At 44.2% G+C, this 70,046-nt stretch overlaps 1 long non-coding RNA gene and 1 pseudogene across 2 annotated transcripts; both read left to right on the forward strand.

Annotated features, from left to right (window-relative positions):
• Positions 1 to 19,612: 19,612 nt before the first annotated feature.
• LOC119878673 lies at positions 19,613 to 21,055 on the forward strand (annotated as a pseudogene).
• Positions 21,056 to 33,276: 12,221 nt separating this feature from the next.
• LOC119878674 lies at positions 33,277 to 46,877 on the forward strand. 2 transcript variants are annotated; one of them, XR_005387063.1, is made up of 8 exons: positions 33,277 to 33,355; positions 34,378 to 34,535; positions 34,631 to 34,801; positions 36,305 to 36,374; positions 36,910 to 37,874; positions 41,400 to 41,699; positions 42,117 to 45,480; positions 45,775 to 46,877. It is a non-coding gene; the product is annotated as an uncharacterized LOC119878674 (long non-coding RNA). The 2 variants fall into 2 exon arrangements; XR_005387062.1 differs by lacking the exon at positions 33,277 to 33,355 and having other exon boundaries at positions 34,303 to 34,458.
• Positions 46,878 to 70,046: the final 23,169 nt, after the last annotated feature.

Raw genomic sequence — 70,046 nt, forward strand, 5'->3', positions numbered from 1 at the left:
GTTAGCGCCTCGGCCAGTGCGATCACTTCTTCCCATTGAGCCGATATTCCGGCTGCCAATGGTGCTGCCCAGATGCTCTCCGTTTCCATGGTTACGGCTGCCCCCGCGAATCTGATTCCTTCTAGGACAAAACTGCTGCCGTCCGTGTACCAGGTGGTGTTCACATTAGGCAGTGGCTGGTCCTGGAGATCAGCTCTGATTCCATGCACCTGTGCCACAATTTCTTGACACATGTAGAGGGGGGTCCCAGTCTGGGTTAGGGAGTAGCTTTGCCGGATTCAGGGTTGTTGGTGCCTTAAATCAAATTCTGGTGGGGTTTAGCAGTAGGCTCTGATAATGGGTCAGACGGGCATTGCTGATCTAGAAGTCTGGGGGCTGTTTAAGTACCCCTTCAATAGCATGTGGGGTGGTAACATGCAGTTCTTGCCTCATGGCCGGTTTGTCTGCGTCCTTGACCATAGTGGCCACCGGCAATAATTTTTAAGCATGGGGGCCATCTAGTGGCTACCATGGCCAACTTTTTCGAGAGATAGGCTATCGGTCTCTTCCAGGACCTAGGTACTGGACGAGGACCCCTTTTGCCACCCCGTCTTTCTCGTCCACATACAGGTAGAAGGGCTTGGTTAGGTCGGGCAACCCAAGAGCTGGGGCAGACAGCAAGGCCTGTTTAAGATCATTAAAGGCTTTGTTCATGGCCTCTATGCATTCAAAATTCTGCTGGTTCCTGGTGGCCTCATAGAGGAGGGTCTAGCCATCTTGGCAAAACCCGGAATGGATAATCGACAGAACCCTGCTGATCCCAAGAATTCATGTACCTGGCATACGGTTTGTGGCTGTGGGATCCTTAGGACAGTTTCCTTCCGTGCGTCTGTCAACCATCTTTGTCCATCCTCTAATGTGTACCCTAGGTTGCTCACCTCTGCTCTTCAGATCTGGGGTTTTTGAGCTGAGGCCGGTTATCCTAGAGCCGCTATTGTCTGGAGCAAGTCCCTGGTGCCTCGCAGGCATGTGTCCTGGTCTTCCGCTGCCAACAGGGTATCATGTACATATTGCAATAAGGTCGAATGAGGGTGCTCGGACTGGAACTCACCCAAGTCTTCGTGTAAGGCCTCATCGAAGATGGTCAGTGAATTTTTGAATCCTTGTGGCAGTCGAGTCCAGGTGAGCTGGCCATTGATGCCTTTCTCGGGGTCTGTCCATTCAAAGGCGAAAAGGTCTTGGCTCTTGGTTGCTAAAGGCAGGCTGAAAAAGGCGTCTTTTACATCTAATACAGTAAAGCAAAGTTTGTGTGGAGGCAGGGTGGATAGGAAGGTGTATGGGTTTGGGACCGTAGGGTGCATATCCTCCACTCGCCAGCTGACTTCCCTTAAGTCCTGGACTGGCCTGTAATCATTAGAGTGCGGTTTCCGCACCGGCAGAAGAGAGTGAGTGTTCCATGCCGACTGGCAAGGTCTCAATATGCCCAAGTCCATTGGTTACCATATGTGGGGTGTGGTTCCCGTATGGGCTATGGGAGGCATGGGTATTGGCGGACCCTGACAGATCTGCCCCTGGCTTTAGTTCTATGTAAATGGCCAGTCGGTGCCAGGCAAGCCCAGTTCCCAAATTTCTGCCCATGCTTGGAGAAATTCCTGCATCCAATGGTCAATGTCAAGTCACTGGGCCGAGGGGCATTGTGTGAAGACGATATTCGTCTTCTAAACTCAGGACAAGCACCTGAATCGGGTGCCCCTCCTTGTTTAGGATTTTTGCCCCTTCGGGTGGAAGCAAATTTGTGCCCCCATCTTGGTGAGCAAGTCCCCACCTCACGATGGGTAGGGACACTCAGGGATGACCATGAAGGAGTAGGACACCCGGCCCATGCCTAGATCCACAGTTGTCCGGGTAGTCCATGAGTACTGTTTGGTGCCCATGGCCCCTTGCACCCATGAAGTTTTGCCTAGCCAATTTACCTTGGGGTGTTGTAATAAACCGAATGTCGTGCCCCCAGTGTCCACTAGAAATTCAGCGGGTTGCCCCTCCACTCTGAGAGCTACCCTGGGCTCAGGGAGGGGCGCCGAACCCCGACTCCTCTAGTCGTCCATGTCCTCTATCTCCAAGTTTTTGGTAGGGGCCTTGGGTCTTTTGTTAGGGCAGTCTTTCACCAGTGGCCCTCCTCCTTGTAATAAGCACATTGGCTTTTGTTCAGTTTAGGGCACTCCGGATGGGAACCAGGGCCATCGTCCTTACCTGTCCCTGAAGCCAGTTTCTTGAGGTATCTCCGACTTTCCCGTGGGTCGTCCATGGTTGTGGCCAGGAGGATCTTGGCTAGGTTTCGTGTCTGCCGGTCACTTAGTTTGATGCTCTTCCAGACTTTATTATTATAGGACTTTTTCTGCTACTATTACTAAGTCCTGCAAGCTCTTCTCCCCCGGTCTCTCTACTCTTTGCAATTTCTTTTTAATGTCCGGAGCGGCCCGGTTAACAAGGCCATGATCATTGCGGCCTTCGTTTCTGGGGCTCCTGGTTCATAGGGGTGTACTGCCTAAAGCCTCTATGATCCTTTCTAAGAAGGCTGCTGGACTCTCATCCTTACCTTGTCTTACTTACCTTCATACACCTGGGCCAGATTTGTAGGCTTGCCCGGGAGGACGGAAGTCGGCAGGCGTAAGGGATGTCTCCCAAGACCCTTGGTCGACGGTCTGCCAGCACAACCGCCTAAGCCAGTGTCCGACCTAATACAGATTGGAATTCCTACAGGTAAAAATACAGTTTAGAGCTCTCGGGAAATATGCGCGCCAAAGGTGGAAAAAGTTGAGTATACTCTCCATGCCTGGCACCCTCCAGATGGGGTCCTAGGGGTCTCTTGGATCCCGGACGAGCCCCCAAATGTTGTGCCCAAGATTGCATATCTGAAAAACCACCAAGGAGCCGACAGCGATGCAAACACATGAGGATTTATTTACAATCTCGAGCTTGGGTCCAAGTATATACCCGACACGACAGAGCAGGGGTTTGGACCCTGAGGTGGGTTACAGCTGGAGTTTTTATGGGCTGCTCTAGGGGTTTAAGATGGTAGCCAGAGATCTTCTCTCTCTCGGCCTCCACAGAAAAGAGGCTTGCTTTCAGTACTTGAGAGGGTCTAACTATAGCCCATCCGGCCTCACTTATTCCCTGCTCTACAAAGCATCTGCCATCAGTATACAGATTCCACTCAGGATTGTCTAGTGGAGTCTCCTGCAGATCCTGCCTGGCAGCATCATCTTGCATTATCATTTGTTCACAGTCAGTGTTCCAGTTTAGCAGCCTCCTCTGGCAAGAAAGTTGCAGGATTTTAAGATGTACAAGTTGTAATGCAAATATGGGGTTTCTCTAGGAGTAAGGCTTGATATTTCAAGAGGCGACTATCAGCCAGAAGCCTCCTTTTGATTCCCATAGTCTTGTTACATTAGGAGGGGGGTAACCAGTTCTTTCTGCCCCCAAGGTTATCTTAGTAGCTCCAGGTATTAGAAGCTCAATGGTGCTGCCACCCGTAAACAAGCCGGCCCTCCTTTTGGCACCATGTCTGATTCTTTGCTTAGGTATCCTGTCGGTTGCTGAGTTGATCCCCTCGTCTGGGTCAACAACTCCAAATGCTATTCCCTTTCTTTCTGTAACATACAAGTTAAACTCTTTTCCTACAGGAAATTAGAGCTGGAGCTTTTAATGAAGCTTGTTTAAGTTTGTAAAAGGCCCGGATGCCTGGGTGGCTAAGCTGTTGAGCATCTGTCTGCCTTTGGCTCAGGGTGTGATCCCAGGGTTCCAGAATAGAGTTCCCGAATCCAGCTTCCTGAATTGGAGGCCTGCTTCTCCCTCTGCCTAGGTCTCCCCCTCTGTGTGTGTGTGTGTGTGTGTGTGTGTGTGTGTGTGTCTCTCATAAACAAAAAATTTAAAAATCTTAAGAAAAAAAAAGGATTCAGCATTATATCTCTGCAATCAATTCAAGCATTGGCTTGTATTTTGACAGACTTCAGTATAGTGGTCAGGGATTATCTACAAATTTGCCCAAGTCACTCTTGATCTGTTTATAAAGTCTTGGAGAGAGAATGGCACGTGTACCTTACTTGGGCCAATTCTACTACGCGTGTCAGTTCATGGGTATAGCTAGTGCACCTTCCTCTCATTGGGAGGTTTCTCAGCTTGAGGCAAGCCTGGGTAATGCCGGCAGGAAGGTTTGACAGGTACCCTCTTGATGGGAGGGAGCCTCAGGGGGCAGGTTATCAGCATTTGCCCCTTGTGATCTTTTGCTTTGGCTAGGGAGGTGTTTTCTTTGCAAGATTTACAGAAGTCGGGCCTGCTCTTGTAAGGCACAGGAGGGACTTTGGACCATTTAACTCCCCTTTTACAGTATGAATCTATTGCAAGATAGCTTTGTTTCAATACTTCCCTCAGGGGGGACCAGGTCTCTCCATCCTCCAGATGATCCTGAAGCCAAGCCTGGGAACAGAAAAACATCATACACTTCCTTTTCAGTGTCAGTGGGTCAATTTCCCCAACTTTTCAGAATGCAGTGCACAAGCATCTCTGCAAAGGCTGATTGGTTCCCACCTCGAAATTCTCGTAGGAATCTCCTGCCCTGTACCTGTTCTAGAGAGGTGACCACTGATGGCATCCCTACAAGTCAGTTCTCACCTAAACCAAGGTGCCCCTTTGCTGCCTATCCAAGGTGATAGAGTGGCCTGACATCTTGGGATAAGGAGGGGTGAGGCCAGCGGGAGTAGCCACTCTCACCCGTCTGCCACCTAAATGATCCCGCTTCCTCTGGATCTTGTGAAAAACCGAGTCCTAATCCAGAGCTTAGCGAAGCTTAATAATTTTTTTTATTTTTATTTATTTATGATAGTCAGAGAGAGAGAGAGAGGCAGAGACATAGGCAGAGGGAGAAGCAGGCTCCATGCACCGGGAGCCCGGCGTGGGATTCGATCCCGGGTCTCCAGGATCGCGCTCTGGGCCAAAGGCAGGTGCTAAACCGCTGCACCACCCAGGGATCCCTGAAGCTTAATAATTTAAACGGTGATATTCCTTTTAGAAGGCTGAGGAAGTAAGTGGAACACCTATGGTCTCTCAGCGGGAGGCCTGTGCTGCTTTTGGATGAGGCTTCCCAGGGTGTCACCCCCAGGGCCAGTCTCCTTTGTTTTTGTTTTTTTTTTAAAGACTTTATTTATTTATTCATAAGACACACATACAGAGAGAGAGAAAGCGGCAGAGACACAGGCAGAGGGAGAAGCAGGCTCCTTACAGGGAGCCCGACCTGGGACTCAATCCCAGGTCTCCTGGATCAGGCCTGGGCTGAAGGCGGGGCTAAACGGCAGAGTCCCCGGGGCTGCACAGGTCTCCATCCTTTAACCTGTCTTGGGGACCCCAAGGCCACCAGAGGTAAGCAAAGGCAGGTTCAGAGTGCTGGATTGCCAGTCCTTATGTGCACTCTCCAGATGAACCTTAGGCTAGCAAGGAATCCTATTTTTGGGGGTTTTTTTGTATATTTTTTTATTGTAGTTTGATATGCCAGCATGTAGCATAACACCCAGTGCTCCTCCTAGCAAGTGCCCCCCTCGGCGCTCATCACCCAGTCACCCTGTTCCCCCACCCACCTCCCCTTCCACTACCCCTTGTTCATTTCCCAGAGTTAAGAGTTTCTCATGTGTTGTCACCTTCCCTGATATTTCCCACTCGTTTTCTCTTCCTTCCCCCTATAATGCCTTTCACTATTTTTATAGTCCCCAAACGAATGAGACCATATGATGATTGTCTTTCTCAGATGGACTTCACTTAGCATAATTAATACCCTCCAGTTCTATCCACATCAAAGCGAAGGGTGGGTATTCGTTGTTTCTAATGGCTGAGTAATATTGCATTGTATGTATAGACCACATCTTCTTTATCCATCCATCTTTCGGTGGACACCCAGGTGCAGGTATCCCGCCGTTTCCCTGCCTCTGTATCATTGGGGTAAATCCCCAGCACTGCAATTGCTGGGTCGTAGGGCAGGTCTATTTTTAACTCTTTGAGGAACCTCCACACAGTTTTCCGGAGTGGCTGTACCAGTTCACATTCCCACCAACAGGGCAAGAGGGTCCCACTTTCTCCACGTCCTCTCCCACATTTGTTGTTTCCTGTCCTGTTAATTGTCATCATTCTCACTGGTGTGAGGTGGTATTTCATTGTGTGTGTGTGTGTGTGTGTGTGTGTGTGTGTTTTAAGAGTTTATTCATTTATTCATGACAGACAGAGAGAGAGGCAGAGACACAGGCAGAGGGAGAAGCAGGCTCTATGCCAGAACCAGACATGGGACTCCATCCGGGTCTCCAGGATCACACCCTGGGCAGAAAGTGGCGCTAAACCGCTGAGGCACTGGGGCTGCCCTCATTGGGGTTTGGTTTTGTTTTGTTTTGTTTTTCATTGTGGTTTTGATTTGTATTTCCCTGATGGCCAGTGATGCAGAGCATTTTCTCTCGTGCTTGTTAGCCATGCCTGTGTCTTCTTCTGTTAGATTTCTGTTCATGTCTTTTGCCCATTTCATGATTGGATTGTTTTTTTCCTTGGTGTTGAGTTTAAGAAGTTCTTTATAGATTTTGGATACTAGCCCTTTATCTGATACGTCATTTGCAAATATCTTCTCCCACTCCGCGGGTTGTCTTTTAGTTCTGTTGTTTCTTTTGCTGTGCAGAAGGTTTTTATCTTGATGAAGTCCCAATAGCTCATTTTGCCTTTTGTTTCCCTTGCCTTCATAGATGTATCTTACAAGAAGTTGCCGTGGCCAAGTTCAAAAGAGGTGTTGTGTTGCCTGTGTTCTCCTCTAGGATTTTGATAGAATCTTGTCTCACATTTAGATCTTTCATCCATTTTGAGTTCATCTTTGTGTGTGGTGTAAGAGAATGGTCTAGTTTCATTCTTCTGCACGTGGCTGTCCAATTTTCCCAGCACCATTGGGTTGAATAGACTGTCCTTTTTCCAGTGGATTGTCTTTCCTGCTTTGTTGACTATTAGTTGACCCTAGAGTTGAGGGACAATTTCTGGATTCTCTATTCTGTTCCATTGATCTATGTGTCTGTTTTTGTGCCAGTACCACCCAGTCTTGATGATCACAGCTTGGTAGTACAACCTGCAATCTGGCATTGTGATGCCCCCAGCTCTGGTTTTCTTTTTCAATATTCCCCAGGCTATTTGGGGTCTTTTCTGATTCCACACAAATGTCAAGATGATTTTTGCCAACTCTCTGAAGAAAGTCCATGGTATTTTGATAGGGATTTCATTAAATGTGCCAATTGCCCTGGGTATCATTGACATTTTCACAATATTAATTCTTCCAATCAATGAACATGGAATCCTATAAATGACCTTATGTTCCTGGGCTCTCCTACAGGAGACCTCATCCTTTGGTCACATAAATTCACTTGCATCCCTTGCCCCATGGTGCCTGATGAGTCAGGCCGATCATGATTGTTGTGCCCAAGATTGCGAATCCGAGAAACCACCAAGGAGCCAACACCGATGCAAGTACACAAGGGTTTATTTACAAGTTCGAGCGTGGGTCCAAGTATACTCCACACAACAGAGCAGGAGCTTGGACCCTGAAGTGGGTTACAGCTGGGTTTTTCATGGGCTGGTCTAGGGAATTTTCAGAAGGGGTGGAGGAATGTTTTTTTCCCATTCCAATATGAGGGGAAAGGGTGGGGGAGTTTCTTAAGATCTGATAAGGGATTCTCTGAGCTCTGTAGTCTTTCTGATATGGGACTTCCTGCCAAGGGCGTTCTGAGCTTTGTTCTCATTCTAATATGGGGCTTAACTGAAGGAAGGTAAAGTTCAGCTCTTCTTCACAGGGCCTGAGATGGCTGTATTTGTGCTAATGCTGAACTTGAGGTGAATGGCCTTAATTTTCTCGGACTCCACAATGATCAGTTGCAGTTAAGTTTCCTGCCTCACCCTTGCTTCTCTCTGTTCCAGTACCTGGGGCCCCGTTTGCAAGCATGACCCCACAATAAGCGAAGGCCCTCAGGCGGGGGGAAAAGCCAATGCAGAAAGCCAGAAAACAGAAAGTGGAGCTGGTTAGGCTTAGGCCAACATTCCCTTCCTTTAGGGAAGGGGGATTGAGCAAACCTTTCTCCAGAAGCCTGTCAACGTGAGTCTTTAAGACCAGCAGCCTCGCTATCTGCCTTTAACTGGCTGACAAGTATCTGGTTTTGCTTTTTGTTACAAGAAGCGGTTACCGAAGGGAGAGATGTCACCCAGGAAAGAAAGGATAGAATCCACATTTACTCACCCTTTAAGGGGAGTGGCCCCCGGTTTGGGCACCAAAATGATACAGGAGAGCTTGGTTCTTGTCTCAAGGAGTCAAGGAATGAATCTAGAACAGACGACACAGAGTGAGCAAAGTGATAGAAGTTTTTTAAGCAGACATGCAGAGAAAGTTCTCAGAATTGAGACGGCCCCCCTGACAGGGGTGCCACTGAGGGCTTTTTATGGTCTTTTATAGGAAACTGCTCAGGGAACTTGGTAAATTTCTTGTCAGTATCTGGATGGATATTTAGAACAAAAGTGGTGGATTTGTAACTATCGTAATAACAAGATGTTCTTATAAATATCATGAGCAAGGTGTTCCTTTGTCTCTGGTTGATCCCTCCTCCATAATATTTCTCTACATCTGGGATATCTGTGAGCCTGGTCACGTAGCCCATGAGCTTGCGATTCTTGTGCTGTCTTGGTTTGAGCAGGGACTGTATTGAAAACATCTTAATGACCTATTTCTTTTTAGTCTGGTGAGTTTCTGTGATTACTTAGTAGCCATGCAAGGGGGGATAGTCCCTAGCATTTTGGAGTTAGGGAGCCACGTTTATTTCTTCTGTTTTTGCTGTCTTATGTCTGTTTTCTTGGGATGGGTAGGAGCCTGACTCTGGGGCCTTTCCTTGATCTTTCCCTGCTTAGGCCCCCATCTGCCACTAATTCGTTCCTACATCAATTCCATGGAGGTCAATTTGCAAATAACAGCATCAATCAAATTGAGTAAAATTAGTAAATAGGGAATATGTTGCCTTTGAGAACCCAAAAAGACAAAAAGATTTTCGACTTCTGTGCTGAGAAGGTTAACAACTGTTTCTTGACAGTGTCAGGGACGGTTTACCAAATAATTTTCAGGTACTTTAACTGAAAATGATGTGGTGGGACTTGCATTGTGTATGGAACATTGAGGACCCATCCTCCTTTTGTGAGCTCTGGGATTCATATCTTCATAACGAGTGTGTCAGAAGACTCTCTTTGGAGGAGGTATGTCATCAATATAATGTCATACCTGTGCGTGTCAAGAAAGTTGGGTCCAGTTAAGGTCTTGCCCTCAAAGATTGTATGTGATGGATCCCAAAGCTGTTGAGGTACCCATGAGGTACCCCCATGGGTAAAGGTGTATTGTATCCCTTGGGAGGTGAAGACAAACTATGGCTGAGAGGCATTGAAATACACAACGAACAGAATTTATTAGCCAAATCTGTAATCTCAGAATATTTCTTTGTTACTGATGGGATGGACTTGGAAATTTCAATAATGTTTGGTAATGGAGCCTTAGGGAATGGGACCTCAGAATTAAGGTTGCAGTAGTCCACCATGAGGTGCCTGCCTTCTTTCCAAGTTTATTAACGGGCAAAGTTTAATAGGTAAATTTAAGTTTTTAAACGGAGCAGTAGTAGGGATAATCACTTCTTCAATCATTAGGTTTTCCCAAAGTTTCAATCATTGAAGGAAGGCGTAATACCAGCCTTGGACCCAGAACCCTGAGACCAAGACCTGAGCTGAGATAACAGTCAGACCCTGAACTGACTGAGCCACCCAGGTGCCCGAAGGAAGTCCTATTTTATTTTTAATTTTTATTTTGCACTGGGCTATATTAACTGTTTTAATAGATGAGGGGCATCCATGGGGATTCACTTTTGTCAAGTCAATTTGTTACTACCAAAGTCTTTTTTTATTATTATTATTTTTAAGGTAAGCTCCATGCCCAGCATCAGGCCCGAACTCACGACCTTGAGATCAAGAGTCACATACATGCTCTACCAAGTGAGCCAACCAGGTGCCCCTGTAATTACCAAAGTCTTTTATTTTTTTTTAAGATTTTTAAAATTTATTTTTTCATGACAGACACAGAGAGAGAGAGACAGAGAGAGAGCAGTAGAGACACAGGCAGAGGGAGAAGCAGGCTCCGTGCAGGGAGCCCGATGTGTGACTCCATCCCAGGTCTCCAGGATCATGCCCTGGGTCCAATGCGGTGCAAAACCACTGAGCCACCGGGCTGCCCCCAAAGTCTTAATTTTAATTTATTACTCACTTGGGCAGAGCTTTCTCACCCAATGTGGGATATTTTGAGGCAATGGGTGCTATGACTGTGAAGATTTACGCAGGACAGTAATAGTTTGGATGATTAAGGTAAAACTTACCTATTTGTCCTCCACTTCATATTCAGTAACTCTACTAAAGGGTTATAATGAGTACCTTGGTTAAATTTTTGGGGTCTCCAGATACAACTATAACTTGAGCCTCAGGATTAAGGCTGTGAAGCTTTACCAACTGACACGTTTAAGGCAAATATTAAAGAATCAAAAAAAAAAAAGAATCTGTGTTAATAGCGGCACAAAGCCAACGTGTGTCTTTTTGTTATTGTGCCCAAGATGGCGTATCCGAGAAACCACCTAGAAGCCAACACTGATGCAAGCGCATGAGGGTTTATTTGCAAACTAGAGCTTGGGCCAAGTATACCCGACACAGTGGAGCAGGGACTTGTACCCCGAGGGTAAGAGGCGTAGCAGTTTTATAGGGGCCAGTGGCCAATGGGATTGTAACACACACAGACTTGCACAGTCATGTCGGTCCACACGCAGGTGGCCAATTGAATTACAGTTTACCCTACAGTGACCATTTGAACTAGCCTATCACTCTGGTCAGAATTGGCGCGCGGGATTGGCAAGCAAAAGGCGGGGTTTACATTCTTTGCGGTTTAGGGGTTCCGCATTCCTATATGAGCCCGTTTCCAGTAAGGGTGTGCTCAGTGGCTTTACTAGGGTGGGGGGAGTGCAATAAGTAGGTCTTGTGGGGGTCATACATGAGATGGCAGATGTAGCACAAAATGGAGTTAGCCCTGCTCTGCTTGTCCAGGGGTAGGGGATTTTTGTTAAATTCCTTGGGTCCCACAGTTATCATATGAAATTTTTAGTAGATTTTGAATTTCCAATTGGATCAAGTGGTGGATCCTTATTTTAGCTTTGCTTCAGTTCCTCACTGTCAGGTTTCTTCCTTCCTCTAGACACTCAGTATACACTTCAGTGATTCTCCTACATTTCTTCTCATCTGTATAAATTTCTTTCTCCAAAAATTTTCCAGTTAGCAGCCCTCAGGGTTAGGAGCCTCCCTCATGGTATGATGGCTTTATAGTGCTTAAGGACCCTGGGCTTCCAATTAGTTTGAATCAACCCCTTCACTGTGCTACAGGCATGCCATAAGTGTTTTTTCCCTATAGCCCCGACAATAAGGATCTTTGTTACAACAGAGGAAAAGGTAGCAGAAGGGTGCTGGACCCCTAACCCAATGGTCAATGGATCAAGACCATCCTGTGCTACAATCCTGCTTTTTCTGCCAATGCCATTTTTTCTTCTCTTTTCTCTTTGTACAAAGATTATGTTGGGTTTCTGGCCACATAAAGTCATAGCTTTCAGTTTCTGTCTCTGTCCAGTCATTCCTACTGCAACTCTTCTGGGTAGTTATGGGAAAAGTTCAGGAACCCAGTAGCCAGGCTCATAGGTGGGTGTCTATTCCTCAAGAGAAGGCTAGTCAATCTCCCACAGAATGGAGTTCACATCCAGTAAGGTCATTTTGTCTATGGTATATTTATTACCTAAGCACTTATCTCTTAATTTCTTTCTAAGCACTGCTGTAGCTGTGCCCCACAGCAGGGCTCTTGAACAACATGTTTGAACTGCAAAGGTCCACTTAACGCAAGGGTGGATTTTCTCTTTTTGGACAGATACAGTACAATAGTATAAATGTGATTTTTCTTAATGATTTTATTTTCTCTAGCTCTATTTTAACAATACAGTATATAAGACTTGTAACATACCAAATGTGTGTTAATCGACTATTAGGTTATTAGTAGTTACATTTTGGGAAATCCAAATGTATATGTAGATTTTTGCCTGTGTGAAGGTTTGGTGATGAGAGGGTTAAACTTTTCAGCCTCATCCCTAACCTTCTAGGAGGGGAGAGGCATCAGAGATTGAGCTCAATCACCATGGCCACTGATTCAGCCAATCACGCCTGTGTAATGAAACCTCCATAAAACCCCTCAAAACAAGTTCTAGAGAGTTTCTGGTTGGTGGGCACATGGATGTGTTGGTAGGGTGGCACCCTGGAGGAGCCCTGGAAGTTCTGTGGCACCCACCCTCTACAGTGTCCTATGCATCACTTCCCTTTGGCTGTGTCTGAGGTAGATCCTTTATAACCAGTCATTGTAAGTAAAGTGCATTCCTAAGGTGAGTCGTAATCATACCTGAGGGGTCAGGGGAGCCCCCACATTTGCAGTTGGCAGAAGCACAGGTAGCCTGAGCACCCCCCCCCATTCCTATCTGGCATCTGAAGTGCACATAGTCTTGTGGGACTGAGCCATTTAACCTGTGTGGAATGTGATGGTAACTCCAGCTAGGCGGTGTCATTAAATTGAATTTTTAGATACCCAGTTAGTGTCAGAATTGGTGTGGAAAACACCACATATTTGGTATCCGAGGAAAAAAACCACATTCTTCTCATCTTACTATTTTTATTCTGCTTGTTCCTTCCATTTTTCTATTCCTGTTTTCCCTTTCCTGCTGTCTTTTCCTTTCCTGGGTTCACTGTTAGAGGCGCCACTTGCCCAGGATGGGGAAGGGGCAGGAGGAGTGAGCTGGCTGAGGTCTCAGGCAACAGAGATGCTGACTTCCGGTTCTCCTGTCTCCCCCAGGACCTTGGAACCCTTCCCCCCATGGTGCCGCACATCAGAGGCTATTTTGTTGAGTTCCTCAGACTTTCTGACTCTGTGAGCCTCTTCGATCTGAACAATAGGCTTTTCTTCTCCCTGACAGGTGCTATTAAATTCAGTTTCTAGAAAGTACTTCTACCCCTGCCTAAACGAATTTAACAAACATTTTTAAGGACCTGAGCGATAGGTGGCCATCTCCCCGTGATATGCAGGGAGTGTTAAGTCCGCAGAGACCTGCTCCCAGCACCACTGAAGACAGACGACCCTGCTGTGAGTCCTGTTGGTCTTTGTTGGTGCCACCAATTCTTCTACCTACTGCTCACTTATACAAAAGATCTCTATCTTAAAGGGTTAATAGAAAAAGAAACTGAGGGACACCTGGGTGGCTCAGTCAGTTAAGTGCCCTCCTCTTGATTTTGGCTCAGGTCATGACCTCAGGGTCGTGAGATCAGATCTTATGTTAGTTAGGCACCGAGCTGGGTGTGGTGCCTGCTTGGGATTCTCTGCCTCTCCCTCTCCCTCTGCCCTTCACCCTCTGGTCATGCTGTCTCTCTCAAAAAAATAAAAAATAAAATAAAATAAAGATTTTTTTAAAAAAGATCAAAACAAACTGAGGGCAGACCCCTCCTATTTGGATTGGTGGAGTTATTTTAAGTTTCATTCCAATCTCCTGATAGTGACCAACCCCTGCGTTTTATGGAATATAGGCTATTTATGGGAGTTGTGAAGTAGGCCACTGTGTAGACAGGCCTCAGCTCCTGTGACATCATGGAATAGCATGAACTTTGAACCAGGTTTTGGATGCTGTCACTTACCACCTTCGTGCCAGGAGCATCTTGAGGTCAGCACATTCCCCTAAAGGGACTGCATAGATCCAGAGCAGCAGGGAACTGCACAGAACAGGATGCAGAAGAAACCAGAAGTAGAACCATGAAAAGACGGGACAATCCGGTGAAAACGATGGACATGTATTTAGCCACCCAGGATCAGGGTGATGTCCAGAGTAAAAGAGTCTGTGGCTAGGAGTACGCAGTGGACTTGGCGGATAAGAGGTTTACGTGTGCATTGCAGGTCATTGTTACCTGAACTAGGATAGTCTGTGACCTGGCTTGTGAATTCAGTCATTTGAGAAGTAGTTCAAGTGATCTTATAAAACCAACTTGAAGAATCAGTTCCCCTCACTTTTATGAGGAGAAGACAATAACAAGTGGCTCTCAGAAAACAGCTGGAAAAAAAAAAAGATAACAGCTGGAGCCTGGATACACAGTGCCATCGTGCCCCGACAAAGCTGAACAGAGTGTCTGCTACTTTGGCACCCCAGTCCTGCATGAGACCCCCAGGACACCACAACATTCTATGATGGGATCAGGGTCTTCAAGGTCCACACCATCCCTATTCCTCTTGCACCTGAACTCTTCTGGTCCCAAGCTTCTCAGAAGGCTTCCCTTCAAAGTCACCGGGGGAATGGTCCCCTGAGTCCACACAAAGCACTACTGGAATGCCAGGCGCTGCAGCCTCTCAGGCGGGGAGCCTGCTTCTCCCTCTCCCTCCCGTCTCCTCTACCCCCCACTCCTGTGTGCAGATACTCTCCCTCTCAAATAAATAAGATCTTAAAAAAAAAAAAGAAAAAAGACTGGAGGACTCTATTTCAGGGTGGTCTTGGGAGTTAGCCTTTTGAGTTCTCAAACATATTTAATGGGAATATGGGAGGGGAACAGTCGATGAGCATTAAGCACAAACTCAGTATCCATTGCTGTTCCCCAAAATTAGTACCATAATAACTTGTAAGTTATTTTAACAACCAAGAAGGATCACAGTTCTCAATCTACATATCTCAGTCCTTCTTTGTTGCAGGGAGGAGATCATTGGGCCACAACAGGTTAGAGTTAGATATAAGCAGATGCCCATATCTTTAGGTCCAGAACACCAACTAGGGACCCAGAGCCTTAGGGGTCCTTGAACCTGAAGAAAGGAATAAGAGAAACTGGGAGGCTCCGTGGTTTCTGCTTATACCAGAAGCTGTGGCTCAGGGTGCAAGTGAGTGTGGCAAGTCGATCCCAGGGCTTTGGAGGGCAGCTGAGAGAGCAGACACACAGATCACTGGGCTGGGCCAGGTTCCACCTGCTCTGGGGTCTGAGTCCGAGGGGGCCGACCCATCTCTGAGGACTGTCCCTAAACTCAGTTCAGTGACAGGGCAACTATTTCCTGTTGAGGGAAAGAAGCTTAAGTTGACTTGCATCTAACTTGGGTTTACAACCTCCAGATGACATTAATTCATTCAAGCATATATTGAGTTCCTGCTATGTGTCAAGCTCTGTTCTAGAAGTTAGGGATATGGCAGTGAACAAACATCAGAGAACCTGCCATTCTAATGGAGGAAGGCAGACAATCTAGGAGGAAGTAAGATAATTTTAGGTAGTGATAACTGCTACCAGAAAACAAAACACATAATAGGGGAGAGATTTGGGGAGGAAGAACTCTGGTTAGGGAGATTCCCTAACTCTGGTTAGGGAAGTGATTTCCAATGGACCACCTGTGAGCAAGTATTTGTTCTCATTGCTAGGACAATAAGGGGATAGAATAGCCCCTTCTAGGAGAGGTATGTCTCTAATTATATATACACAATTGATAATATGATTTAAAGATTACTTATTTGGTTAGTTTGGTTCATTTTAATAATTTCCAAGAGCCTCAGTAATTTTCCATAGACTGACTAAGTTGAATTTCTGGACTGCAAGTGTTGAAAGTCAGACTCCAGAATGGAGTACCCATCCCAAAGTGCTGCCGATGGACTCCTGACCAGAACATTGTCCAGCAACTAGGATGGCCCTATTACCTATTACAACATCATCCTGACCCACAATTTCACAAATGGTGAGTTAAAATTTGAACTGTGAGTACTTCTGTATTCCTAGTCTTAACCCTTTATTAATTTATAATCACAAAGTTGGAGATATTCTCACTTGTGTGCTATATGATCTTGAAGTACAGGAATTGAATAAAACGGTTGGAAAACCTATACATAGGACCCAGATATGCACAATTAATAACTTAATTGTTTTATTTGTATTAATATAATTTAATATTAAATAGTAATGATTCAATACTAATGGCGATCATATAATGAATGACTACTTACTCCATGGCAGGCAGGAGGCTAAGGAAACAATGTGCCTCAGCACATCTAATCCTCAGAACTGCCCTTTGAGTTCAGTAGCATCCCCAGGGTGAAAAGAGTATGCAATGTTAAGAACCCCTAGCTCCAATTACTAGCTGCATGACCTCAAGCAGAGCATTCCTCAGCTCTGAAATGGGAATTAAGATGCTATATACCACATAAATTGTATGTGTGTGAAGATTAAATGAGATAATGGTTATAAACTAATATTGAACGTGCTTAATGGGAGCTTTTAGAGTTACTGTTGTAAGTCTAAAATGTTCTGTACTGAGTAGAAATTTGGTAGTCATTCAGTTCCATTTTCTTTTTGCTCTCCATGTTTTTATATGACCAATCTGGAAGGCTTCTGGCTGAATGTATGCCTGCTTACAATTTATCACAAAAAGAGCCTCGTGTGCACTTCCAGCCATTCCCCCAATCCCTGAAGCCGAAGGGAAGTAAGTATACGTAAGCCAGCTGGAAGGACTGTGTGAGCTAATGAGAATGTTTATAGCAGTGTGTGAAGAGTGAAACCAATAACATTTTGCTGTTTTTTCTTTAAGGTTTGTTTGGAGCATATATATCTGTTTTAAAAAGATTATTTATTTATCTATCTATTTATCTATCAATCAGAGAAAGAATAGTAGGGGGAGCAGCAGGCAGGCCCAACACGGGACTTGATCCCAGGACCCTGGCATAATGACCTGAGCCAAAGGCAAACATTTTAATTGACAGCTTCCCAGATGCCCCTGGAGCATATATATCTTAATAGATTCAAACACACTACAGAGAGAAAAAATTTTTTTGCTACACATAACTTTATTTTTCCTTTGGGTTAAGAAGCTTTATTACAAATTTGACAGCATGACCAAAACAAATAACACATGGATAATTACCATAAAGCTTTATGGATCTAAAAATATTTGCCATGAAAAATAAGTCACTGTGTATCTCTCGTTTTAAGAATCACAATGAGGAGCACCTGGGTGTCTCGGTTGAGCATCCAACTCTTGATTTTGACTCAGAGCATGATCTCAGGGTCATGAGGTCAAATCCCACATCAGGCTCCACATTCAGTGCAGAGACTGCTTGTCCCTCTCCCTCCTCAACTTGTGTTCTCTCTCTCTAAAAGAAATAAGTAAACTCTTTAAAAAAGAAAAAATCATAATGATACCACAATTTAGATTTATTGCCCACCTTTACAATTAAATATTAAAACCTTTTGGGGGATCCATGGGTGGCGCAGCGGTTTGGCGCCTGCCTTTGGCCCAGGTCGCGATCCTGGAGACCCGGGATCGAATCCCACATCGGGCTCCCGGTGCATGGAGCCTGCTTCTCCCTCTGCCTGTGTCTCTGCCTCTCTCTCTCTCTCTCTCTCTCTCTCTCTCTCTCTGTGTCCCTCATGAATAAATAAATAAGATCTTAAAAAATATATATCCAGCAATTTTACTTCTGGGTATATACCCCAAAGAATTGAAAGGAGGGTCTTGAAGAATTTGTACAGCTGTATTCATAAGCACATTTATTCACAATAGTTAAGAGGCGGAAGGAACTCAAGTGTCCATCAATGGATGAACGGATAAACACGATGTAATATATAAGTACAGCAGAATTTTATTTCAGTCTTTAAAAGGAAGGTAATTCCTAACACATTGTAAGCATGGATGAACCTTGGGGACATTATGCTAAATGAAATAAGCTAGTCACTGAAGGACAAATACTGTATGATTCCACTTGTATGGATCCACTTATACCCCTTGAGTTGGAGCAAGGTTATTTTAAACTGAAGTCATTTATGACACAGCAAATGCAGAAGCCTTTCTGGGTCTCATGTATCTGACTAAAGGCTTATCCTTCTGAGAGAGAAGCTGCCATAAATCCCTCTTTGGGGTAGTTTCACTCTCAGCCTGGACCACTTGCATCTGAGAAGTGGCAAACATGACAATATTATACTTTCCATTTGTTTTCCTAAAAGCTCCTTAGTCTTTTCCAGAGAAGCTCTTTCTTTGCTTTCCATCGCTTTCCCCTGTTCAGTTGGTATATAAACGTCTATCTCCAGCTCTTTAGGGAGCCTCTTCATCTGAATGCTCCTGCGTGAGTGTGTAAATTAATCTTGTCTTTTCTCCTGTAAATCTGTCAGTTAATTTTTTTTTAATTTTTTTATTTATTTATGATAGGCACACAGTGAGAGAGAGAGACGCAGAGACACAGGCAGAGGGAGAAGCAGGCTCCATGCACCGGGAGCCTGACGTGGGATTCGATCCCGGGTCTCCAGGATCGCGCCCTGGGCCAAAGGCAGGTGCCAAACCGCTGCGCCACCCAGGGATCCCAAATCTGTCAGTTAATTAATAGTCTCTAGATCACTGCATCTGAATTGGTAGGAAGTATTTCCTCCTAGCACACTTACAAAGATATGTAGAGCGGTCCAATTTATAAAGACAGAAAGTTGAAGGGTGGTTTCCCAGGAGCTTAGGTGATAGAGGAATGGAGGGTTATTATTTACTGGGTACAATTTCAATTTAGTAGGATGAAAGAGTTCTGGGGATGGATGGTGGTGATGTGCACAATAATGTGCTTAATGCCACTGACCCGCATATTTTAAAAAATGGTTAAGATGGCAATTTTATGTATATTTTACATAAATATACATAATATAAATATATTTTTACAATAAAAATAGATTATTTAAAAATGATAAAATCATGACTCATGCAGATACAAAAACGAACAAGTGTTAAAGATTTATTTAACCGGCTAGTGAGAAGTCAATTGAATAGGACAGAATGTACATGTCCAGAGACAAGAATTATTTTGCATTGCTATCACTTGTCTTCTGAAGTAGCTTAAAAACCATGAAAGACTAGGAAATAGTGAAGACTAGACTGAACAAGTAAGATATGAGCAATGCATAGTTTTTCACGGAAGTATCCTCTTTCCACCTATCACAGGATAGGGTCTGTCATTCAGCCAGCTCATTCACCCCAGACCACACTAGATTCAAGTCAAAGTCCAACACAGATCAAAATTGACAGAGCTATTTCACTAAAAAAAAAAATCCCAAACACAAATTCACAAAACGGTCTCTAAAAGAAAATTACAGACGAATCTCATTGATAAATACTGGTGCAATGGCATTGATAGTCATAATAGCATGTGACTAAGTGAGAAATACTAGAAATGCAAGGATAGTCCAATATGAGGAAATCTTTTAATAAAACCCACCATATTGGGGATCTCTGGGTGGCTCAGCAGTTTAGCGCCTGCCTTCGGCCCAGGGCTTGATCCTGGAGACCCAGGATCGAACCCGTATCGGGCTCCCTGCATGAAGCCTGCTTCTCCCTCCGCCTGTCACTCTCTCTCTCTCTCTCTCTCTCTCTGACATGAATAAATAAAGTCTTTAAAAAAGACAAAACCAAACCTCACCATATTGACACAAAAGAGAGGAAGAGATCCCACATGATCATCTCCATAAAGGAGAAAAAGATGTAAAGGAAGCATATACTCAATAACCTGAAATTTGGATAAAGGCATTTAACAAAATTTATTTCTGGGTTATTTATAGTTTGAAATTCAAAATAACTGTCAATAAGAGACTTCTGACGGAATATCAGTATTTAAAATGATAATCTATTTTTAATAAAATGAGATAATTTAGACAGGCTATTGATTTTTTTTTAACATAAGAATTTTCCTGTAGGGACACCCGGATGGCTCAGGAGTGGAGTGTCTTCTGCCTTCGGGTCACGGCATGATCCCGGGGTCAGAGATGGAGTCCCACATTGGGTTCCTTACAGGAAGCCTGCTTCTCCCTCTGCCTATGTCTCTGCCTCTCTGTGTATGTGTCTCTCAAGAATAAATAAAGTAAAAAATATTATTATTATTATTATTATTTTTTACCATGTAAGTGACTTTAGCACTCCTAAGACTCAGATGCTTGGTGGAGATGGGCACTTGGGACAAGGGCAAGAGCTGGCTGGTTGCTGGCTTGCTGCAAGACCAACTGGCCATCATCACCAGAGGGGACACAGGTATCAGAAAGGCCATCATGACCAAGATTTTGCAGCTGGGGTGTAATGTGGTCATTGCGTCACGTAACTTTGATTGACTAAAATCTACTGCAGATGAACTGAGCCCACCAGGCTCAGGTCACTCCCATAAAATGCAACATCTGCAAAGAAAAGGCGGTGAACAATTTGGTCAAATCCACCTTAGATATTTATGGTAAGATCAATTTTTTGTAAACAATGGAGGAGGGTCAGTTCAGGTCTCCTGCAAAACACATCAGTGCAAAGGGATGGCATGCTGTGATCGAAACCAAATTGATGAGCACCTTCTACATGTGGAGAGCAGTTTACAACTCCTGGATGAAAGAGCATGGAGGATCCATTCTGAATAATATTATCCTTGTTTAAAATGGATTTCCAGGACTTGTGTATAGTGCAGCTGCCAGAGCAGGTGTTTACAATCTCACCAAATCCTTGGCTGTAGAATAGGCCAGAACGGAGTAAGGAGCAACTGTGTTGCCCCTGGCGTCATTTATTCCCTGACTGCTATTGACAACTATGGCTCTTTGGCAAAAGACGTATTTGGACGGTTAAGAAAATTCCAGCGAAGCAAATTGGAGTTCCTGAGAGATCTCCCTATTGGTCTGCTTCCTGCTGTCTCCTGTAGCTTCTCTTATCACTGGAAAATTGGTGGATGGGGATGGGGCCAGTCTTTGTATATGGGAGTATTTGATATACAACTGGCCTTAGCGAGCGGGGGATATTTCTGTTGTCAAAAGGATGAGGGAGTCTTTCAGGAATAAAGCCAAGCTATGGAAACTACATATGTTTTTTATCCCCAAATGTCTTAGCATCTCCAGAATGCCCTTTGGTACTTTAGAGTTATAATAATTTGTACTGGAAAAATCACTTTCTGCCTTTTGAATGTTATCAGTTATGCCCAAGCAGAAACTATTCCTGAAATAAATGCATTCTTAAGCCCCAACCAATGTTGTTTAGCCTGTGTTTAAAGACTTTTTTATGAATGAAATTAACATACTTTATTATTTTTTAAAGACTTTATTTATTTATTCATGAGAGACACACAGAGAGAGAGGCAGAGACACAGGCAGAGGGAGAAGCAGGCTCCATGCCAGGGAGCCCAATGTGGGACTCGAACCAAGGATTCCAGGATCACGCCCTGGGCCGAAGGCAGGCACTCAACGGCTGAGCCACCCAGGTGTCCCTCTAGAAAATTATTTTTTTCACGCTATACGTCCACCTACCAAAAAGTCCTATTCATTGTGCATCATGGATACATCAGGGATTGGCATCTCAGTAATCAGTATGGGCCTTACCCTCACTGGGTGTTTTATTGGTAGTGGATTTTTTTCTTTCCTATGTGATGCATCTTACAAATTCTTTTTTTTTAAAGATTTTATTTATTTATTCATAGACACAGAGAGAGAGGCAGAGACACAGGCAGAGGGAGAGGGAGAAGCAGGCTCCATGCAGGGTGCCCGACGCGGGACTCGATCCCGGGCTTCCAGGATCACACCCCAGGCTGCAGGCGGCGCCAAACCGCTGCGCCACCGGGGCTGCCCGCATCTTACAAATTCATCTCTCTCAAAGCTATCCGATGTTTGTGAAGAGAGGAGCATTTTATTTTAAAGATTTTATTTATTCATGAGAGACACGGGGTGGGGGGGGGAGAGAGAGAGGCAGAGACACAGGCAGAGGGAGAAGCAGGCTCCATGCAGGGAGCCCGACGTGGGACTCGATCCGGGGAATCCGGGATCATGCCCTGGGCCCAAGGCAGGCGCTCAACCCCTGAGCCACCCAGGTGTCCCTGAGACAGGGAAGCATTGCGGAGGGTTTGTTGCTGCTGGATTTGTGGGAAAGCTCTGAGAGTGGAGGTTGGAGGACGAAGAGTTAGCTGCCAGATTCTCCTGCTGCCTAAACCTTAACTGTGACAGGCAGTTTCCCTCACTTTGCTGAGCCACCTTTCACTGGAATCTTCTCCAAAGAAGCTCGTCTTTTTGTCTTAGCTATCTGTAGTCAACAATCTGGATACTGAAGACTAGATCCTTCTTTTTTTTAAGATTTTATTTATTTATTCATGATAGACAGAGAGAGAAGCAGAGACACAGGCAGAGGGAGAAGCAGGCTCCATGCAGGGAGCCCGATGCGGGACCCGATCCTGGGACTCCAGGATGGCGCCCTGGGCTGAAGGTAGGCGCCAAACCCCTGAGCCATGCAGGGATCCCCTGAAGACTAGATCCTTCAATAATACAGTGAGCTCTTGGGAGAGCTTCCTTTATTTATGTTCATCAGTTGGTTTTTGTTCTTGGGTCAATATTACTTTATGCAAATATCTGGTAAAGTTAGTATCTTTTAGCATTCTCTTGTTTTGTTGTTTCTTCTAGATTAAAGTTATAATTATTTAGACAGATTACCAAAAATATTCTGATTATAACAATAAGTTAAGAATTTATATCTTTTCAATATTTGCTTTCTGCCCTTTGACAAGTCTTTAGTTTTGTTAATTTTATTCCATTACATCAATAATTTGCTATTCTTAATTTTATTTCACATATTTATTATTAATGTCATCCCTAGTGATAGCCTGGTTAGGGTGTGGTTTCTTTCATGTGTCTAAGTTACTTTGCCATTGTACATTTACTATTCAGTTCTTGCTGGATATACTCAACATTCCCATCCAGTCACATCAATAAAAATATTCTTATTATATTAGCCTTTAAAAAATTTTTTTCTTTTAGCTTTCTATTGGTAAAAAAGGTAGAATCATGACTCTCATATAGAGTTATAAAGTGAATATGTGAGGCAGATGTTCTAGCCAATTCAAAAGAAGAATCCAAACAGTGCAGTTATATGACATAAAGGGATGGTGAGATGAATTATGAATAAAGATAAAACTGCTTTTCCACAGGTGGAAATTAGTGGAAAGTCACTACCAGGCTAGATAGAATTATATATCTATCAGTTACCTACAACATACAAGGAGTTACAAAATCGCACAAAGATAATGAACAGGAATCTGAGCTGATAACCTAGAATCTGATCATCTAAAAGGGTATACATTATAAAGGATGCATAGTTTTCCACTGAAATACATGGGTTTTTTTCTATCTCTTTTTCTTTTAATTGCTATTGAGAGCACCAGCACTACATGTCATATTGCATTGGCCACAGCTTTCCCAATGTTGATAGTGTGTATGCTTGTCCTAATTCAAACATCAACAAAATACTGATAGTGCTGCTCGTTCTGTCTTTGTTTCTCTTGGTTCTCATGATATGATCCGTGTCCATAGGTATAGTCACTTTGCCATTTCTAATTCTGATTAGTTCTTTTTCTCTTCTTTACAGTCTGCCTATTTTTCTCCTAATGCTGTTTTTCTGCTAATTATTTTATCTTCAAGTGCTCGTAATTATGCCCTTTCTTCTGCTGCCTTTGTGGTTGATTTTATTCTTATTAAATGAATTGTAGAGTTTATATGTTCGGTGTTCTTTAGTAATTGAAGAATCTGACTATGAATTTGCCTCTAACTAAAAACTTTACTTTACAGCAATGTCCACAATAGCCAAACTGTGGCAGGAGCCTCGGTGTCCATCGACAGACGAATGGATAAAGAAGACGTGGTCTATGTATACAATGGAATATTACTCAGCCATTAGAAACAATGAATACTCACCATTTGCTTCAACATGAATAGAACTGGAGGGTATTACACTGAGTGAAGTAAGTCATTTGGAGAAGGACAAACGTTATATGGTTTCATTCATTCGGGAAATATAAAAAATAGTGAAAGGGATTATAGGGGAAAGGAGAGAAAATGAGTGGGAAATATCATAGAGGGTGACAGCACATGAGAGACACCTAACTCTGGGAAACAAACAAGGGGTAGTGGAAGGGGCGGGGGGACGGGGGGACTGGGTGATGGGCACAGAGGGGGGCGCTTGACGGGATGAGCACTGGATGTTATACTATATGTTGGCAAATTGAACTCCAATTAAAAACTATACAAAACAAATAACTTTGCTTTAGTCTCAAGAACTTTGATGTGTCCCTCGTGCCAAAAGGGAAAGAACACTTTCTTCCCCTGCTTTTCTTTCCAGCATTTCCTTTTGAAAATTTGTGATCCGGGATCCCTGGGTGGCACAGCGGTTTAGCGCCTGCCTTTGGCCCGGGGCGTGATCCTGGAGACCCAGGATCGAATCCCACGTCGGGCTCCCGGTGCATGGAGCCTGCTTCTCCCTCTGCCTATGTCTCTGCTTCTCTCTCTCTCTCTGTGTGACTATCATAAATAAAATAAAAATTAAAAAAAAAAAAGAAAATTTGTGATCCTAATCTTCTTTGTTCTTTTCACACATATGTAATCTTTTAAAAAGCTGAACAAGCCTTTTGCCAGTTTTGCATTCTAGGTGTGTCTTTCTGGAGCCACCTCTGTGAAAGGTGAACACAGAGGAGTGTGGGGTTCTGTCTCCCTAACTCTGTGGAAGTTTTGTCCAAGCACTTGGCTCCAAGTTTTAATTTTTCCTTTGGACTAAGACAGTTGTATGTATGTAATGGATTGTTTCTGCCTAGCTATCTAAAAGGGTGAGATTTCTTTATCATTCCAATTTCTTTAGCTGAATGCCTGTGATATGCATCATGGTCTGGTTTAATGCTTAATAACAAAACTTTCATTCTTGTCTACATTTTGTGAAGGGGTTGTACTGGGTTGACAGGAGATTTTTTTTAAAGAGTTATTTATTTATGATAGACAGAGAGAGAGAGAGAGGCAGAGACACAGGAGGAGGGAGAAGCAGGCTCCATGCTGGGAGCCTGACGTGGGACTCGATCCCGGGACTCCAGGATCCCGCCCTGGGCCAAAGGCAGGTGCTAAACCGCTGAGCCACCCAGGGATCCCCTGACAGGAGATTTTATTTAATTATTTCTCCCCCCCCCAAAAAAATTTTATTTCTCCCAACAGTGTACTTTTTTAATTACTTTATTTATTTATTTATTTATTTATTTATTTATTTATTTATGAGAGCCCAAGAGGGTGGTGGGGAGGGGCAGAAGAAGAGGGAAAGAGGGTCTCAAGCAAACTATATGCAGAGTGCAGAGCCTGGAGCCCTCTGCAGGGCTCAATCCCACAACCCCTGGGAGAAACCAAGAGTTGGACGCTCAACTGACTGCACCACCATGCAGCCCCCCAGCAGTGTCCTTTTGCTGTCTTAACATTCTGTGTGTTATGGTTGTTATTATCTAAAACTTATAAGAAAGTTAAAAGTCAATTTAAGTGATTGTCACGTTATGTATACTCTGGTCCAAAACTTTGAAATCTTTTAAAGACATCTTGAGAAACATTTGTTGCTTTTATTTATTTATTTATTTATTTATTTATTTATTTATTTATTTATTTATTTATTTTGTTGTTGTTGTTGCTGTTGTTGCTTTTATTAAGGACCATCTAGTACACTTGTGATTGGGACCTTATAATCATGACGATTACATTTTTCAAACGGTTGTTACTGATACATACTAGCACCACTGATGTCTATATGTCAATCTTATGTGACACAACCTGGCTGAACTCTATTATTCTGTAGGTTTGTCTAGGATTGTCTTGGATTTCCTGTGTAAAGAGTCATATGATCTACATTTATTAGCACTTTTGTTTCTTCTTTTCCTGTTCTCATACAACCTTTTTCCTTGTAAAAGTGTGACAGGATGTCCAGTACAGTGTTGAATAGAAGCGGCGATATGACATCTGAGTTAGTCCAGGCCCCACAGGAACCAGATGCTAAGATAGGAAAATGTGCAAGGATTTTACTAGGGGAGTTGTCTATGAAGGAAAATGAGGAAGGAGCCAAGGAAGGCTTGGAGAGCTACAGATGGACATAGGCGATGAGGCAATTAGGGAGGCAAGGTGAGGTGGAAGTGTGCCAGATCCACCAGGCACTCTCAAGCAGGTTCAGCAAAGTCCTTGGCGAGTCCTCAAACCAAAGTGTCTCCCAGGAGCTAGTCTGTTGCACGCAGTCCTTGGTGCAGAGCAACACATGTGAGGTGTGGCCCTTGCTCCAGGCTGCCAGGGATTCTTGTGGGCAACAGGGTGGGCCCTGGATCAGTGACACTCCCTGAATTGGACGTGCAGGGTGCATCAGGTGTGCAGGATGTGAATGGTGGCTCTTATTTGACTTTAAAGGCAGTGTATATAGAACACCACTACTAAATATCAGGTTCAGGAATTTTCTTCCTATCCCTTACTTGATTTTCCTGTCGCCATTGACACAGTTAAATAATTAATGACATTAACCCTTCTTGCATTCCTGATATCAATCATACATGATCATCTTTTTAAGAGAACGATTTGTCAGTGTTTCATTGTTTAGGACTTTTACATCCAGCTTCAAAAGTGAGGGGATCCCTGGGTGGCTCAGCGGTTTGGCAACTGCCTTTGGCCCAGGGCGTGATCCTGGAGTCCTGGGATTGAGTCCCGTATCGGGCTCCTGGCATGGAGCCTACTTCTGCGCCTCTCTCTCTCTCTCTCTCTGTCTCTCTGTCTCTCATGAATGAATGAATGAATGAATGAATGAATGAATAAATAAATAAATATCTTTATAAAAAAGTGAGATTGGCCAATAATTGCCAATATTCACTGTTCCTTAAAAAGGGACATATTATATTTCTCAGTTTTCTTGCCAACGCCATAGTAGCATCATAGGAGTGGATTTCATAGCTTGGTGAGATTACGAATGAATGTTTCCTGTCTCTGACTTCTATAGATTCTAGTTTTGTACTGTCCAAAAATGTAGCATGTAGCTACATGTAGCTATTAATTGAAATTAAATAAAACTAAAAATTGAGTTAGTCCCATGAGCCACATTTCAAGTGGTCTGTTGTCACATGTGTCTCATGGCTTTCACATCAGACAGCACGGGTCTAGAAAATCTCTGTCACAGCACAAAGATCTGCTCTGTAGCCTGGGTGGCCTTGGAGGGTAATGGGATGGGGCTACACTTCCCTAGGAAGTGTAGGAAGAAAGCCTAGGAAGCCTAGGAAGAAAGGAGGGTTTAGGCCGTGGAAAGAATATAAGTGACCTGAAATTAACCTGATGCTTCATGAGTGAAGAAAGAAAACCTCCGGTTAAGGACCATCCTGCTAAAAGATAAAAGGGTCAACCAGGAAATTAAGGAAGAATTAAAAAGATTCATGGAAACTAATGAGAATGAAGATACAACCGTTCAAAATCTTTGGGATGCAGCAAAAGCAGTCCTAAGGGGGAAATACATCGCAATACAAGCATCCATTCAAAAACTGGAAAGAACTCAAATACAAAAGCTAACCTTACACATAAAGGAGCTAGAGAAAAAACAGCAAATAGATCCTACACCCAAGAGAAGAAGGGAGTTAATAAAGATTCGAGCAGAACTCAACGAAATCGAGACCAGAAGAACTGTGGAACAGATCAACAGAACCAGGAGTTGGTTCTCTGAAAGAATTAACAAGATAGATAAACCATTAGCCAGCCTTATTAAAAAGAAGAGAGAGAAGACTCAAATTAATAAAATCATGAATGAGAAAGGAGAGATCACTACCAACACCAAGGAAATACAAACGATTTTAAAAACATATTATGAACAGCTATACGCCAATAAATTAGGCAATCTAGAAGAAATGGACGCATTCCTGGAAAGCCACAAACTACCAAAACTGGAACACGAAGAAATAGAAAACCTGAACAGGCCAATAACCAGGGAGGAAATTGAAGCAGTCATCAAAAACCTCCCAAGACACAAGAGTCCAGGGCCAGATGGCTTCCCAGGGGAATTTTATCAAACGTTTAAAGAAGAAACCATACCTATTCTCCTAAAGCTGTTTGGAAAGTTAGAAAGAGATGGAGTACTTCCAAATTCGTTCTATGAGGCCAGCATCACCTTAATTCCAAAACCAGACAAAGACCCCACCAAAAAGGAGAATTACAGACCAATATCCCTGATGAACATGGATGCAAAAATTCTCAACAAGATACTGGCCAATAGGATCCAACAGTACATTAAAAAAATTATTCACCATGACCAAGTAGGATTTATCCCTGGGACACAAGGCTGGTTCAACACCCGTAAAACAATCAATGTGATTCATCATATCAGCAAGAGAAAAACCAAGAACCATATGATCCTCTCATTGGATGCAGAGAAAGCATTTGACAAAATACAGCATCCATTCCTGATCAAAACTCTTCAGAGTGTAGGGATAGAGGGAACATTCCTCGACATCTTAAAAGCCATCTAGGAAAAGCCCACAGCAAATATCATTCTCAATGGGGAAGCACTGGGAGCCTTTCCCCTAAGATCAGGAACAAGACAGGGATGTCCACTCTCACCACTGCTGTTCAACATAGTACTGGAAGTCCTAGCCTCAGCAATCAGACAACAAAAAGACATTAAAGGCATTCAAATTGGCAAGAAGAAGTCAAACTCTCCCTCTTCGCCGATGACATGATACTCTACATAGAAAACCCAAAAGTCTCCACCCCAAGATTGCTAGAACTCATACAGCAATTCGGTAGCGTGGCAGGATACAAAATCAATGCCCAGAAGTCAGTGGCATTTCTATACACTAACAGTGAGACTGAAGAAAGAGAAATTAAGGAGTCAATCCCATTTACAATTGCACCCAAAAGCATAAGATACCTAGGAATAAACCTCACCAAAGATGTAAAGGATCTATACCCTCAAAACTATAGAACACTTCTGAAAGAAATTGAGGAAGACACAAAGAGATGGAAAAATATTCCATGCTCATGGATTGGCAGAATTAATATTGTGAAAATGTCAATGTTACCCAGGGCAATATACACGTTTAATGCAATCCCTATCAAAATACCATGGACTTTCTTCAGAGAGTTAGAACAAATTATTTTAAGATTTGTGTGGAATCAGAAAAGACCCCGAATAGCCAGGGGAATTTTAAAAAAGAAAACCATATCTGGGGGCATCACAATGCCAGATTTCAGGTTGTACTACAAAGCTGTGGTCAAGACAGTGTGGTCCTGGCACAAAAACAGACACATAGATCAGTGGAACAGAATAGAGAATCCAGAAGTGGACCCTGAACTTTATGGGCAACTAATATTCGATAAAGGAGGAAAGACTATCCATTGGAAGAAAGACAGTCTCTTCAATAAATGGTGCTGGGAAAAGTGGACATCCACATGCAGAAGAATGAAACTAGACCACTCTCTTTCACCATACACAAAGATAAACTCAAAATGGATGAAAGATCTAAATGTGAGACAAGATTCCATCAAAATCCTAGAGAAGAACACAGGCAACACCCTTTTTGAACTCGGCCACAGTAACTTCTTGCAAGATACATCCACGAAGGCAAAAGAAACAAAAGCAAAAATGAACTATTGGGACTTCATCAAGATAAGAAGCTTTTGCACAGCAAAGGATACAGTCAACAAAACTCAAAGACAACCTACAGAATGGGAGAAGATATTTGCAAATGACATATCAGATAAAGGGCTAGTTTCCAAGATCTATAAAGAACTTATTAAACTCAACACCAAAGAAACAAACAATCCAATCATGAAATGGGCAAAAGACATGAACAGAAATCTCACAGAGGAAGACATAGACATGGCCAACACGCACATGAGAAAATGCTCCGCATCACTTGCCATCAGGGAAATACAAATCAAAACCACAATGAGATACCTCCTCACACCAGTGAGAATGGGGAAAATTAACAAGGCAGGAAACCACAAATGTTGGAGAGGATGTGGAGAAAGGGGAACCCTCCTACACCGTTGGTGGGAATGGGAACTGGTGCAGCCACTCTGGAAAACTGTGTGGAGGTTCCTCAAACAGTTAAAAATATACCTGCCCTACGACCCAGCAATTGCACTGTTGGGGATTTACCCCAAAGATACAAATGCAATGAAACGCCGGGACACCTGCACCCCGATGTTTCTAGCAGCAATGGCCACTATAGCCAAACTGTGGAAGGAGCCTCGGTGTCCACCGAAAGATGAATGGATAGAGAAGATGTGGTTTATGTATACAATGGAATATTACTCAGCTATTAGAAATGACAAATACCCACCATTTGCTTCAATGTGGATGGAACTGGAGGGTATTATGCTGAGTGAAGTAAGTCAGTCGGAGAAGGACAAACATTATATGTTCTCATTCATTTGGGGAATATAAATAATAGTGAAAGGGAAAATAAGGGAAGGGAGAAGAAATGCGTGGGAAATATCAGAAAGGGAGACAGAACGTAAAGACTGCTAACTCTGGGAAACGAACTAGGGGTGTTGGAAGGGGAGGAGGGTGGGGGGTGGGAGTGAATGGGTGACGGGCACTGGGGGTTATTCTGTATGTTAGTAAATTGAACACCAATAAAAAAAAAAAGAAACTTAAAAAAAAAAAAAAAAAGAAACGACAAATACCCACCGTTTGCTTCAACGTGGATGGACCTGGAGGGTATTATGCTGAGTGAAGTAAGACAATCGGAGGAGGACAGACAGTGTATGTTCTCATTCATCTGGGGAATATAAATAATAGTGAAAGGGAATAGAAGGGAAGGGAGAAGAAACGTGTGGGAAACCTCAGAAAGGGAGACAGAACATGAAGACTCCTAACTCTGGGAAAGGAACTAGGGGTGGTGGAAGGGGAGGAGGGCGGGGGTGGGGGTGAATGGGTGACAGACCCTGAGGGGGACACTTGACGGGATGAACACTGGGTGTTATTCAGTATGTTGGTAAATTGAACACCAATAAAAATTATTTTATTTAAAAAAAGAAGATGTGGTTTATGTATACAATGGAATATTCCTCAGCCATTGGAAACGACAAATACCCACCGTTTGCTTCAACGTGGATGGACCTGGAGGGTATTATGCTGAGTGAAGTAAGTCAGTCGGAGAAGGACAAACATTATATGTTCTCATTCATTTGGGGAATATAAATAATAGTGAAAGGGAATATAAGGGAAGGGGGAAGAAATGTGTGGGAAATATCAGAAAGGGAGACAGAACGTAAAGACTGCTAACTCTGGGAAACGAACTAGGGGTGTTGGAAGGGGAGGAGGGCGGGGGGTGGGAGTGAATGGGTGACGGGCACTGGGGGTTATTCTGTATGTTAGTAAATTGAACACCAATAAAAAAAAAGGGCTAGTATCCTAGATCTATAAGGAACTTTTTTTTTTTTTTTTTGGTTTATAAGGAACTTATTAAACTCAACAGCGGGCAACCCTGGAGGCTTAGCGGTTTAGCACCACTTGCAGCCCAGGGTGTGATCCTAGAGACCCAGGATCGAGACCCACGTCAGGCTCCCTGCATGGAGTCTGCTTCTCTCCCTCTCCCTCTGCCTGTGTCTCTGCCTCTCTCTCTCTCTCTCTGTGTGTCTCTATGAATAAATAAATAAAATCTTTAAAAAAAAATAAATTCAACAACAAAGAAACAATGTGATCATGAAATGGGCAAAAGACATGAAGAGAAATCTCACCGAGGAAGACATAGACATGGCCAACAGGCACATGAGAAAATGCTCCGCATCACTTGCCATCAGGGAAATACAAATCCAAACCACGATGAGATACCACCTCACACCAGTGAGAATGGGCAACATTAACAAGGCAGGAAACCACAAATGTTGGAGAGGATGTGGAGAAAAGGGAACCCTCTTGCACTGTTGGTGGGAATGTGAACTGGTGCAGCCACTCTGGAAAACTGTGTGGAGGTTCCTCAAAGAGGTAAAAATAGACCTGCCCTACGACCCAGCAATTGCACTGCTGGGGATTTACCCCAAAGATTCAGATGCAATGAAACGCCGGGACACCTGCATGCACCCCGATGTTTCTAGCAGCAATGTCCACGATAGCCAAACTGTGGAAGGAGCCTCCGGTCAAGAAGCTGTGGTCTACGTATACAATGGAATAGGGATCCCTGGGTGGAGCAGCGGTTTGGCGCCTGCCTTTGACCCAGGGCGCGATCCTGGAGACCCGGGATCGAATCCCACGTCGGGCTCCCGGTGCATGGAGCCTGCTTCTCCCTCTGCCTATGTCTCTGCTTCTCTCTCTCTCTCTCTCTGTGACTATCATAAATAAATAAAAATTAAAAAAAAAGTTTAAAAAAAAAACAATAGAATATTCCTCAGCCATTAGAAACGACAAATACCCACCGTTTGCTTCAACGTGGATGGACCTGGAGGGTATTATGCTGAGTGAAGTAAGTCAGTCGGAGGAGGACAGACAGTGTATGTTCTCATTCATCTGGGGAATATAAATAATAGTGAAAGGGAATATGAGGGAAGGGAGAAGAAACGTGTGGGAAACGTCAGAAAGGGAGAAAGAACATGAAGACTCCTAACTCCGGGAAACGAGCTAGGGGAGGTGGAAGGGGAGGAGGGCGGGGGTGGGGGTGACTGGGCGACGGGCCCTGAGGGGGCACTTGACGGGATGAGCACTGGGCGTTACGCTCTATGATGGCTAATTGGCCACCACAAACCCCACAAGCGCAGGCCCTCCCCGCAGGGGACCCACGGAAGGGGCGCGGCTGTGCCCGCTGCCGACCGCGTGACCCGGGGAGGGGCGCAGGCTCTTCCCTCCCACACCCCACGTGACTCAGGGAGAAGCCGCCCCTCCCGGCGCCGCCGTGGGAGCCAGAGGAAGCTTCGCGGCGCCGCGGTCAGGCTCTGAGCCTTCCGTTCCGGGCTCTTGGGACGACTCGGGTCCCCACGTCGCCATTGTCAGCGGCGGGGGGCTCCGGGGTCACCGGGCCTCGCCACGTGGAGCAGGAGCCCCGAGCCCACCTGCGAGGCCGCGGGACGGCGGGGTGTGCCGCAGCCTGGCCCAGGCTCCCCGCGCCCCCGGGGGTGACGGGACGGCGGACGGTCGGCCCCGGGGGTGCGGGCGGCGGCACCACGGGCCGGGCCGGCGGAGCCGTTCTCTCGGGCTCGAGCCGCCTGCGCCACCTGCGCGGCCTGGTCGCCTCGACCCGAGGCCCGAGGGCACGTGCTAGGCCCGGTCGCAGCCGCCCCCCCCCCGCGGGGCCTCGCCTCGGGCTGCGGATGCGCAGGCCCCACGGTCAGGGTCAGGGCGTCAGCGGCGCTGAATCGCTGACTCGGGAGGGCGGCCCGCGGACGGAGGGCACGAGCCCGCGCACATCACGCGCTCTGGGGAGCGTCCTGACGAGTAAGTGGTTAGCGAGGGGGACCCCGGCGTTGGACGGCTGTGCTGGGCCGGGCGCACGGAGGCAGGGAGCCGACTGGCGATCGAGAGCCCGCCTCGGGAGCTGCTGGGGAGCGGCCAGGACGCCTTCCTCTCGGCTGGTGGGCGTGGGGGATGCGGGCCGAGCAGCTAAGGGTCCGCCTGGGACCTACTGCCCAGGGAAGCGGAGTTCCCGAGAAGCCTCAACTCCCAGCCACGGCGGGTTTGCTGTGCTAAAGTCCTCCCGTTCGGGAAAGACTGGCCCCTGGGCGTGTCGATGGAGTTACCTGCATTGAGGCCCCTGTGATCTGAAATCGTCCTGAACCCTCTGAGCCCATGGGACTGAGTGGGCCAAGCCACTCTAGTTTTTTTTTAATTTTATTTATTTATGACAGAGAGAGGGGCACAGTCAGAGGCAGAGGCGGGCCCCTTGCAGGGAGCCTGACGTGGGACTCGATCCCGGGTCTCCAGGATCAGGCCCTGGGCTGATGGCGCGCTAAACCACTGAGCCACCCGGGCTGCCCTCCCACTCTATTAAAAACTAAAATCTTGGGACGCCTGGGTGGCTCAGTAGTTGGGCATCTATCTGCCTTCTGTTCAAGGCTTGATCCTGGGGTCCTGGGATCAAGTCCTGCATAGCGCTCCTGGCACGGAGCCTGCTTCTCCCTCTGCCTAGGTCTCTGCCTCTTTCTCTGTCTCTCTCAAGAATAAATAAAATCTTAAAAACAAAACGAGCAAAGCTAAAATCTTTAGGGCACTTGGGTTGCTCTGTTGGTTAAGCATTGCACTCGATCTTGGCTTAGTTCTTGACTTTGGGGGGTGAGTTCTGTCCCCATACTCGGCATGAGGCCTACCTAAAAAGAAAACAAGACACAAAACCAAAAAAAAAAAAAAAAAAAAAAACCATCCCCCTAAGAAACAAAAACCCCATCAAAGTCTTTTATTTGAATACTTGCAGAGCCATCCTTCACTGAGACAGGATTTGCTCTTCTTGCCCTCTTCTCCAGTTTCTCCCCTTGTGTGTAACTGGGGCTATGTTCCAGCATAACAGAGCAGGAGATGCGCTCAGGCTGAGAAGGCAGATGAAGGTACTACACCCTAAGGAGGCTGAACGACCTAACCAGCAAGTACCAGCTTGGGGACCGTGTTTGGGACTGGAGTATAGGTGCTTGATAAAGGAGAGGGGGATTCAGATTGGGTAGGGTGAATTTACTGCTTTGGGAGTATTCTTCTGAGATACAAGGTTTGACATTCTGTCAGGGACCGCAGGAGTTTGTGTGAACTTGCTACAAGGATGGCTTCTAGAAGCATGAAAGGAAGCTACGGCCCGTGCTCAGTGAGGTTGAAATTGCTGGACCCCTGACAGATGGCAGCTGAAGGCTAAACCGCTCAGGGATTGTGAAGCTGGGATACATATGATGACTTTCTAAGGTAAGAAAACCCAAGCAAATGGATATATTCCACAGGAAGCACCAACAAACACATCATTTACCAAGGCTCTAGGAATATGCTGATGAGAGGGACAGCAGCGTCGTTAAACAGTTCAGTGGTGGGGTACGTGCATAGGCCAGTGCTGACAAACAGTAAGAGTGGCTTTCATAGAAACGGATGACAGGACCCTGCAGCACTTGAGGTCAGGCGGTGGCATTGAACCATCAGAGGCCAGGTTTACACCATTTACTGTGAGCCATGAGGTTGGAGTGGCAGCCAAGGCACCAACCCACAAAGGGTTCCAGAAATGGTTTGAAGAGCCCAGTGTTTTTCGTACAAAATGGAAGGTCAGCCACCAGGAGTAGTACTCTTATTATCAAAAGAAATCAAGGCTGGATGATGGGAGGCTGAAGACGGCTCAATACAAAGGCATGATCCCTTGCCAAATTCTAGTCAGTGTTCAGGCCTGGGACTGTCTAGTCTTTGAAGAGGAGGCCAGGTCCCCAGAACAAAGGACCATGTATGTATGGCAAGGGGATAAATATTCTTCCAGGAATTTTCGTACAGTTATTCAGCATATCTTTTACCTGTAGCTGTGCAATAAGTTACCCCAAAACTTAGTAGCATAATTGACTATTTTTGTTATCTTACGTGGTTTCTGTGGGTCAAAAATCTAGTTAAAGCTTAGCCAGATAGTGCTGGCTCATGGTGTCTCTGAGAATGCACACAAGATGTGGGTTGGGGCTGTAGTCATTTGAAGGTTGAGCTGAGCCTGGGATGTCCACTTCCAAGGCAGCTTACTCACATGCACAAGCAGGGGGAGCAGCAGGCTCCCTGCTGAACAGAGAGCCTGATGTGGGGCTTGACCCCAAGACCCTGGGATCATGACTTGGGCCACCCCGGTGCCCGGCCAGTAAGTTTTTGACCAGAGGCCTCAATTCCTTGCCTCATGGATGTTTCCATAAGGCTACTTGGGTGTTTCCATGACGTGAAAGCAAGTGATCCAGGGGAAGCAAAGCGGAAGTCACAATGCCTTTTATGACCTAACGTTGGAAGTCACACATTGTAATTGTCACAGATTGTCACAGGTCTGCCTTACTCAGTGAGGCAGGGGACTTCACAAGGGAATGACTGAATACCAGGAGGCTAGAATCATTGTGGCCATTTGGGAGGTAAATGCCTCCCACATTTGGGTAAATGTAAATAAACAAGGGGGATTGGACTCTAGGAGTAATTTGAGGAGTGGACTGGGGAAGGGGGAATATACCAAGAATTTTAATATTGTTGGATGTAGGGTCAGAGTTAACATTAGTTTCTGGATATACAAAACATAATCGTGGCTCACTGTTAGGATGGGGCCTATGGGGAGCCAAATAAATAGAATCCCAGGTCAGGATCCAGCTCACAATGGTAACCGTGTGACATTACTCAGTTTGCAGATGTTTAATGGAATAGAATGTTTGAAAATCCATGCAGAACACACATTGCGTCTTTCATTTGTAGGATCAGAACTATCATGATTGTGGAGGCCAAGTGGAGGTCTCTGTACCTGTTTCCATCCCTGGTCAAAATAGTAAGTATAAAACAATATCACAATCTAGGAGGAATGACGGATATTTTTATTACTCTTTTGTTGTTTCGTTTTGTTTGGTGTTTTTTTTATTCCTTTGTTTTTAAAAAAGATTTTATTTATTCACATGAGACAGAGAGAGAGAGGTAGAGACATAGGCAGAGGGAGGAGAAGCAGGCTCCATGCAGGGAGTCCAATGTGGGACTGGATCCTGGGACCCCAGGATCACTCCCTGACCCTAAGACAAATGCTCAACTACTGAGCCACCCAGGCATCCCTAATTTTATTCCTCTTAAGGATATAAAGGATTCAAGTGATGGTCCTTGTCATATTTCCATTTAATTCACCTGTCTACCCCTGCAGAAACCAGATTCATCCTGGAGGTTGGCCGAAATTTCCATAAATTCACCCAGATAGTAGCCCCAACTGAGGCTGCTATGCCAGATGTAGTCTCTTCGCTCAAGCCAGATTCATGACTTCTCAGGTACATGGTATACAAACATTAGTTGGCAAATGTGTTTCTTTCTATCCCTATCAGATACCGTTTGGATTCACATGGAGCAGACAACAGTATGCATTTCCCATTGCTCCAGGGTTGTACCTTTCCAGTCTGTCATAGTTCACGTACCACCTGGGTATCTGAAGAACATTGTGCCCATTTGCTCCTCTGATAGCTTGTCAATGGAGTTAGATTACAGGAAATGTCTGGCACATTGGAAGCCTTGGTAAGAAACGTGCATTCCATTGTTGGAGAAGATGCCTGTGAAGATTCAATTATCTGCCACATGAGAACAATTTTGAGTGCCCCAACAGTTGGGGACATGCTGGGTCCTATCATCCAAAGTAAAACATGAGTTATACCACTTGAATCTCCTGCAGAGAAGGAAGCACAATGCCTGAGAGGACTTTTCAGGTTTTGGAGACAACATATTCCACATCTCAGAACACTCTCTGCCTTGTATACCAGGTGACACAAAAGACTGCCACTTAAAAAAAAAAAAGGTTTTATTTGTTAAAGAAGGAGAGCACAGGGCAGGAGCAGAGGGAGAGGGAGAAGCAGGTTCCCTGCTGAGCACGGATCCCAACACAGGGCACGATCCCAGGACATTGAGATCACAACCTGAGCCAAAGTTCCCAACGCAGGGCTCCATTCTAGGACGTTGAGATCACGACCTGACCAAAGTCAGACTCTTAACTGACTGAACCCAAAAAGACTTCGACTTTTGAGTGTATCCCAGAATAGGAAAGTTCTCTGCAGAGCAGCAGAGTCTAAGCTGCAGTTGAAAGCAGCCTTGTTACTTGGGCATAAGACTGAGCAGATCTCAGAGGATTGGGTGTATCATGGGTAGGGAACGATACCTTCCAGGAGTCTGGAGCAAACCCATGCTGTCCACAGAGGTGGCTCGGATATGTTTCATAAAGCCGTTCCTGTAATGCTGCTGGGCCCTGGTGGAAGACCGTTGGACATGACATGACCGCATGCCCAGAACTGCATCTTGTGAGGTAAGTTCTGTCAAACCCACCAAGCGATAACGTTGGTTAGGTTCCACAACTATCCACTGGTGAGCGGAGGAGTCCCACAGAGTTAGAAGCCACGGCTGCCACCTGAAGACTTTATCCTCTTTGTGTCTAGCACCGAGTTGGCAAGCAAAGGAGCCCCCATTCTTGGTTGGAGTGAATGACCCAGGTTAGGAAAGGATAGGGCTGCTTTTAAACCGGGACATAGAAGGACGCCTGGGTGGCTCAGCAGTTAAGCACCTGCCTTCAGCTCATGGCGTGATCCTGCACTTCTTGGATCAAGTCCCACATCGGGCTCCCCGAGGGAAATCTTCTCCCTCTGCCTCTGTCTCTGCCTCTCTTTCTGTGTCTCTCATGAATAAATAAATAAAATCGGAAAAAAAAATTAAAACCAGGGCATAAAGAGCAATAAGTTTGACTCCCAGGAGATTCGTCCAGGACCCTCTTGGTATTCCCTTGCCCCGTTGTGACAGTAAAAAGACAAGTGCCACAACCCTTGCCAAAAGAGGCCTGGTGAGCTGGGGCTCAGAAATTTTAGAGATGAAGGTGTGAGGAAGGCCACCTGGCAACTTAGCGAGGAGGACAGCAGAGTTTGTAGGGACCTTGAGGGGAATCTGCAACAAATAATGCAGGGAGGACAAGATGAGTATCCATCATAGCCCAAGACCAGCTGCAGTGGCCAAGGCCATCATTTACTCACTGGTCTTCCTCTTCTGAGTCTTCCCCAGGATTAGAGGCCACTGGAATCTCAGGGGAGACCCTTCCCACATAGGTGAAGTGCATTCAGGCGGTGCACGTGGTCAGTTGGCCAGCAATAGATCCTGGATTTTGTGGAGGAGAAGAGGAGTGACCCATTGTTGGCTGCACTCAGAAGCCAGAGGCCTCATCTCCTCCTACCTGCTGGGCAGAGGCCCGAGGCCTTGGGCTGAGAATCTCCACAAAGGGAGAAAGCAGAAGTCAGTGTGACAAGTAGACTGTGCTTAAACAGCCACCTCAACTACAGAGGGAGGTTGATGAGGATCGTTCAGGTGCAGATGCGCAGCGGGGAGATGCTTAGTGGCTTCAGGTGGGAGCAGCTGTAGGTGGGAATGGCTCCTCCTCAGAAAGGCATTTGGGAGGAAGGCTGACAGGCTGAGGGGGAGGGGAATGGAGGTCGCCTCAGAGTGTGGGAGTTCTCACTGCCGACCTTTGGAGAACCTCTTTTCTGTGTCCTCTGCAGCCATCAGTAGGATATACATCCCTCATGAGGAGTCAAGTAGTTGGACTGACTTTTTTGCTGAGTGAGAGGGGCATGAGGGAGGGGCAAGGGCAGAGACACCCCTCTGGGTTCCAGGCATGTGGCTCTTCTTGGGCTGTTCCTTCAGAGAAATGGGACATTTCAGAAGCACAGGGGAGGGTTCACACACAGCCACTTCTGCAGCAAGGGCCCTCCTGCTTCCGAGGAGCTCTGCCATCAGAACAGTTGGTGGTTGTGACAGGGGCCTGGTGTGCCCTCCTGTCCTGCCTGCTCCATAAGCTGCCTCCCGGGCCTCAGCTCTGAGCCAGGTGCCCCTTCCTGCTCATACATAAGTGGAGCATGCTCAGTTGGGTCATAGTCCAGTGTTTTGGTGGTTCTAAATGCTCATGTACCAAACCTGCCCCAGCGCATTCCCCTTGTGCCCCACAGAAGAGCAGCCTGCCATGGGATGTGAGGGCTGAGCACTGCTCCAGGGAGCAGCAGAGCAGTCGGGGTGGGAAGTAGAGGAAGGTCGGGCCCGGGTGTGGATTGCTGGCCGTGCTGGTGGTGGAGGTAAATGCATGTGGTTGTAGAGCCTCCTCGAGTACCACAGTGCTGGCGGGTGGCTCTGGCCCTCGCCTGGGGCCCTGCCTGCGGCTGTTGCTCCTGAGGCCTCGTGGGTTCTGCAATTGATTTCTGATTTCACCACCTGTATAGGCTTAGGTGTTGGCTTCTGTAGTCTGCACACTAGTTTCCCAATCCACCTTTTTCAGATTCTAAAAGTTGGCTTTTCTTGAAGAGTGGGGCTAATTCATTCTCCTTGACTTTCTGGTCTTAGCTATTCCTTTACTTCATTTAGGGTTTCAGGAGGCAGCTGAGAGCACTCAGGCTCAGTTGTCCATGTGTCATCAGAAGTTCACTGAGAGATTCTCAAATGTGTCAGTCTGCTCTTGTTCCTAGAAGAAATGCTTTGTGATTCTGTTCAAAGAACACCAATTAGTTCTTCTTAGTAATGTTTTAGTAACGACCTTTGTATCTACTTATACTTGAGATGGTACATTTTTTTTTAATTTTTATTTATTTATGATAGTCACAGAGAGAGAGAGAGGCGCAGAGACACAGGCAGAGGGAGAAGCAGGCTCCATGCACCGGGAGCCCGATGTGGGATTCGATCCCGGGTCTCCAGGATCACGCCCTGGGCCAAAGGCAGGCGCCAAACCGCTGCGCCACCCAGGGATCCCGAGATGGTACATTTTAAAGAAGATTTATTTACTTGAGATAGGACAAGCGGGGAAAGAAGGGCAGAGGGAGAAGCAGACTCCTCGCTGAGTGCAGGGAGCCCCATTCGGGGCTCAATCCCAAGACCCTGGGATCATGACCTGAGCTGAAGGCAGCCGCAGAGCTGAGCCACCCAGGCACCCCACGATGGTGCTTTAATGTTCCCTTCTCTTGTCTTTTTCTGACATTTTATGTCAAAAATTCACTAGCCCCATAAGAGGGGTTTTTTATGTCTTCTTGATTTTTTAAAAATAATTTTCTAGTCTCTGAATTGCTCTGAGCTTGGTAGAATGTGAAGAGGAACGTATTCCATAGAGCAGGGATCCCTGGGTGGCGCAGCGGTTTGGCGCCTGCCTTTGGCCCAGGGCGCGATCCTGGGGACCCGGGATCGAATCCCACATCGGGCTCCCGGTGCATGGAGCCTGCTTCTCCCTCTGCCTGTGTCTCTGCCTCTCTCTCTCTCTCTGTGACTGTCATGAATAAATAAATTTAAAAAAAAAATCTTTAAAAAAAAAAAAAATGGAACGTATTCCATAGAGCAGGAAGGAGGACAGATCTGAACTTGTGGAAAGTTGCCGTTATTGTTTTAGAAGCTCTGCTTGCCAGAGAAGGCAAACAAAACCTCAGGACCCGACCTCTTACCACTGGACTGGGGTAAGAGATGGGTTATTCTGTCCGGCTCCTTGAAATCACCTTGGAGATGGTGATGATCTTTGGGAAAGTTCAGGAAATTAGGTTTGGAACAATTTATACTCTCTGAAGTCCAATAAAGAATGGAGATGAAGCCATAATTGTTTTCCTTCACTTAGCTGGTATTAAGGGACACTGGGTGAACCTAGCAGAGAAAGAGCTGAAGATTTAGGACTAGAAGTTGTAGGATGGCAGGAGAGGTGGAGGACCGCCTAGGGTCTCACTTCCTGCTAAGATGGGTGGTTGAGGCTGAGTGTCCTGTGCCAACAGGAGGAGGCTGAGCACTGTGAAAATCTACTTAGGCTTTTCCCTTAACCTTGTGCCAGGTTGGTGGAGATGAGTGGACAAGACCCTCTCAATCTCTTGGATCTTGCAGCACAGAGCCTGCGGAATGAGAAGGCCTCAGCTGTACGTGACCTGGGAGAGCTCCCTGTCGGCCTTTTCCCAACTCTGTCCACAGCAGCCTTTGATGGGGGACACACGAAGACTGTGACAGCAATGGTGCAGGCCTGGCCCTTTCCCTGCCTCCGTCTGGGACCGTTAAGAGATCAGTCAAGAACTCAAGACCTCTTGGAAGCCGTCCTGGATGGGCTGGAATTGGTTCCTCCTAACGCTGTTTGGCCCAGGTAACTGGAGAGATGGGGTGCTGGTAGGGGCACAGTGAATTGCAGAAGTGGGAGCTGGATTCAGGGATGTGGAGTCCAAGCATGTGCTAGCCTCTCCTGGTGGTGCAGCATCTGTCATCATGAGGCCCTGAGGCCATTGTCAGAGTCCCTCCGTGAAGAGAGTCCTGGCATAGTTCAGAGCTGATCATGCTACTGAGGTGGTTAAGAGTGTGGCTGGGTTCCTGGGTGGTATCCCGGCAACGTATAATGTGGGGAAGCAAGGAGGGCACCTAGAAGGCATAGTGGACGGCAGAGGGCAGGGCTGCTGGTTGGCACAGTGGTGGGTCCCCAGGGTCTGCCGCTGCTGCTGGTCTCCTGCCGGCCCCGCTCTACAGGCCTGAAATTCCTCATGTCTGCTCTCCTCCTCATTCCCCACAGGAGATCAAAGCTGAAGGTGCTGGATTTTACCCATGACGTTGAGCACTCCAACTGGGAGGAGTGCTCGGAGGCTACTCCTGCACCCTTTGTCATCACTCACATGCTAGAAGAGCCGGAGGCGGACAAGCTGACACCCAGTTACAAAGAACAGCCTTAGCATCACCGAGAACCCGAGGAAATACACAGAGACCTTTTCCTAGGTGGTTTGTTCGGCTTCTTCCACCTGTCTGGGTTCCCCTCGTACATACTCCAGAGAGTCGAGAAGAACCATGGCGGTCTGCGCCTCCACTGTCAGACACTGGTCATTGTCCAAGTGCCATTCCTCAGCCTTGTCGAGATCCTGGGGATGCTGGAGCTGGAGACCATCCGGGAGCTGAGGCTTCATTACAGGAGTACGTTCTGCTCCCGTTCTGACCTAATCCAGTTTTTTTTACCCGCGCAAGGGTAAATGAGCAACCTGGGCAACCTCATCATGAACGACATCCCCTGGGATTTCCCTGCAGACTGTTTCTTTTTGCTGAGTCCACTGGGCCGCCTCTAGAAGCTCCATCTCATCTTTGGCTGTCTCTCGGGCCAGCTGCATAAGATGCTGAGTGAGTGTGCGACAAGTCCCTCTGAAGGGCCAGGGGCCAGGATCCCTGGAGTCGTCCCTGAACCCTGCTGCGTCGGAGCAGAGACAAGCCTGGATTTCCAATCCTGTGAGGCCGCAGAGTCACTGAGGACACAGACTGCAAGGCTGAGGTCTTGGACCAGCCAGTGGCTGTCGATTGCTATAGAAGAGAAAGATGCAGGTCTGAAATTGGCCTGTCATTCACTCTTTCATTCATTTTCACGCACTCAGTCCGTGCCAAGCAGACAGCTAAGAATGGATATGAAACTCTGACCAAACTCAGGGTCTCGTCTTCCTAGAGCTTATGTAGAGAAAGTGAACCAGGATGGTAGGTTGTCAGGGTGGTGTTTGAGGGAGGGAACTGCCCCCTCACCAATGTCTAAGCTCAGCTGATTTGATGAACTCCTTCCTCTCTTTTGTGTCTCACAGACTTCTCTGTAGCCTGCCCCCCCCACCCCCCCGAATACAGAGCTGTTCTCCTGGGGCCTGGTCTTTGAGTAAATAGAAGCATGGGGAACCATCTTCCCAAATTCTCCAGCCAGTAAAACCTATGCTTTACCATGTGTAGGAGCTATAGTTAAATTTCATTAATTCAGCCACACTTTGTGGAGCATGTGCGATAATTGTGTTGATGGGGCTTATTAGGAAGCTAAGGCTGAGAGGTGCCTGACTCCATAGTCTGCAAACAGAGAGGTCCCATGGCCAGCGGGGATGGGTTTCACTCCACACTCTGTGGTCTTAACCACTACAGAAGCCTGGCTCCCACCATGTGCATCCAGACTCGGGTAGGCATTGTGCCAATTTCTCAGGCCAGATTTCTGGATCTTTCCCAAATGTATCTAGTGGGACACTCGAGTTTCCAAGAAGTGACTGTGTCTGTCTGTCCACAATGGCCTGCAAAACCACTGGAGACGCTGGTGATCAATGGATGCAGGCTCATTGAGAATGACATCACCTACTTGTCCCAGAGCATTCATGCCACCCGCCTGAAGGAGTTGGTTCTCTGTGGCAATAACCTGTCCCACACGGTTCCTGGGCCCCTCCAGGTTCTGCTGGGGGAGGTGTCTGGCACTCTACAGCACCTGAACTTGTGCAGCTGCCGGCTGAAGGAAGCCCAGCTCCGAACCCTGCTTGCCTGCTCTGTGCTGCTGCTCGAGCCTCCCCTCGCTCGTGTTCTACGACAATGTCATCTCCACATCGGGCATCACGAACGTGCTTCAACAGTTAGGAGGGTTGAAGGAGCTGAAGCGTGTGCAGTCCCCTGTTCCTGCTGAATGTGTTGTATACTTGGATGAATACAGGTGGGGGAAGCTCAACAGAGTGGAACTTGCCCGGGTGCACGCCAAGTTGCAGGAAATGTTGCAACCACCCCAGCGGGCCGACATGGAGTCAACTAATTCTACCTCAGTGGCCTGACAATGAAAACGCACAGCTGACCTGATGGGGAAGAGGAGCAGCATCTGTCCTGGAGCTGTGGTTGTGGATTTCCCGGATGGTGTGGCTTCAAGGAAAACTATCAAAACAAGAAAACACAACCAACGCTCCAGTGGGGACTGCTGTTTCTGGATCCAGCTGGGGCTCAATTCTTCATGAAATCGACAAGCACTGGTCAAACATGGACACTGTGCAAGTGTTCTGATGCTGCGTATAAAAGGACAACTTCGCCTGACACTGGTACTTCTAGTCTGTTTACCCAGTTTCCCTTTCATTATGCTTCAGTATTCCCACTTTGAACAACACGCAGTTGGGTGAGTTAATTCTCAAAACATTAGTTTATAAAGTGAGGTCAATGAAATGTTCATCAAAGGAATAGGTGAACGTGATACGATCAACACGGAGCGTTCATTCAACTATTTATTCAAATATTTGTTGACTTCCTGTTTTGTTCAGAAACTGCTCTCACCGGGAAGACGGTGTAAACATTCGGGGTGTCTGCTCTCCAAGAACTTAGCTTTGAAAGAGGATGGGGCCCACTAAACCAAGTCAGCAGACCCGTAAGAAAGCTGGTTTCAAAGGAGCGCTGTAAGAATGACAGAAGGAATACCAGTCTGATGAGGGCTTATTGGAGTTAGGAGCACTATGAGATGATTGAGAATATGCATCAGTCTCTGCCCTCAGTTGCTGGCACAGAGCTCCTGAAACCTTGTCATTTCCTAAGTAATAACACTAGGAACATCCTCTGTTCCAGCATTTGGTCTTTGACCCCCATCCCTGACAGAGGGCTTTTGTTCTTTTAAGATTTTATTTATTCATGAGAGAGACAGAGAGAGAGAGAGAGAGGGGCAGAGACACAGGCAGAGAGAGAAGTAGGCTTCCGCCCAGGGAGCCCGATGTGGGACTGGATCCTGGGACACTAGGACCACGCCCTGGGCCAAAGGCAGGGTAACCCACTGAGCCACCCAGGAGTCCCCAGAGGGCTCTTGAAAGCTTTATAAATTCCCAAGTGATAAGGGTGCTAGGATCATCTTTTGTTCTAATGAGGTGGCTCAGGCTGTGCTCTCAGATGACTCCCAGATGGGACTGGTCCCCAGAAAGATGAGGCCATGATTACGAGCTTGGAATTTTAGGCCCCATCCCTCATCTTCCAGAGCAGGGAAGAGGGGCTGGAAATGGAATGATTGATCATGCCTATGTGAGGAAACCTTCCTAAAACCCCAGTCATAGGGGATTTGGAGAGCTTCCACCTAGATGTACCCCAACACCACAAGGACAGAAACTCCTGCACGTCCTCCCCCCGCCAGGACTTCACCCTGTGTAAGTCCTCATCCGGCTCTTCATCTGTATTGTTTGTCCTTTTATAACTGGTAAATGTGTTTCCCTGAGATCTGTGAGCCACTGTAGCAAATTACTCCAACCCGAGGGGGTGCTCATGGGAGCCTCTGATTTTCATCCAGTTCAGACAAGTTGTATAACCTGGGGACTTAACTACTATTGGCATCTGAAGTAGGGCGGGGGCGGTCTTGTGGGACTGGGCGGGTAAGTTGGGATCCGCCACTATCTCCAGGTGGATGGTATCAGAGATGTGATGTGACTGAGTTCTCATTGCAGGGAAAAATCGCCTCACGCCTAAAGTGTCAGAAGTCACTTGTGTGAAGAGTAACGGAGACACAGGAGAGACTCCCAGCAGGGAAGCCCCAGGTTTTTCCCTTTGAAGGAGGTAGACAGAACTGGGGTTTTCCTTTATAGCCCCTATTCTTTTTGAGGGGGGTTGTGGTGGGGAAGATCAGGGAATTGAGGCTTCTGTGTGAACCTTCTGATGACTCATAGGTGAGTGTTGAGAAGCACCCAGATATGAGGAGAGCTGGGGACACCCCTCCCAGGCGGAGAAATGAGAGAGACGGTGAGAAGGAGTCAAGGAGATGGAGGCTTCACTTTGAGTAGTATGGATAGGTTAACAGTATTTTTCCAATCCAGGAACTTGGAATGTCTTTCCATTTATTTGGGTCTTTGAAAATTTCCTTCATCAGTGTTTATAATTTTCAGCATACGAGTCTTGCACCTCTTTTGGTTCCTAAGTATTTTATTCTTGCTGTTGTTATGGTAGATGGAATTGTTTTCTTAATTTCTTTTTTAGGTATTTCATTGTTAGTCTTTCGAAATGTCTCCAATTTTTATACGTTGATTTTATATTGTGTAAGTTTACTGAATTTTAGTAGGTTTTTGTGGAAAGTCTTTACACTTTCCTACATATATGATCTTTCCACCTGTGAATAGATAATTTTACTTTTTTCTTTATGACTTCTATACCTTGTGTTTCTGTGTCTTGCCTGATTGCTCAGGCTAGGACTTCCAGAACAGTGTTGAGTAGCAGTAGTGAGAGTGGAGATCGTTGCCTTGTTCTTTCAGGTTTAACGCACTGGTTATATTAGCTGTAGAGTTTTCATAGATGGGCTTTATTGTGTTGAGGTTTTAGAAGTTTTACTGAACATGAGTTGGTGTTGAAGTTTGTCACATGTTCTGCGTCTGTTGAAATGATGATGATGTAATATTTGTGTCTCATTGTTTGTATTGTGTCTCACATTGATTTGCATTGATTTTGCATGTGTGAGGCCAACTTTGAATCCCAAGGATAAATCCCACTTGGTCAGGGTATAGGACTCTCTTGATGTGCTGTTGAATTTAGTTTGTTAGTACAGTTGACCCTTGAGAACAGCATGGTGGATACGGATGCCAACAGTGAGAAATGTGTATATAACTTTTGTCTTCCCCCAAAACGTAAGTACTAATGGCATACTATTGTGAGAAGCCTTACCGACAGGAATAACACATATTTTATGTTATATGTATGATATACTGTATTTATATAGTAAAGTAAACTAGAGAAAAGGAAATATTTAAAAAATCACAAAGAAGAGAAAATAGGGGTGCTTGGGTGGCTCCTTCAGTTAAGAGTTCAACTCTTGATGTCGGCTCAGGTCTCAATCTCAGGGTCATGAGTTCAGGCCCTGCATTGGGCTCCACGCCCAATGGAGTCTACCTTCAAGGGTGTGGGGGCACCTGGATGATTCAGTTAAGCATCTGACTCTTGATTTCAACGTAGACCATACATGATCTCAGGGTCATGAATTCAAGCCCCAGTGTAGACTCCATGCTGGGCATAGAGCCTGCTTAAGATCCTCTCTCCCACTCCCTCCCGCAACTTGCCCACCTGCACTCTAATACAAAAGAGAAGATAGGGTCAGGGTACTGTATACATACTTACGTGAGTGTACTGGCTCGTGACAGGAATGGTGGCCCCGAGATGGCCATGTCCTGCAGCCTGGTAGCCTTGGCTCATCAGTAGGTCACTGGGTGGGTCTAAAGGTGGCAGCAGTATCTTGGAGGTTCAGTATAGCTGCCCCATCTGCCTGCTGGTGTACCACAAGCCATGGTCAACAGCTACTGTAGCCAAACTTGAGTGTGCTGGCCTCCAGGAGGCCATGGGGCCAGGGCACCACTAGGAGGAGGAGTCCACACCCAGCCCAGGAGGGGCCCAAGGCCTGCAGTCACACCTACTGCATGGAGGACTTGGGAGGAGGGATGAGGGCACCAGGGGTGTGGGGCTCTCTTTGCGGCACTGTCTCTGCCCTCTGGGCACTTTCTACTTTAGCCCAGCCTTCTACCTGCCAGCCCCAGGAGTTCAGCCCAATCACCCCATTAGTACATGATGTGACCTGCCCAGTCCTGGGACCTCCTGTGGTGGGCGGATGCTGGCAGCCTCACTGAGCCTCTCTAGGTACTCAGAAGGCAACAACAGATGGGACGTCTGTGCTAAAGGCCTTCAGTTTGGTCCTATGCGGTTGTAAATAAATGCCTTGTGGCTTAATGTTGGCAGCTCTTTGAGAAGCTACATTTAAGTGAACCCATGCAGTTCAACCCTGTGGTGTTCACAGATCAACTGCATATCCTGTTTTTTTCTTAAACATCTATTTCTATGATAAAGGTTACTTTATGAATTAGGTACCGTGAGATATTAACGATAAAGCTAATATACAAAAAATTGTAACAACATGGCCTAAAAAAAGTTATGTGAATGTCTCTCTCTCACAAAATACCTTATTGTACCATACGCACCCCTTTTCTTATGATGATGTGAGGCGACGCAATGCCTGTGTGATGAGATGAAGTAGGTGAATAACGTAGGCCTTGTGACGTAGTGTTAGGCTACTGTTGATCTTCTGATCTTACCTCAGAAGGAGGAGGGTCATCTGCTTCCAGATCACAGTTGATCACAGGTAATTGAAACCATGGAAAGCAAAACCGTGGGTGAGGGGGATTACTGTCTATCACTGTGATGCTATGATGTGGGGTGCATGTATATTTACAAGTCTTATGTTTTACTTCTGGGTTAACCCTTTTATCATTACATAATGGCATTCTTCGTTTCGTGAGACCATTTTTAACTTAAAGTCCATTTTGTCTGACATAAGCAGAGCCACCCTTTCTTTTAGTTACCATTTGCATGGAATATTTTCCATTCCTTCACTTTCAGTCTGTGTGTATTCTTCAATATACCACAAGTCTCTTATGACAGCATGTTACTGGTTCTTGTTTTATTTATCCATTCAGCCACTCCATGGCTTTTGAGTAAAGAGTTTAATGCTGGGGCACCTGGGTGGCTCAGTCGGTTGAGCATCTGACTCTTGGTTTTGGCTTAGATCTTGACCTCAGGGTCAGGAGATCAAGCCCCATGTCTGGCTCCGCGTTCAGGAGAGAGTCTGCTGGGATTCTCTCTCTCTTCTCCCTCTGCCCTTGACCTGCTCACATGCATGTGCACTCTCTCTGGAAAAATACATCTTTTTTTTTTTTTTAATGAGTTTATGGGCAGCCCCGGTGACTTAGCAGTTTAGCGCCACCTTCGGCCCAGGGCGTGATCCTGGGGACCCAGGGTCGAGTCCCATGTCAGGCTCCCTGCATGGAGCCTGCTTCTCCCTCTGCCTGTATCTCTGCCCCCTTCTCTCTAACTCTCACGAATACACTAATAAAATCTTTAAAATATAAAATAAAAAGTTTAATTTTTAACATTTCAATAATTATTGATGGATAAAGACTTAGTATTGCCATTTTGGTTGTTTTCTTTTGCTATTGTGTTCCTTTCTTTGTCTTTTGCTGTCTTTATTATTTAGTCATTTTTTTATAGTAATTTGCTTTCATCTTTTGTGTCTCTATTCTGGATTTTTTTTCTGCATTGGTACCATGAGAGTGTTCTCAATGGCATCTAGAATGGTGAACCCTTCCCAGAAGTTTTCAGTTTACTTAGCCTATATCCATCAGAGGAATCACTGTGGCAGCTGTAGCCTTACAAATTTATTTATTATTATTTTTAGGTTTTTTAAAGAAATCTCTAGACCCAACATGGGGCCTGAACTCACAACCCTGAGATCAAGTCACATGTCTTCCAATTGAGCCAGCCAGGCACCTCCAAAATTTGTTTCCTAAATAATAAGACCTGAAAGTCATACTTATTCCTTGATCCATGCACTACAGAGCAGATGTGTAGCAGTCAGGAAAACATTAATGCCATTGTACAACTCCCGTCAGAATGTGTCTCCAAGTGTATCGTCAGCGGTGATATTTTGAAAGGAATCTTTTTTTTCCCCCTTGAGCAGTAGGTCTCAACAGTGGGTTTCAAATATGCAGTAAACCATGTTGTGAACAGGTGTGCTGTCATCCAGGCTCCATTTGTTGAGTACACTTAGCATAATTCATAAAGGCACTAGGATTTTTGGAATGGTAAATGGGCTTAGATTTCTACTTCAAGTCATCAGCTGCATGAGCTCCTAATAAGGGAGTCATCCCCTCCTTTGAAGCCTGCCATGACTTCTCTTGTGTAGCCATGAAGTCCCAAATGACATCTTCTTCCCATATGTCTGTTTGGTCTCTGTTGAAAATTTATTGTGGGGCTCCTGGGTGGCTCAGTCTGTTAAGCATCCTACTCTTGGTTTCTGCTCAGGCCATGATCTCAGGGCTGTGAGATTGGGCCTTGTGTTGGTCTCTGTGCTCGGCGTGGAGTCTGCTTGTAGTTTCTCTCTCGCTCTCCTTCTTCCCCTCCCCACTGTGCACTCACGAGTGTGCGGGTGGGTGCTGTCTCTCTCAAATCTTAAAAAAAATTTGTTTAGTGTAGGCACCCTCATGAGTTGTCTTAGCTTGATCTGGGTAATTTGTTACCGCTTCTGCATCAGTACTTGCTGCCTCACTTTGCACTTTTATGTTATAGAGATGGTTTCCTTCCTTCAATCTTAGGAACCAACCTCTGCTAGCTTCAGTCTTTTATTCTACAGCTTCCTTATATCTCTCAGCCTTCCCAGAATTGAAGAGCGATAGGGCCTTGCTCTGCATTAAGTTTTGCGTTGAGATATTGTGGCTGGTTTGATGTTCCATCCAAACCACTAAAATTTTCCCCATATAAGTGGTAAGATTCTTTTGCTTTCTTAGGATTTATGTGTTCTCTGGAATAGCCCTTTCAATTTCCTTTAAGAACTTTTCCTTTACATTCACAATTTGGCTCACTGGCACAACACACCAAGCTTTTGACCTCTTCTCTAGGGATTCAACATGCCTATTAAGTTTAATTGTTTCTAGCTTTTGGTTGAAAGTGAGAGATGAGGGACGCCTGGGTGGCTCAGCGGTTAAGCATCTGCCTTTGGCTCAGTTCATGATCCTCAGGTTCTGGATTTGAATCCCACTTCAGGATCCCTGTCGTATTCCTGATCTTAGGGGAAAGGCTCCCAGTGGTTCCCTACTGAGAATGATATTTGGGGTGGGCTTTTCATAGATGGCTTTTAAGATGCTGAGGAATGTTCCCTCTATGCCTACAGTGTGAAGAGTTTTGATCAGGCATGGATGCTGTATTTTGTCAAAAGCTTTCTCTGCATCTATTGAGAGGATCCTATGGTTCTTGATTTTCTCTTGCTGATATGATCAATCACCTTGATTGTTTTAGGAGTGCTGAACCAGCCTTGCGTTCCGCGGTGAAATCCCACTCGGTCATGGTGAATACTCTTCTTAATGTATCATTGGATCCTATTGGCTAGTATTTTGTTGAGAATTTTTGCATCCGTGTTCGTCAGGGATATTTGTCTGTAATTTCCTTTTTGGACAGGTCTTTGTCTGGTTTTAGAATTAAGGTGATGCTGGCCTCATATAACGAGTTTGGAAGTATCCCATCTCTTTCTATCTTTCAAACAGCTTTAGTAGAATCTGCATGGTTTCTTCTTTAAACATTTGATAGAATTCCCCAGGGAAGCCATGTGGCCCTCGTATTTGTGTCTTGGGAGGATTTTGATGAGTGCTTCAATTTCCTCCCTGGTTATCGACCTCTTCAGGTTTTCTCTTTCCTCCTGCTCCAGTTTTGGTAGTTTGTGGTCTTCCAGAAATGCGTCTATTTCTTCTCCATTGCATAATTTATTGGTGTATAGCTGCTCAGCTCATAATATGTTATTATAATCCTTTGTATTTCCTTGGTGTTGGTGACCGCTCCATTCTCATTCCTGATTTTATTAATTTGGGTCTTTTCTCTCTTCTTTTTAATAAGGCTGGTTAATGGTTTATCTATCTTATTCTTTCAAAAACCAGCTCCTGGTTTTGTTGATGTGTTCCACAGTTCTTCTGGTCTCTATTTTGTTAAGATCTGCTCAAATCTTTACTAACTCTCTTCTTCAGCTGGTGGAAGGTTCATTTGCTGTTCATCTCCAGCTGCTTTAGGTTCAAGGTTAGCTTTTGTATTTGAGTTCTTTCCAGTTTTTGGATGGATGCTTGTATTGTGATGTATTTCCCCCTCAGAACTGCTTTTCTGTATCCCAAAGATTTTGAGTGGTTGTATCTTCATTCTCATTAGCTTCCATGAATTTTTTAATTCTCTAATTTCTTGGTTGACCCTTTCATCTTTTAGCAGGATAGGACCTCCAGTTTGGATTGCATCTCATTTAATTGATTTTTAATTTTGGACAGATTAGATCGAAATTCTACAGTCATGAAGTCTCTTGAATCCTTTATGCTTTTTTCCAGAGCCACCGGTAGCTTCATAATTGTGCTTCTGAATTGGCTTTCTGACATTGAATTGAAATCCAAATTCTGTAGCTCTGTGGGAGAGAGGACTGTTTCTTATTCTTTCTTTTGTGGTGAATCCTTCCTCCTAGTCATTTTGCTCAGTGCAGATTAGCTAAAAACAACTAGTACAGGAAAAAGAAGAAAGGGGGCGGGAAACAAAAAACAAGAAGGGGTATCCTCTGATTTTATATACTGTAAGTGCCTAGACTTAGCCTTGAACCTTCTAGCGCTGCTTGGACAGGAACTTGCTCTTCCCCTGTCCTTCCAGCTGGTCTTCTGGGGGAGGGGCCGGCCATGCTGATTCTCAGGTGTGTGCACATGTGGGACATGCTTCGCCCCCTAGCAGGTGCAAGGCTCCGTGGGAGCTGTTTATCCCGTGAGGCCTCTGCTCACTGGCGGCCCCTATCTGTCCGAGGTACTAAGTGACACTAGGAGGAACAACAGAAGCGGCGGCCAGGTCATCTCCCGCAGTAACTCAGTCTGTAGGGGCCTGGCCATTCCAGGGGCGGTTGAGAATCGGTGGTTGACAATCAGTGCTGAAAATTCCCCGGTGCCAGGTTTCTGTCATGTAAACGTCCACCTAAACAAGGGTCAGTGGTGGAGTAACTAGGAGGTAGGACCAGGAGGAGGAGGATGGAGCTTTGAAAGCAGTATTGGAGTAGGTCCGAAAGGTGGTCCTGCGCATCCGTGTCGTGAGGGGCCTCGCTTTCACTTAGAGCTGTGTACCCCGCGGGTGGTGTGCTAGGAGTTTGGCGGCCGTGGGGGTCATAAGGGCCACCGTATCGGGACCGGTGCACTTAGGCTGTAAGGTTTTTGGGTATAGTTCTTGTAGCAGGACGCGATCCCCTGGGGCCAGGGCTTGGGGAGTATCTGCTGTGGGTTCCCCTGGAGTCGGGCTGACTGAGTCGCATGGGCCCGCAGGAGGGCTCTTAGAAGAGTTAGGTAAGGTAGGCAAGATAGGAGCAGAGGAGGCGGTGACGGGAAGATTTTGAGTGACCAGGAAGGGCCGCCCAAGAGAAGCTGAAAGGGACTAAGACCCCACGGCCCTCTAGGGGAAGCTCTGAGCCTTGTTAAAGCCAGCGGGAGGAGGGTGGCCAGGACGGGCGGGCTCCAAGGGCAGTTTGGGGAGATGTCCCTCGAGAAGGCCGTCGACCCGCTCTCCCTTACCCGAAGACTGGGGTTTCCAGGTAATATTTAGGCTCTCGGAGACTTGCTGGGTGATGCTGGAGATGAGGCTGGGCCGTTGTCAGATGGTAGGGTCCGCGGGAGGCCGAACCTCGGAATGATGTGTTGGAGGGCTATGGTGGCCGCCGCCTCCGCAGTGTCCCGAGGTATGGAGAAAACCCCTATCCACCGTGTAAAGGTGTCCACTGAGGCTAACAGGTAGGGAAAGGATTTATGGCGTGGCACGTGGGAAAAGTCAGGCTGCCAGTCCTCGCCAGGTTGGTGTGCGCAGAGCTGGGGATTGGGCCCCGCCGGGCCTGCGAATTCCCCCTCGAGCGTTGACCGTGGAGCAGGGTTTGCAAGACTTCGGCGCCTCTCCGGTAACCTGTGGCACATGTGGAGGGTGGAAAAGGGGTTGTAGGAACTGGTGTAAGGCCTTGGGCCCGACGTGTAGGGACTGCCGTATGTCTGAAACGATCATGGGGGCTGAATGGTCTGGAAGAGCGAGTTTCTTTGGAATGAAGATGCGGCCTTTGTCCCTGGCGATTCCTCCCATCCTTTTGGGTGTCTGTCTGAGTTTCCTGGTGTGTGTAAGAGGGGGACTGTGGTGTGTGGAGGAAGAGGAGGGGAGCTGGTGGGGGTCTAAGGCAGTGGGTCGGGCAGTGGAGAGTCGGCTTTGTTGTTGCCTCGGGACACCAGGTCCTTGGAGGGTCGGTCCACGACAGTGGACAGTGGCTACTTGAGTGAGGTTGGGGGGTCTGAGGGTCTGGGCTGAGGGTCTCCAGTAGTTGTGAAATGAGGTGCCCATTGATTATGGGTGGTACCCTTGGTGGTAAGACACCCTCGCTCTTGCCAGAGGACAGAATGTGTGTGTGTGATGAGGGAGGCGTATTTGGAGGCAGTGTATGTGGTGTCCCGAGGGGGAGGGCAGCCGCCTCCAGGACGGCATCGAGGGTAAGCAAGTACGGCGTAGGCCGCGTGTCTCTCTCTGGCCGTCCGGGGCGATGAGAGAACTACCATCCACAAAGAGGATTCATTCGGTCAGGCTTCGGGAGGGCTTGATAGGAAAGTCCCGACGTGGAGGAGTCAGCTCCTGCAGGAGTTGAGGGCAGGAATGGGAGGGTTCTGAGTGAGTCGCGGGGGGAGTACCCACCCGCAGGAGGGGAGCAGGATTTAGACGAGAGGTTGGTGGGTGGTAGATGTCCGGGTTTTCGATGAAGAGGAGAAGATCAAGTTGGAGTCTAGAGGGGTCCAGATGAGAAACAGATTTCTGGCTCAGTAGATCTGTGTCCCAGGCGGTGAGAGGAGAAAACGGTGAGGGGCCTTGTAGAGTGAGTCTAAGGGCCTCCATATGCACAAGCTTTGTAAAAAGGAACATTGTTTGGAAGGAAGACAGGTATTTGCACTTGGGGAATTTCATACTAATTGATGCCTGAGAATTCCCTGACATATTTGAAATACTTCACCTTTACCCCTCTTGAGAAAGCATAGAGCTTAAAAGGTTAACACAAGCAAAAAATAATAATAATAATAAATAGAAAAGTTACTTACTGAAAGAAATCAGTCTTGTCTGTAAATTTTGACTTATTAAGAGATTTCCCACACACAGATGAAATACTTAGGAAGCCCTGTTTATGAAATGGGGATGAAGGTTATTCATCAGGCTAAAATGAAAGGATAAGAAAACTTTTAGGTTTTGATTAGTTTTAGAATATAAGATATTGGGGCACCTGGATGACTCAGTGGTTTAGTGTCTGCCTTTGGCTCAGGTCGTGATCCCGGGGTCCTGGGATTGAGTTCTGTCTTCTTCTGCCTGTGTCTCTGCCTCTCTCTGTGTGTCTCTCATGAATAAATAAATAAAATATTTAAAAAAATATATAGGATATCATTCCATGAAGGTTGCATATTGATATATCCAATGTTTCCTGATTCGTCAAAGATTTAGGCAACATTAAGCTGATCTTATGATGTCAACTGTAAAAAGGAAAAAATGCTAAATACTTTACTTTTAGCAGTGATATTTTGATAATCCCTTGAATTAAATATTTAATTACGCATTTATTTTTTTCATGTATTCAGTAGGTGCTTATCACTGCCTATTTCTTTTTTGTGTTTGCTTTTGTTTTGAGAGAGAGCATGCCATCGAGCAGGCAGGGGGGAAGGGCTGGAGACAGGATCTCAAGCTGACTCCAAGCAGAGCACAGAGCCTGACCTGGAGGGCTCCATCCCAGGACCCTGAGATCAGGACCTGAGCCGAAACCAAGAGCCAGACGCTGAACTGACTAGCCACCCCAGCACCTAATTCTATTTTCTCATTGTGGCCAAGCCACCTCTTTTCTCATTTTATTTCTTTGACCCTTAACTGCCATAGCATTAGGTTAATTTTAAGCATTCCAGCTGATCTCAACATGATAATTTTGCTTTCCCCATTAGCTATGGGCTCCTCCAGAAGGATAATGGCTACATCTTTTACTGAGAATAACTTTAAAAAGTTATTCTCATCAAGTAGGGAAAGGATGGGACTGTAGATAGGGGAAGAGAAGGGTCCCCAACTAGGCTCTGGGGTTTTTCAGGTGTGCAGATACTGAGACAGAACAAAGACGGAGATCAGGAAAATTTAGACCACCTTATCCTAATTACTAGGGTTAAGATGTTTTTCTAAGAATTGCATTGTAACCACAGAAAAGAAAAATAACCACAAAACCTCATCAGGCCTCAAAGGAAAAGTTCACTGTAAAGAATAACCAGACCTACAACACATACCTATAGATCATAGAACCAGACCTACAACACATATCTGTGGCTCACAGATGTCACAGGAACAAAAACTCTCATGATCTATGAGCATCATATCTACTTCCAGGCCACTGACCTAACCACCAGCGAGCTTGGTAAAGTCCTAATGAAAGGCCAGAGATGAAAAGCCCTCACTGGCCACTCGATTGGGACCACCTCACTCCTGAGAGGTCACTCTGTGTCCATGTTTAATGGAACTCTATCGCTTTGCCTGCTCTCCTTTGTGAAATTCATTCTTCGACTCTGTGAGACAAGAACCTCACTCTCCTGCTTCCGTATCACCACATGTAGGGCATTGACCGAAAGTAGTTGCTTCTTATTCCCTTGCCTCCTTTTTTTTTTTTTTAGTGAAAACAAATATCTTTTAGCTGAGCTAAAAAATATATATTTCCAGGTACCACTTGCAGTTAGGTGGAATGAGGAGATTGTGGATGAGACTATAGGATAAAAAAGAAAATGTGATTTGTTACTCCCAGGAAGGAGTCTTTAAAACTGAGGAGAAGTTGGGATCCCTGGGAGACGCAGCGGTTTGGCGCCTGCCTTTGGTCCAGGGCGCGATCCTGGAGACCTGGGATCGAATCCCACATCGGGCTCCCGGAGCATGGAGCCTGCTTCTCTCTCTGCCTGTGTCTCTGCCTCTCTCTCTCTGTCTGTGACTATCATAAAAATAAATAAATAAATAAAAAATAAAACTGAGGAGAAGCAAGAAGAATCAATGAACTTCTTTTGTTAATGGCAGCATGGTTTACACAACACTAACATCCTGTCAGTAACAGTATAAATCCTACATATCCAGCCAATTCCACATATCCCCCATAGGTTCTGTACAGACACAAACCCTAATTACACTTATACTTACTCGCTGGGAACACTGAATTATTGCTCTGAGGGAGAGTAAGCGTGTGTGAGAGAAAATATATACGTATCTAATGATCTCAAATCCTAAAATCTACTTACCCTGGTAGTTTCTGATTTCCTTGTCATACAAGAGAGTGAACAAGGCTCAGAAGTACTGAGTGACTAGCTAAGATAGCCCTGCTAACAGGGATGGCCAGCACTGGAATCCGTTCCTGGTCCGCTGTCCCCGGATCCCACAGAGTGATCTGCAGACAGTGAAGTCTTACTAATCTAAGAAGCGAGAGGTCCAAATTCAGAGCTACCAGAAGAGCTGGAAATAAATAGGATCCCTAAATTAGGAACCCGTAAGTGGGAAAGCCGCAATATTTGAATAGAAATCCCCCTCAAGTCTTTCGGCAGAATTCTTAACTGAGTAATGCAAGAGTGTGCTTAAATTCATCACAAATAAACAATGGAAAAGCTTAGAAGTCTAAACAGAGATTTCAGAAACTCCTGAGTAGGATAAACTAAAATTCATAGAATTCTTGTCCCAGCATAATCATACCACCAGTAGTAAATACTAAGTGAAGATCTACAAGCAAAAAGGAAATAATAGATAAGAATTCATATCTGGAGGAAGGAATGATGAAACAGTAAATATATGGGTAAATATAAATAACTGCTTTCTTTCTGTCTTTAAATACTATAAAGAAAGTCAATGGTTTAAGGCGAAAGTTATAATAATGTGTTCTCAGGCCTATAATATAAGTTTAAAGCATGACAACAGTAGTGAAAGAAATGGAATAGATTGTTAAATATGATTATGGGACAAATAGATAACAAATAGTAAGAAGAGCAGGCATATCAATAATTATATTTTTGCAGTAAAATCTCCAAAATAAAAAGCAGATATTGATAGACTAGATTAAAAGTAAGACCTAATTATGTCAACATGTTGTTTATAAGAAAAGACTTTGAATATAAAGACACAGGTCACTAAAACAATGGAATACCATATAAAGAATGGAAAGGAAAAGATTTTGAAAAAACATTCCATGCAAACACTAATGGAAGGAAAATGGCCTATGTTGCTATCAATGAGTTTCAAGAAAAAGAACCATAGGAAATATACAAAAGTCATTTCAAAGTGAAATCAAGCAGCAGATCATCAATAAGATCTAACAGCCCTGAATGTGTGCATAGCTAGTAACAGTGAAAATTAATAAAAGGAAAGGAAGAAGGAAACAAATGTACACTCCTAGTTGGAGAATTTAGCAATCCACTATTGGGAGTTGATGAAACAGCAAAAACAAGTAAGAATAGAAAATATTTTAATAATACTATCAACCAAGTTGATCTCATTGGTGCTTACACAACACTCTCACCAGCTACTGTTGCACATAGTCCTTGCCAGTAGAACCATGCACAAAATAAGCTGATGTAAAAGGCATAAACAAAATCTCAATAAATTTCAATGAATTTTTAAAATATAATCTTATTTCTAAGCACTTAGTTAAATTGCAAATCAAAATAAAAAGATATCCAAACCAAACAAATATTTGGCAATTGGGCATCACTTCCAAATACCACAATCAGAAGAAAATTAGAAGCAAAAATTAGAGGTGAGAATTTTTTTTTCACTTTGAAGTGAAAGAAAATTAAAGAGAGCGAAAAGACAAAATCAAAATACTCAAAATGTATAGAATATAGGTGACACCTATACAGAGAAATGTATTGCATTATGTGCTTATAACAGCAAAAAAAGGCAATAATAATCTAGAATCTAACCTAGTTTAGAAGAAAAGAGCAAATCAAATTGAGATAAGAAACAGATAATAAGCAAATAATAAAGACAAGAGAATAGATCAATGAAGTACAACACAAACGTAGAAAAATAAATATTAATTGTGAAAAAAATAGTAAAGTTGATTAAACTCTTAGAAATAATAATCATAAAAAGAAAAAAAGAAAAATATAAATTCATAATACCAAAATGAAAGAAACCTTATATTCTGAAGACATTTGGGGATAAAGAGATTATTCTAAACATGTTTATACTAACAAAAAATTTAAATAAAACTGACAAAAGATGAAATAGGAAATATGAATAACTTCATAATTTTATTATAGCTAATACAATGTATGAAAAGGTACATCCCAAAGAGATACTCAAATGAATCATTGGGGACAGCCCAGGTGGCTCAGTGGTTTAAGCGCCACCTTCAGTCCAAGGCGTGATCCTGGAGACCCAAAATCCAGTTCCACATCGGGCTCCCTGCATGAAGCCTGCTTTTCCCTCTGCCTATGTCTCTGCCTCTCTCTCTCTCTCTCTCTGTGTCTCATAAATAAATAAATAAATAAATAAATAAATAAATAAATAAATAAATAAATAAAATCTTTAAAAAAATGAATGATTGGGACATGAAAATAAGCTCAACAGTACCAGTCATTAAGAAAATGTGAATTAAAACCACGAGATATCACTATAAACCAGTAGAATAGAATTAGAAAGACCGTATTTCAATGATACGGTGCTTCCAGAACTTTCATGCTTTGTAGGCAGTACAATTTCTTTGGAAATGATTACTTGTTTTGTTTTGTTTTGTTTTTATGAGGTTACACAGACTCTTATTATATTATATGAACTATCCATTTTATTCTTAGGCATTTACCCAAGGGAAATAAAATTATATGCCCACAGGGGAACTTCTACAAGACTGTTTATAGAAGTTTTAACTTATAATACTTCCAAGTTGGAAGAAAGCCTAATTTTCATCCAGAGGTGAATCGACAAACTATATGCATGCAATGGAATGCTATTGATAAATCGAAAGAACAGACAATTTATACTGATACAGACAACAGGAATGAGGAATATACACTGATTTTCATTAATATGAAATTATAGAGCAGAGAGAGGCAATCTGTACAATGGAAGGCAGATCAGTGGTCATCTGGGGCAGTGCCTGGGTTGGGGAGGGGGTACTCATTGATAATGGACCATGTAGGAATATTTTGAGACGATGAAAATGTTCTGTATCTTGATTTTGATGGTGATTTAATATGTTTATATTTATAAAAATTCATCAAACTGCATACTTACAAGTCATTGCATTTTATTTTCTGAAAACTTTATTCAATATTGTTAAATAAAATATTTAACTATATACAAATAACACTTTAAATGCAACTTTACACAGCAATCAGGATGAATGGTCATATTTTGCTCCTTTTTTTTTTTTCCACTGGAGGATTGGAAAGATAAAAAAAAATCTTTCTGGCTAAAGATGGAGACTATAGTCGGGACACCTGGGTGGCTCAGCAGTTGAGTGTCTGCTTTCAGCTCAGGGTGTGATCCTGGAGTCCCAGAACTGAGTCCCGCATCGGCCTCCTTGCATGGAGCCTGCTTCTCCCTCTGCCTATGTCTCTGTCCCTCTCTGTGTGTCTCTCATGAATAAATAAATAAAATCTTAAAAAAAAAAAGATGGAGACTACAAACCTAAAGACTATATATTCTAAATAAGACAATCAGATGGATAATTCCCTGTGAGTCATTAAGCAACTAATTTAAATCTCTCCGATCCTAGGTTTGCTGAGTGATGGCTACCAGACTCACCATGTAGCAAGTACCTGTTTTAATTATTAAGCAGAACTCCATACCTAGCTAAAACAACTAAGAGTACAAAATAAGACATAAGTGTCTTAGGTCAAAGTAGTCCTCATGATGCATTCTTTACAACTAAAATATCTGGCATATGTGTATACAACATATAAACTGTACTGAAAGCCCCATTTTCAATAAAATGGGCCTATGTCAAGTACACTCATCTTTAGAGTAGAAACAAAATCTAGGTAGGAAAGCCTATAGCATGCCTTGTTCAAAGATTTTCTAAATTTAGCTGTTCTAAACTATATGATATGTATGAATGATTAAAACTCTGACCCATGTTTTTCTCCGTATCAAAGTTTTTGTCTGGGAGTGAGCTACAGGAACTAAATCGAACTATTCTGGATGTGTGACCTCCATGAGCTCCCAAAGTGAGGGCTAATTGCTAAGAATCAGGCCAGAGGAAAAGTCACTGGCCTAAGAATAAAGAGACCCATGCCCTACAATAAACAAAACAAAACAAACAAAAAAACCTCTCAGTAAGAAAAGCAGTGGCTAGCTTCATAATAAACAAATCACAGCCAATTTAAAACCTATTAAAGTAATAATCTCTTAATGAAGAATGCAGATAAACCCTTCTAATGGTTTTTGAAAAGATGTATCCAAAAAGGTTTATCAGTAACCTCAAACTTTTAAGATGAGATAGTTCTATGAAGAAAAAGTAATGCAAGAAGGAAACAGAGCTAGGGAAGAAGAGATGGAGACCAAGAGGCAGAGGGGACACATCAGGGCAGATAGTGTGGAGGACGCTGCCCTGCCCTATGCATCACTTCCCACATACACACTTCACTGAAACCTCAAAAAAAAAAAAAAAAAAAAAAAGCAAAAACTTGCATGTTTCCAAGGATTAGTTGCTTTTTATGGATGTGAGATACACACACACACACACACACACACACATCCAGGGTTTTTAAATTACTTCTACTGAAAAGTTCAGTCACTGATTTCAATGGGATGTAGAAACATTTACTACAGGTGATGGAGAGATTATGTTGTCTCATACAAAACAAAATGATATATATATATATATCTATTATATATAGTTATTTATGAAGAGGATGCTACATGTTAAAATTATTAATAGTGTAAGTATAATTTTCCATTCCATAATTTCTATCATAATAATCATAAATACTATAGGCCTTCTATCTAGTTTAAATTTTTAAAAACCAGTAAAAGTTAAGACTGGTGTCTATATAGAATCTTTGAGATTCTTTAAATCTCAGACGAAGATGTGAAGTAAATTATCTGTGGCATTTTTACAAAGTACATGGTTTTGATACAATATGGATTTTTTTTTTCAGGAGACTAAGTGACTAAAATGCAAAATTGGACTGAATCTCAGTGAAAATATGTTTGAGGTGGCATATGGCAACCTAATATATTCCCATTGCTTTGGAAAAATTAATTTTGGATTTGTATGCTTGTTTTCCTTTAGTCTCCACGAGCTCTGATTTGCATTCCAGATAATCAGTCAACTAAGCATAAACAATTTCTGATGTTTGGACATCGCCCCTGCTTTGTAACGGTGATGTGAAGATGGAAGAGCCGCAAATGGCTGTGTTCTCCCCGCAGCATGCCCCATTATCTGAACAGTATGGAGAGAGGAGCGGGAAGGATCTGTAATTGCAGCCTGTGACATCCACGGAGATGAGGAAGGGTGGGACTGTCCTGCACAGTTGCCCAAGCCTTGTTTCCGACTTCCTACACCACTCACTGGGAAGTCTCCCAGGAAGGGGAGTCTTGAGCTCTGGGGAGAAGTAAGTGTTTGTTGGTCACACAGGAAGACAGATATACCGGGGAAGAGCCAGAATGTTCCGGATGAGACACTAACTCCAATTTAAGGTTCCTGCAATTAGCACCTGCCTATTGACATATATCACTCTGCTATCTTCCCATAAGAGAACCCAGGGAAGATGCCAAGCCTTCCTTGGGAATTAGCCAGGTCCTTTGTTGGTCACCAGATTTGATGGAAGTTTGAGAACTAGTGGTCTACATGAGACAAAGGGGCACTTGTCCTAACCCCTAACGTTATGTAGCTAACAGCACTGCCCTGCTCTAACAAAGTACCAAAACTTGGCAGTTTAGAAGCAACATAAATTTATCATATAGTTCTTAAGATCAAAAGTCAGGATTGAATCTTGTTTGGTTAAGATGTAAACAAGATGTTCCTTCTGGAAGTTCTAGGGGAAATAGATGCTTTCCTTTCCCAGCTTCTAGCCCCCTATCTCCCATCTTCAAAGGCAGCAGCGATTGGGCCAAGTCCTTTTAGCTGTATCACATCATCATTGACTATCCTGGTCCTTCTTGCACTTGTAAGGACAATTGTGATTGCTTTGGGCCCATCCAGAAGATGAGGAATAATCCTCCGATCTCAGGTCAGCTGCTCTACAACCTTAATTTTACTTGCAACCATAATTCCTCCTTGCCATCTGATATATCATATTTATATGGTCTGGAGATTAAAATTGGGATGCCTTGGAGGAGAGGGAATTATTTGCCTGCCACACCTACTAACATTCTAAAAATCTGAATAACTGAGTGATATGGAAAGTGAAGATTTAAAATGGTCTTTTAAAGGTTCTTGCACTCAGAACCTTGCCAAGTGTCACTGAACCACTGCCAGAGATGAGGCACAGGAGGTACAATTCATTTTAATAAGCTTCTCCTTCCCATGTAATGTATAAAGATAGAAAGCAGATGGGGGTCTGTCTAGGGCTGAGGTTGGGAGCAGGGGTTAACTGTATGGGCACAAGAGAATTTTGAGGGGAGGATGATAGAAATGTGCTGAAACGGGGTTGGGGTGGTGATTGTATAACTATATACACTTAATTTAAAAAACGATTGAATTGTAAATTTTATAGGAAATAAACCATACCTCAAAAAGGATATGAAAAATTTCACTTTGCTTTCTCACACATACATTTTATTACAATTGTAAGGCTATCATTTGTGACATTATTTGGAATCATTTGAGTATCTGAAAAGCATGAAACTGAGGCACTGTCCTTGAGATCATTTAAGTGTGTCCATTTCTTACATTTTTTCTAAAATTACTCTATCTTCCCTCAGACTTAAATGTTAAAGACACGAACAGACATTGATATTTAAAGAACTTATAAATGTTTTCCACGATTTAGGGAAATTCTAGTAGGTGTCCTTGATGGCAAAATACAGGTCTTGGGAAAAACGATGTGAACGCCATGCTGTCATTCCCTGAGAGGGCTTCTGGAGTATTCTGTCTGCAAACAATCATGTGAGCCAAGCACATGTAGACATCTGCTAACACTGACCCTTCTCTTCACCTGAGATGACCGGGCCCTGCCAGTGGCACAGGAACAGCAGAGAGGCATGGCAAGCCTTGATGACTATGGTTCTTTAACCATGTGCAGAAATGGCACCAAACCTAAGCCCTTTCCATGCCCCTTCCCACCTGTCCCGTCATACATTGTCAGCTACATCACACTACGCATGGATAGACGGTGAGGTTGTGAAAAGCCTGGTGGGAACTGAGACCCAGATCCAGGCCCACATCCCCTCACACACCATTCCAGTCTGGCTTAGGGGCAGCTGGGATCATCCAAGAAGACTCCACACCCCAACCTCTCTTGTCTCCTTATTCATAGATTTCTACCTTCTGCCCAGAATTCAGTTACTTGGAAAGGTCTTTACGTGTTACTGTGTCATTTATTCCATGTGTCACCCAATATAATTATGTATTTACTTATCTAATTAGATTTACTGTCCACATTCCTCACCTTGTTCATTTGTATACGGCCCAAAACAGAGTATGTTACGTACGCTACTTACAGATGGAAAGAATGGACGAGTAAATGGAAAGTGTCCGAAGGCATGACTCTGCCAGTTACTTGGTGTGGACACTGAGTAAATCGCTCGCCATCTCAGAGCTTCAGGTCCTCATCTCTCTAAGATGGGAAAATAATAACTTCCCTGCTTTCCTCAAAGGATGACATGGGGGTGAACTTGCACACATCTAAACCTCGCAGAAATATAAGAAATTGACCTCCTGTGAAGAAAGAAAGTGGAGAAGTTAATCCAACAGAGTGATAAGATGCTCATTGTTGCAATTAGGCTACATTTACTAAACTGAGGGAAACGACTGTGGATGACATTATATAGATCTCAGCCGGGCACAGAGATGTTTCCCTCTTCCCTCTGATGTGCAGCTTATCCAGAAGTTCAGTTGGACTGAATTAGCAGTCTCCCCTCCACCCCAGGTGTGTCTCCCCGAGTTCTCCCAAGAGGTAGGAACTAGGCCTCTGATCAAGCCTCAAAGGCCTTCTTACAGGATCTGTGGCTCAGGAACCTGCAGCCAGCTCACCGTCCCCCGTATTTAATGATTGAGAGCCAGAACCTGATATCAGGACTCCAAGCCTTGACGTTAGTCACAAGAATATTGTGTAATTAAAACAATTCCACTGAAACTAACCTCATTTTTCTATCAAGTGGTAGAAAATACAGGGAGAGAGGGATCTTTACGATCATTGCCTTTATATATTGTAATTGCAATCAAAGCAAGACCAAGTCATTTTTGTAGTATCTTTTCAACTCCCAACCATTTCTCTGAATTGCCCACAACCTATTGGTAAAAGCTGTAGGATGAATTCGGAAATGGTGGGTATCAATTGCGAGAGGTAATGGCAGTTCAGAAAAAATGTTGTCTGTGTGAATTCCAATTATGGAATTCCTACCCCAGGTATACTCAGGTGGCTCTGTCATTCATCTTACTTTGTGCTGCCCACAAGTCCATTGCCTAGAGGAATAAAAATAAAGGAATGCAGTGTCTTTGGTTAAGGCCTCTGAGGCAATTTTTTTATTGAATCAAACTAAGAATATCTTTCCCATTAATGCATAATAAAAGCCACGGGTAATGTATGTCCCGATTGCTATATAAATATAGTGTATGCTATTTTCAAGGGAACAATTATTTACCCATGATGAGAATATATATACAAAAACTATTGTCAGCCAGTGAACTTTATCCACTCCATGGAGTGCAGGCTATAATATGCATCTAATTTGATATGCAGCCAATTAGCTTTGCTCAGAGTAGTCCTACCTCCTTATTGTTTTGTTGGCAATCCAGGGACCCAACGCCATCATTCACCAGAGGACAATCTTAAATTGAGAATGCCACTTGGACAGCCAACGACAGAATTAACCTAAGTCTCCACATGTTCTCTCAACTAGCCAAATTTCAGTGTAAGTGGTTCATTCTCTTCATGAACATCAGTTGCTCTAAAAAGCTTGATACTTGAAATTAATTATCAGCTCATAGTACATGAACTTATCCAATCACTTCCCATTGAGAAACATAGTATAAGGGCACATGGGTGGCTCAAGCAGTAAAGCATCTGCCTTTGACTCAGGTCATGGTCTCAGGGTCCTGGGATCGAGTCCTATATCAGGCTCCCTGTCATCAGGGAGCCTACTTCTCCCTTTGCCCCTCCTCCTGCTTGTGCTCTGTCTCTCTCTCTCTGTCTTTAAAAAGAGAAGAAACATAGTAGAGAAATCTTAAGGGAGTGAGAAAAATACTCATCAGATACTCAATAAATAATTGCTAACAAAAACTCTATTCCAGGCATTGTTTGAGGTGCTTGAACAAAATATAATGATGAAAAATATTAAGCCCACACCAAGCAGCCCTGCAATAGTGGTATAGAGTGGCTAGAAAAAACTTACTTAGAGGTTTCTGGGTACAACAGGGAATGATCTATAAAATTAATCATCCGGTTTCCATATAGTAACTGTTGTCATCAGGCTTCCTAGAATCTGCTTATAAAAGTTTCCAAAATTCAAATAATAATAATAAACTTCCAGGTTTTCACTAGCAGCTGAAATGAACTCACTATTCCAGAAGAAGAAATGCACTCAGTTCTATTCCCTTTCATGCAAATAAGAATAACTGTAATAAGATTTGTTGCAAATTCATAATCTCTCCTTTTATGGTTACTCTTTTGAAACGTTTACTTGGTTTAAGTCTAGACAGAACCAAAATCTCCAGTTTTTCAGTAAATTAACCATTGGAATGTCTGGAAGAAACAGACAAATCACATCCCTTTTATAGGTCATGTCAGGATTGTGCCCAATAATGCCAGTATTAAGTAATGGAATTTGGCAGTTTAGGTAATTTCAAGGTATGAGTGCTGTCCTATGTGTGCGGTGTTTAGATTTATTTCCTCAAGCTATCTCTAGAACAACATATATGTTTGAATATAGTGCTTTAAACAATAAAAGCAAACAGTGATACTTAAAAGTGTACTTGCGCATGTTTCTGTATAATTTCATCCTTCCAATAATTGAAAAATATATATTTTTAAGATTTGATTTATTTATTCATGAGAGACACAGAGACACAGGCAGAGGGAGAAGCAGGCTCCACGCAGGGAGGCTGAGGTGGAACTTGATCCCAGGACCCCGGGATCATGCCCTGAGCCAGAGGCAAAAACACTCAACCGCTAAGCCATCCAGGTGTCCTGAAAATATTATTAAAAACTTTTAATTTGTACTGTGGTAATGCTTCAAAAAATCTTAAAAAGTTGCTCCAGGTGGTTTCAACAATGATAAATTCACAGCCATATTGTTTCATTGCTGTCTCTAACTAAACTACTCTTACTACTCCCCTGGATTATTTTTGAAACAAATGTAACTCACTTCATCCCATATCAGTATGTGTCTTAAAGATAACACTTTTTCATCATAAACCCAATACTGTTACTCCACCTGAAATAAAATCATCAATTTCTTGGGATGCCTGGGTGACTCAGCGGTTGAGTGCTTGCCTTTGGCCCAGGGTTGTGATCCTGGAGACCCTGCATGGAGCCTGCTTCTCCCTCTGCCTGTGTCTCTGCCTCTCTCTCTCTCTCTTTCTCTCTCTCTGTGTGTGTGTCTCTCATGAATAAATAAATAAAATCTTTAAAAAATAATTAATTTTTTCACTTTGTCAAATACCAGATTATGTTCAAATTTCTCTGAATGCCCCCATTTTTCTGTTTGTTTTATCAAGATGTAAATATAGTCTGTAACTCTGAACTAATAGTTGTGTCTCCCCAACTCTTCTCATCTACATAGCTCCCTCCCTTTATTTTACTTTTCCTTGTAATTTTTTGTGGTTGTTGTTAAAGAACCAGGTAATTTTCCCTAGGAGGTTTTCCGTAGTCGAATTTTCAGAGAATATCAACCACAGGAATACTTCTCTAAGACTGTATTTCCCGTCATTTATTGTTATATCCAAAGATGTGATCAAGTTTTTTATGGGAAAAATCCGTAGGTATTTTGTGTGCTTCCCTGAACATCCATGTAAATTCTGTCTTTTTCTAAGGTTAAGTGCTATCGATATCATTGCCAAGATGCTCTACATCATGAGGGCTGGATAGTATTAATATCACAATTCTGCTGCATCTTCTTTATCAGCTGGGATACCTTTATCGAGGCATACTTCACTTATCAGTTATATGGTTAAACAGAGGCATAGTTTCCACACACACAAAAAGCAAAATAAATGGTTCTTTATTGTTTTTTCCAGTTTTAAACAGTGACCTGGAGATGAATACCTTTGAGGATCTAATGTACAGCATGGTGATGAGGGTTCCTCATTCTGTATCGTATACTGGGCATTTGCTGAGAGGAGAGCTGACGTGTTCTCACACACAAGACAAGGATAAGTATGTAAGGTGATGGGAGTGTCAATTAACTTCAATGTGGTCATCATTTCACTATATATACAGATCAAATCATCACATTGTACATTTGAAATACAATTTTATTTGTCAATTAGACATCAATAAAGCTGGAAGATATAAAATAAAGTCATGAATTGATTCTCTAGTATGATCGAAGCTAGTTATGTATCATTTTAAACTCGTGCCCTTAATCATATCTGATGAGTTCAATCCATTGCAATTATTCTTATTGATGATTGAATTATCTGCTTGGTGACAGAAGATATTTTCCACAAATTTGCCTCTGAATAGTCTTGCTGTGACCCTAGCAGAAGTCTTTGATAACTTTCTTACTACTTGATATGACAATGTGTTCTGGGATTATCTCATAAACTTCTTAATATCCTGAACCAGAATTGAAAGAAACCATTTCTCCAGGAAGCACTATTCCTTTTACTGGACAATGTTTTATAGATACTATAACAGGTGGCTAAGGGTTCCTGTGGTTGGTGGTTATTTTTCCTAGTTTTTTTTTTTCCAGTGAACAGACATGAATAATATTAATTTTAATTAGTAAAATATAAAGTTCAGGCTAACAAAAATATAAGATTTTTACTATAATTTTTGGTTTTATGTATATCATCTTCTTTCATTTAAAATCTACCTTCCACATCAACCTAAATATTTGTTTTACTGCACAACAGACACACATACACACATAGAGTGTAATATCTATCTACCTATCTATATGTATCAAATGTATACTCAACACTCAGAATAGCAATAACAGCACTTAAAGTAACACTATCATTGCTAAACAATTTGTTTTACTTTTGGCTTCTTACATCATGGAATACTCCACCAGGCATATCAGGAAAAGTATTGGAGTTAGAATCATTTCAAGTTACCACTTCCTGTGTGTGTTAAAGCTCCAATTTGATACACGGGCTCATTCATTCCATTTGTCCTTCAATGTTTGGTGTGCCTTTATTTAAATTTGTCTTGTAATTATTAAAATAGTAACAGGTTTCTAAAGTCAAGACTAGAAAAAAAGATGTCTTCAGAAAAAGGAGCTACTCTCCCTTCCAGCATGTTCCATTCTTATGACCCATAGTAACCACTTTTAGATTGTTTTCTTCCATTTTGAAACATGCAAATCTATTCATGCACACACACAAGGACAGTTATCCCTTTAGGCAGCGTGCTATGCATACGGCTCCCCACCTCCCCTTCTACAGTTAATCATGGGTGTTGGAGGCCACTCTTACTCTGAATAGTCCTCATTTCTGCTTGGTGCTTCAATATATGCACCACAGTTGATTTAACTGGTTCTTGGAGGATGACCATTTGGGTTGTTTCCAGAGTTAAAATGTTGCTATAACGCACAGCTTTGTCTATGTATCTTTCTGTAATGCTGTCAAGTGACAGGGGTTCCTCAGGGTGGAATCTCTGGATCAAAGGGTAACTGTGACATACTGTTAGAAATTGCCAGGTCATCCACAGAAATGTGCCTTTTATATTCTTACCAGAAATTTTAAAATATACTCACTTTCTGTTATTGATATGGAAACATGCTCAAATTCAAATTAATAATTCGGAAATTCAAAATATAATAAAATATAAATAAAGTTATATATAACTATATA

The sequence above is a fragment of the Canis lupus genome, unplaced genomic scaffold (assembly GCF_011100685.1).
Source record: "Canis lupus familiaris isolate Mischka breed German Shepherd unplaced genomic scaffold, alternate assembly UU_Cfam_GSD_1.0 chrUn_S1802H1999, whole genome shotgun sequence".
Taxonomy (NCBI): Eukaryota; Metazoa; Chordata; class Mammalia; order Carnivora; family Canidae; genus Canis; species Canis lupus.